This window comes from Erithacus rubecula (genome assembly GCF_903797595.1).
Source record: "Erithacus rubecula genome assembly, chromosome: 2".
NCBI lineage: Eukaryota > Metazoa > Chordata > Aves > Passeriformes > Muscicapidae > Erithacus > Erithacus rubecula.
The window spans coordinates 7,997,975-8,070,063 of NC_136685.1; positions in this window are offsets into that span (position 1 = coordinate 7,997,975).

The following is a 72,089-nucleotide window of genomic DNA, read 5'->3' on the forward strand; positions in this document are numbered from 1 at the left end:
TCACTAAACTTCTTGGCCTGCCAGATGAACAGTCATAAAAATGGTGTGGGACTGCTGGAAAATTTGAAGGAAGAAGCAAATTGGGGGGTCTGTCACACTGGAGCCTGTCACCTTTTGACCTTCCAGGAGGTTGGATCCAGCCTATCCAACGGGTATTGAAGCTGTGCCTGGACCTTGTATTAATTTTTCAGTCACAAATATATAAGATAGAGTGTTTGGAATGTAAAACTTTTGTTTAGCAAAGTGCTTGGGATATTAAAAAGGAAGGACTATTTAGAGGTAAAACTGTTTATTGGTAGCATTTCAGAACACTCAAGTTTTAAAGTGTACACCTCTATAAATCTTCATAAGGAAAATGAGATCAGATTGATGAAAGATAAGTTTTTCCCTGTTTTCAGTATCACCACAAAACAGATCAACTCTTGAAACAATGTGTTTGAAAGTAATTAGAGTTTGAAAACTATTTTTTCTTAATTAGAGTTTGATAACTATTTTTTCTCAGCTACTTGGATCTAAGTCCATCCAGTTAAAATTTTCTCCTGTAAACAATACAAATTAATATATTTTTACTTAATTGGGATGTTTGTCCTGAGATTTATATAGAGCTGATAAATGGGAAGTAGAATACCAGAAAAAACAAACAAATAATGGAGTGAATCTAGTAATGGTACATTTGAGATTTGTATTGTGAGAATAATTAGCTCAGACTTTCCCCAATATCTCCATATCAGTCTTTCATAAGGTTTTCCATCTGCAGAATTAAAATATCAGGCTAAACACTGTGCAGTAAAGTGGAATCATAGTCTTGTTTCAGTTCATTTTTATCTCTGTCCCAAATTAATTCATCAATTGGTAAAAAAATACATACTTTTATCAATAAATGCTGTCAGTTCACATAGGGTTTGATTGTGGGCTAAGGGTTTATTTGTAACTGCAAACAGCTGTATAGAGATACATGGAAAAGAGGTGCTGAACCAGCAATCTCTAACATCAAAAAGTAAATAAAACATACACTATAAGAAAAGAAGAGATAAAACCAAGGAGATACACTCATCATTCCTTTTACTCATAAACTCTTTTGAGGTTGTGCTATTTATCACGAATCTTTATTTTCAAGTATTATTTTATAGACTTGACCAACAGAGTTCTAGTTCTGATGGGAAGGTCTTTGAGCACAAAAGCAACAAAAATAGATTATAAAACAATATGATCTGTCATGTTGCCATATTTCTGGTTTTCTTGAAAGAAATTCTGGTTTCCTAAATTTGCACCCCATAAAAACATCCATTAAGTACTCATGCTTCAGATCAGACACTTTAATTAAGATACTTATGGATAGGCATGGTTAAAGTTCCATAAACATGAATGAATGTAAATTAATCTGTATATCCTGGTGTAATTTATATCAATTTATTTCCAAAATTCAAGACTATCTTGCAAAATAGTGCTTCAAAAAGAAAAACGCTGTGCTTTAAGTTTGAATCTGCATTATGCTTCCCAAGGAAACATAGAGTTTTAAAATATTTATTTGCAGAGAGCATTATTTCAGAGTAGGCTCATTTGTAGAGAGTCTCTTTGTCTCTTTTAGTTCGAGTTATAAAATGTTTTTACTCAACATGTCTGCTCTGTGACTTGTGATATACACATTAAGTGCTAAAGCTATAACTCATGAAGCACTTTATCTTTCCCTGCCCTGCTCCTGGCACCATTTTCTTAAGTATTTCACATACTGACCAAAGTTAATCATGTTCATTGTCAAATTGTTCAGAACCATGTGATAGTTTCCTTTTTTCTTCCTATATAAATTATGAGACTTTAATGATGAGATATGAAAATTTTCTGACTTCTATTAAAATTAAGAAATTAAATAAAAATAATTTGCCTTATTAGATGGACATTAAAACATTCTTCTACAATTCACAGCTAGATTAATTTGTCTTTTACCTGTGGTAAAACAATGGAGGGATCCAAACTAGACAAAACTAAGGAACAAGAAAAAGTCTAATTATTGTTTTCAGCAGTCCAATTACCCTCTTTAATTGCCTCTGTTCAGTGATTTACACAAGCTCTAGGAATCTTCAGGGAGATAAACATTAGCTATTTATGAAACAACTAAGTGAATCTAAGAAGAGACTAAATACAAACATTCAATGGGTATTTTTCCCAAAATGTATACAAAACAAGCAGTGATCACCTTCTTCAAATCAACAAAAGCAAATCCATAAATTCACTGGTGTGTTTGATCAGAGGTTTGTAGTGAAATCTGTCTATCAGAGTGTATCTCTCATATTAATCTTTTAATTTTCACTTTCTCATCACTCTCTTTCAGAACAAAAGCTCCCAGTGGATACATGGTTCCTGGTGTCTTTGTCTACCACTCCTTCAGGTTCACTGCAGAAGTTTGTCAGTCCCAGATGGTAGGAAATATCATAACCACTTGCTATTTTACCAGGAGCAAATGTTACAAACCTTTTAGTACGTGATATATCTAAAGAGTATTGTCAATAGGATGTGCAGATTCCTTGCTAGACACTTGTGACACATTCATAAAGTGTGTTTGCTGATCTTTCTTTGGCAGGTGCATCCTCCCATATTTCCCCAATATGTTCCATTGTTTACAGTCTTGCAACCAGCTCTTGCTGACAACAGATATTTTCTGCTATTGTGGCTTCATGAGAGGAGTTCTTCCTAATTCCCTCCCTAGTTCATTTTCAGGCACAAGTATCACATGTGATCATGCCCTTTTCTATGTATCAAGTCTAACCATTGTCAAATCAAATTTAGTTCCATTCTTTATTAGCTTTTCATGAACTTTGAAAGTACTAGATGTAATTTGTCCCAAATCCCAAATAATTTCATCATTCTTTGACAGCCAGTTTAATTAACCCAGAGGCATTTGAGTTTTGCACTGTGATGTGTGTCAACTTTGGCTTAGGTTTTGGGTTGGGAAATTCATCAAACATTGTAATACAGTAATTTCCCCCCCTTCATTTCAGATAATACATAATTTAATGGATTGCAGGGCCAGAAAGAACCATTGTTATCACCTCATGTAGACTCTCACACAAATCAGGACAATGAATGTCAACCAGACTCTTGCCCACCTATCCATTTATTTTTAGTGTACCTCGGTATGAGTGCTCTGAAATAAATGGCTCACAGTTTTGTCCTATCATCTCTATGCTTTCAGTATAATACTCTGCTAGATTTTAATTTTTGTGCCCTTTTCAGGAACATTTTTTTTATTTTTTTCCAACTCAATTGTGCTCCCATTTTAGGCAATGGCTATGAATCAGAAATATATGGTTAAGAACAGTCAATCTGTAAACCTTACTCAGTCATATGTCTGAACAATGTAGTTTTGATATTTCATTTTAATATCTGTGCTTATTTTCTTACACAAGCTCTGAAAAGCAAGTATTTTTTGCAGTTTGTGTTGCCTCAGTTGAGCTTATGCTGAAATATGTAGATGTGAATAAGGGTAGAAAATTTTCTAGGAATGGATTAATGTGGCAATGAAAGTGTTAAAGCTAAAAGGTTTTTAAAATATGTGTACTCTGACAGGAGTGGGGAACATGCTGAATCACTTGCAATGATGAATATTTAAAAATAGGGCACAGATGTCTAATTTAAATACAGAAATTTTCTTGGCATCTTACTAGTTGTTACTACATTTTTTTAACATGTATTTTATTCACACATTCAAATTTACTTGCTCTGATTTGCTTTGTCAACTGCAGGAGGCTGACTGATAATCCACACTTTGAAAGCTGCCAATGCCTCTCAAACAAATGTGAAATTTAAGTTTGCAGTGGGGACTTCAAAATTGTTCAAAACTTTTAGTTGCTTTGTCATTAAGTTTGGTGGGTGAAAGTGCTTTTCTGATGGATGAGAAAGAAGAGTTAGAGGGTGAAATCCTGGTGCCTTTGATATTATGACAGACCTCCCATTGCCTGTAATGGGGCCAGAAGTTCACCTGCTGTTATCTGCTTAGCTATCTGTCTGTACATTTTTAATGTACTCAGGGAAGTGGAATCTGAATGCTGGTTTAAAGCTGGGATATGGAAATACTTCTTCTTCCTAAGTGACTCAATTGATTCTGCAGTCTGTAAGATGTGAGGAGCTGCAAATCCTTTTCAAAGCAGCTTCAAATACTGTGATATGAAGAGCAATTTAGTATTCAAGCAACCTGTTTGTACTGTGCTTAATTTTTCTTTATAGCTTGATTTTAAATGGTTTATATCCTTTAAGAAATAAAATAAAATTATTTTTAAAGGAATTAATTTTTGACTAAACAAATGTGGTTTTCTTGTAAAAGAATTTCATTCTAGCATGCATTTTTAATATAAAAAACGATTTTAAAATTATCTTCAGCTGTGTTAGCTAATTTTGTTCAGCTTTTTTTTTTTAGAATATTTTTAACAAAGCAGTTTATACCTTATCTGCTTAAAATAGAACTGAAAATGAGCTTTTAGATTAGTTCTTCTATTAAAACTTAACATTCCTATAGTGAATTCAAATTTCTCAACAAATAAAAACCCCAAAAAACAAAACACGAACAGTTAAAAAAAAAAACCAAAAACAACCCAAACAAGTCTGGAGCTTTTTACCTAGCACTACAATTTGGTATACTTATTATCTAGTCATTCATATGCATTTAAAAAACAAAATGGTGGGACTCTTCTTTTAATGAGATACTATAATCAAAATGACAAAATGACTCTCTTTTTTTAAAGAGTCTATCAATTCCTTTTTTCATCATCATCCAAATATTAAATACAGCATTTAGTGGGTTCATTAAAGTAATGTTTGTGAAGCCTCTTTCTGTTCCTGATGTACACAACTATTGTTATATTAATTTCTTTAGCAGATTAAAATAAATTGTATTTAGCTCATCCCCACAACGCAGGAATAACTGGAAATTCTGTGCCATGGATCATACAACAAGTAAGAACAGATGGCTATCACATTTGGGTTTAGAACCAAAATCTATGAATCTTCATTTATTCAGCACCTTCTGACTAATGGAAAAGTGTAGGTTTATTTTCCCTAAAATCTGCATGTGTCCTTCCATTGAGCATCACTGACAGATATACTAGTATTAATAAAATAGTTTTGTGAATGCCTCAGAGAATTGCTTGAGGGGAAGAAACCAATGAAATTACAGTGGAAAGTGTTCAAAACAGCATTAAGTATGTTCCTGACCCAGCAGCAGTGACAGACTCAGTTAAATGTATGGATGTTCTAAGACTCCTTCATGAAGGTTAGTTTAAAGGTGGACTTTAATGGCTTCTGATTTTTTGTTAGATAATATGGGCCACTAGCAAAGTCATTTGCCTTTTTGTTGTCTGTATTTCACCATCTTCTTAATCTTTAATGTGTTCACAAAAACACGATTCTCAGCTTGGTTGAGCACCCGATGCACACAAATACATTTTGGCCTTGCTCTGAGTTGCTTGCTTTCCATTATATTCACAGCTTCCCTTCTAGCTTTTTGGAAGCTGCATTACTAGAGAAACTTCTTTGGATGGCTCCAGCTCTGGTGATTATTATTGGGCTATTTTCACTCCTGAATCAACTGCATTATCTTAATGCCTATGCCATGAAGGCTACAAAGATGGGTCTTTATTTATTTAACTGATAATTCCTGTAAAATTACTCCCCTGGATGCCTATCAAGTGATAGTCATTAATATGAGTAATGCATGTAGAACATATAATGTGCAATCAAACCTATACACTATTTAATTAAATATCAGCATATAAAACAGACAATGAACTATTAATTTTTTGCCATTATGAGCTTTGCAGTTGATATTGCAAACAAAATGCTAAAACACATCTTCCAACAGGGAAACAAGGAACATTACTTCTGTTTATGAACTTTGTTTACTTAATTTGTGCACAGAATTACTTTAAAAAAAAAAAGAAGCAATTTCAAAAATTAATAAACTAGTCCTATTTTTTATTGAAAATCATATTACCATAGACATCTAGTAACATATTGTATAATATTTAATATCTGATAGCTAATAAGATGCAGAGAGTGAAAGAGAGAGAAAAAACGATATCCATTCAATTTTAATGGTAATAAAACATCAAAGTAATAAAACTATGCCTTTGGATAGGAGCTTCCAGAAACTGGGCTAAAACCTGTGCTGTGTAAGGTAACCGTGACCTACAGACAAGGTAAGAGGTTATCACTTAAATTTCTTATGGAGATATTTGTGATTTAAAAGTCCTGCTATGCATAAATAAATTATATGTTTTCCTTGATTACCAGCAACTTGTTTCTCTGGGGTATTAGTGTAATACATGGTGATATTTATATAGAATATAGGTAAATATATTTTTCTTTATTACGGAATTTTCTAGAATACTATTAATTGGCAGAGATAAAATCCATTAGCAGAACTCATTATTTTTTAACTTTTAATTTATTTACACTGAGAATACCTCCTCCTCAGATGATTAGCTGCTCTATTAGTAATAATAATTCTTCTTTGCTTTTCCTTTATTAAGACAGCTAACTCAATTTTGTATAGGGATGAACACTATCACACTGGCTGAAAAATAGATGAAGTATGTGGTATGGAAACAATACTGGGGGCTACATCTGGGATCAATTCAGCTGTGTTTCATATTAAATGTGACATAAATGTGCATTATTATTCATATGTTATTAAGTAAGGTGTTGACTTGTACAGAATGGAGATAAAAAGTAGACAGAAAATGTAGGTGAAATTTGCTGCCACATTCTGTAAAGTCCAGTATTTTATAATGTGAACAGATAACTTTTATCTCTTCCATACTTCTCAAAAGAAAAAGAGAATTTAAATATTGACATGTAAGGAAAGGAAACAGTTTAAACTTTTTTTTCCTGTGAATCTTTTGAATTGTTTAATGCTGTGTTCTTCAGTAAATGCTGTCACAGGGTACCCAAGAGCAACTAGAGTAAACACCAGTTATATTATAAAAACCTGCAGAGTTGGGTGAGAGTTACATGTTTTTTACATAGAAATTGCATGTTACTCAATGCAAAATAAGTTTTCAGTTCACATTTGAAGTGATTTACTTGTACTTGATTTCTATGAGAAATCTGCTCCGGGTTGACTGTGACATGGGCATTCTACATTGGAAAACAGGCACAGAGGAAATGTGAACCTTCCTTGAGTCAAAAAATCTGTCACAGTCATCTATCTGTAATGTTATTCTGTACGAGCTTCTTCATGAATTATATATAGGTTAAAAGAGTTTGCCATAAATAGCGGGTTCACAGAAAGGACAGGATGAACATTTGAACTCATAGGGAAAAAGGGGGAAGCCGTTTTTTACTCTCTCCTCTCAACTTGCAGTCACCCATCTAATGCAGCCAGCTACAAATGTAACATTAGTTCAACATTAAAATTCAATAAGCCTCTTTCCTAGTTTCCCCAACAGGTCTCAGATATTGCACAAACAAGGCTGCCACCACAGCTCCTTCCAAGCACTGCGAGGAAGTGGAAAACACCAAGTCTTTGCTTGACTTACGTAAGTCAGGTAAAAAATGTAGAATGGTTGTTTAACCCTGTGAAAATAACTAAAGCCTGTGAGGGTTTTTCCCTTCCTTCTGCTTGGCTGCTTGAGTATTTTGTTTATTAGTTTGAGGGGTTTGATTTTTTTTTAATTTTTTTGTTTTTTTTAGTTTGGGGTTTTTTGTTGTTTGTTTGTTTTTGGTTGGTTGGTTGGTTGGTTGGTTGGTTGGTTTTTTGTTTTTGCTTTCTTTTTTTGTGGGGGGAGTCCATTTTATCTTTCACACATTTTTGTTTTGTTTGAGAAACAAAGTCAGTTTGAGAATGTTGAAAAGAGAAATACAATATCAATTGTTCGCAGTGCTATGAAGAATGTCCACAGACACAAATGTGAAATTGTAATTAATCATTCTGTTAGTGGATAAACACTCTGTGTGGGAGTGGAAAAGGGAGTTAATTCTGGGTTTATTTCCAGTGCCATCTGATATCAAGAAGGGCATCATTATAGTTTGAGTCATGTGCAAAAAAGAATGTTTAGTCTGTATATATTTTCTTGCAAAACTCTTTCTATGAGGACATTGTATATGCATATTTATCAAATTTTACATGTATTATGTAAGCAAGGACAGAGAAAAAATCAACTTTAATCCTAGACAAATTAAAGAAAACTAGTCTACCCCAAACCTGCCAAAGATGCTGATGCAAAATACAGTTCCCAGGCATACAGAGCTGGTTTTACTGCTGAACAATGCCATTATAGTAAGAAAAAACCCAGAAATTATAGGTTTCTCATGAGGATGCCAATATAAGTAAATTCAAGCTTCTTAGAGAAACAGTTATTTAAAGAATCCAAAGTGGGTTAAAACTATAAAATAAAATGAAGTTAAGGTGCTTATAACAGAATGTATTTGTTAGTTCCTCTGGCTTAAGCTCTCTGAAGAAAAAGTAGTTTTTAAGGATGATTAGTTGCGCTTTTTGAAGGGAATAGACACATCATTTTCTTACAATATTTTGTTACTAATGCACGTAAATGTATCTGAAATGAACTGTGAAAAGACAAAGAGTGATTGCATTCTTCTCCTATAGTTTTGTAAATATTACCTTCGAGGACTCTGTCTCTGCACTATCTCTCTAAACTATGTTTCTTTCTGTCAATCTAAATTGCCAAGCTTACTTTGTTAATTCCAGAAATCCTAAATTCATTGTTTATTCAGAACCATTCACAACACTTCTGCATACCATGATCTCTCAGTCATGGCAATTTTAAATAGCTACTTGCTCGTCTCAGGTTTGAGAAAACAGTGAAATACTGTTTTGCTTCAGCATATCATTAAGGATTGACTCTGTAAGCACTTTTTTGTGTACTTGACTGCTCAATTGGATAGCAGACTTCAGAGGAGTTGTCCTTATGACTTATTGTACTGATGTGATTCTGTTTTGTCTTTGTCTATCTGCAAAGAACGCTTATTAGTCAAAAAAAAGTATTTCAGAACATGCTGAATTAGACTTGGCTCGAGTAGGTATAAAAAGAAAAGATTTTTGTTTCCAGAATGGTTTGCCAAACTGCAACTAATGAATAAATAATCTAAACATTGCCATTTTTGAAATGTTTGTCTGAAAGCTTTAAGAGGTCTGAAATGGCACTTTTTTTGGGGGAAAATATTAAGCTCATCATAAAATTTAGCTGAAAGAGCTATGGATGATTTTACTGGCCTGTAAGACCAGTGATTAATCTGTTCAGTGAAAATAAAACATTTTGACCACCTCTGCATGTTATTTCCCAAAGACAATGAGAAAGAACAAACATGTAACCAACTGCTCTTCCTATTTTTTTAATATATTTTCTTGTTACTATAATAATTTTACATCTCTGATAATGTGATTGGTTTTTAATGTGGTGGTGAGATATTAATTTCATATTAACAGGATACTGGATCTTTAAAGTATAACACTAGGGAAGATTTTTAATTTAAATATTTTTACACTTACAAGAATATATGCACAGGAAAATTATTATATATATTATTATATATAAGTGGATTTTTTTTTAGATTTTTCGTAGCATGCAGGACATGTGAAAATCACTTGTATGTACATTTAATTAATTTTACTTAATTTTTGGTGTTTCAATCTACTACAGTAAGTAGTAAAGCAAAATCTCAATTTAATTCAGATGTAGCCCTTACTTTTTACAGTCATTTAATGTTCAAACTGTGATGCAAATGCCAACATATATTGATTTATTATCAAACATAGCTTCTAGCAAAATTTTAAATTTAACATCATTTTTTTTTATTGGGTTTGCTTTTTTCTTGGAAAATTATCTTGTCATATTCTATCTGGGACTAGCTGAAAGCACAGAAGACTCTAGAAGCTGCAGGGAAAATAAAACTGTACTCTTTTTTTTCCCTGTCTTTCTGCCTTTTTTTTCCTAATTCTAATACACCAAGTTTATTTTTCATTAATTTGAGACCATTTATGAGGCAAGAATAAAGTTTTTTGTAAGAAAAAAAAAAAAATGTTTGTAGTAAGTCAGTAGGTTTATGCTCTTATGTTTAAATGACAGCATATAATTCACAGGAAAATAGCATGGTGTGTCAAGCAACTCTTGGCAAAAGGGTTTTGCAACACATTGAGTTCTTTTTTCTCAGCAAGAAACTTGTCAAACCCCTGAGACTCCTAAATTATATTTTCTCTAATCTACAGGAGTAGTTGTTGTTGTTCTTGGTTTTTTTAATAGAGTTTACTTGCCAGGTATGTTTATAAATATCCCCAGTGTTTCTGTCAGCTGCAGGTGGAAATGTTGGCAAGGAAGGACTCGTGATCCAGCTGGACCAGAATGCTTCCTGCTTGCTGATTTCACTGCAGCTTCCCAAGGGTCAGCACCATCCTGACCACCTCAAGCCACACTGGATATATCAGCAAAGAACTGAAAATATTGACCCAACCCACAGTGAATATATCAGCAAAGAACTGAAAATATTGACCCAACCCATACTGATTATGTTGATGACAGACATTTCAGGAAGACAATAGATCATTATTTATTGCTTTACAGAAATCATGGCTGTAAAAGTGGAATAAAAGTAACCAAACAGGAAATGATGAAAAAAGCAGTTTAATATTCAAGGAGAGCCCCCCCCAAAGTTGTGTGTTCTCCAGACTGACTCTGACTCATTCCTTTGCTCCTAATTCTAACACGGGGCATACCTAGCCCAGATCACTGGTTTGTCCTCTCTTCCAGAGCAGTGATATCTTCTAAATATCAACTGGTAGTCTTGCTAGTAATGACCAATAATTTTGATTCTAGAACTGTGGCTGTGGCCCTGATGAATACCACGAGGAACACACAAAAGAATTCTTCCTTGCAGATTAGGAAGCCACAAATTTTAATGCACTCAAGAATTCTTAACAGCTGTTATAAGCAGTAATTCATCTCATTTAATTTTCACTACAGAGAAGAATAAGTAGAAATAATCTACTCAAGCTAATCATCTAAGTCTTCTTTTTAGGATATAGTGAGACTTTCTCCTTAAAAGGGTAAGTCCTGGTTTTGCTCCCACATGTTAGGTCAGGGATGGTTTCTCAAGGGCTTCTCATAAAGTACCCAGACAGTACAATAATCTAGGAAGCAATCCTCTCCAAAACACACCAGAGACTCTGGTTCTCTTTCAGTTTTATTTAGTCAAGTTTATTTATTTGAAGCTTTTATTTACTTTTTGTGATGGGCCTATGTGGTTTAATTGTATATTCAAAATACTGGTGATGTTGCCATTTATAATAAAACATTTTTGTTTTACATTTTTGCTTTCTGTTTCAGAGTAGTAGTCTGTAAAATATTTTGGAAAGCAATGAGTGTTTTGGAAATATCTTTTTAACAGTTAGGACCTCATGGTGCAGAAAGGTGGTCTAATGAGATTCACTATGACTTCACTTAAAAAGCTTATAGAATTCCATGGATATGGGATATGTTGTGAGGGAAGAAAACAAAATGCAGAATCTGTGGGGAAGCAAGGGTTAAAACAAGGAGGTATATCTCTGCACCTCAGAAAAATGTGAGAAGTTAGAAAGAATTTTCAGAAACTATTTGAAGGGATATAATACCAGGGGATTTGGAAAAGCTCAGCTTGACCAAAGACAACCAGTATTGGAAAGAACTGCTGTGCTTCACTACTTTGTAATTCTTTGTGACTTACAGCTGTAGTGGGCCACGGGATAGTATATTTGTGTATATATATATGTGTGTGTGTGTGTATATATGTATATATATATCTGGTGTTCAGATTACCAGAAAATGCCTGCCTGTGCCATTAGCCTTTATGCCTATACTACTGAGCCATAACACAAATGACTGACTCATCTGATTGTGAACCTTGTAAAATAAGGAACAGGCAACCAACAGAGACATTAGGAACAAGGAAATTACAGATTCTGTCTTTGTTTTATGTGAGAGACACAGGGGATGATGATGCCTGGTGGGAGCAATATCTTCAAGCCAGCGAGTTTCTTAATGCTCAGAAAGAGAACAATGTGGGACAGGACCACCAGATTCAAAGACAGTGAAAATTCTCTGCAGATGAATAAAGAACCATGTGCCTCAGTGCAGTGGGTGTGGAAGAGGCCAATTTCCAGGGTTTAGCCTTACACAGTAGATCTGATTTCCATACGTATGATCCCACTGTGAAATGGATAAATGATAACCCTGAGAAAGAATTTTCATGTTCTTCTGTTTCACACCTCTTTTTGATGCCCATGCTCTTTCCTCAGAGTGGACTTTTTTTACATGTATATTTTTCTTCAGTTGTATGAATTGAATATGTTAATTAAAGAAGATTTAACCCAAACAGCAAAATTCTGAATCTATTAAAGAACTAGTTATGCATTTCATGAAATATATTCTAAAATATTTTTTTTTCTAATAAATAAATATTAAAAACAAAATAAATTTTAAAAAGTATTTCCTAATCTGAGTTGAAGTTGATGGACTGTAGATAAAACAGACTGAAGATATTTATAAAAGATTTGCATAAATTTAAAAGATTTGCATTTTACCTTTTGTCTTTTCATTCTACGCAAGTAGTTGCAGGATGATGACTTTGAAAGTGGAGTTATAAGAGTACCAAAATATGAATGAGTAATAAAGCAAACAAGAATCTATAAAAAAGCACATGTCTGTGCTATTCTTGATACATTTTTCTAGCTTCTCTTTCCTGTGTTTTTTTTCTCCCCTCCAAAAGTGACTGAACTGGACTGGCATTTCACAGCCATGCCTAGATTTCAAGGATGTCTATTCTTTTGAGATGCTATCATATAAAAAAGAATAATCTGAGTGATAAACACTCTGCTTTTGTTGCCATTGTTGTTGATTTTGTGTTTTGTTAGGTTTTTTTTTTACCACATGGAACATTGAGATTCTGGCTTTGCATTGAGTATATTTGATCATTCAACATCACACAGAAATAGCATGAGTGCACAGCAGAAAACAGCTCTCTGGAAATGCAATTTCTGAATGCTACCTTTGCTCTTTAACTCTGTTTTCTTCTCTTTTCTAGGACTCTGTTAATTTAGAGAAACACAATATTCATGAAAATGATATAGATATTTTTGAGTTACCATGGGTTTTTTATGAAGTACTAACCTTTTCCTCAACTTGAGTGCTGTAATGAAAAAATAGCAACCAAAACAGCTAACCAAGGGGAAAAAAAGTACTACTATTATGTACAATGTACAGAGCAATGCAAAATAATCTCTCTTTGAAATGGTTGGGTACCAACTCCTATAAGCTATTAACTGTGCAGCTTTAAAAAAACAATATTAAACTTGACAAAACTCATCTGAGAGCTCTAGCAAAAGTGAACGGTCTGAGTTGTCCTCCCATTGAACTTAGAGTCCTTAAACAAACAAAAAGTGTCATTAACCTGCAGCTATGAGTGTGCCAATTTATTGTCAGAGGAAATACTTTGAGACTCCTGACACTTTCTCAGAATATTAAACTTGATAATCCCAAATTAAATTCACACGTGTATTTTGATGTAAAAGTTTTCTGTAAAACGGTGCCAATTCTAAGTATTGTCTGTTCTGATAGTCAGAAGGAATCTGTTTGAGCTAAATCTTATTTTTTTTGAGTTCATTACTCCCTGATTTCTCTGGAAGAAAGTTGGATGTATCTTAAAATTAACTTCTCTGTTTTTATTATAAACATTTGTTATGTACATGGGATTACTTGGATCAATAATGAAACTGATGTGTTGTCAGTTATAAAGCCACTTAGCTGAAAGTTTTCCCTGAATAAAAGTTTATGGAACTTTTCAGCACTTTCAGCAGAGAATTGAATACTGACCAACATGGGTGAAAATGGAACCTGAGGCTTGAAAATGTTTGCTCTTCCCCAACTCTTTTAAGATCATCAGAGGTGTGTTGTCAAAATTTCTTGCCACCTAATTCAGATAAACTGAGTTCTCCTTTGCTGAGCAGGGTCTGGATTAAGTGTTGAAATTCACTGGGATGAATCCTGATGAAGGATACCTGCCTGACCCAAAGGATACTGAACCTGCACAGCAGCTTGATGCAACCCTTAAATGAGCCAATATGGCAGAGAAAATTCAATCATTTCCAGTGGGAAGCTTCCAGTGGGTGTTAGCAACACCACTATAGATTGGTGGAGGTGTATTGTCTTTCCTCACCAGGATTTGGCAGTGATTCTAAACCTTGTCCATGTCCATTCCAGCCCTGAGCCCCAGGATGCCAGACTGCAGTCCAAATAGGAGTTCCATATTTGCCTTTAGCTCTTGTACTTGCCACCAGAGCTGCTCACAGAATTTTTTATACAGGAAGCAAAAAAAAAAAACCAAATGATAATTTAGACTATTTGATTCTGGAATAGAAATGTGATTTTTGAAGATGCAAATACAAATCCAGACATTATTTTAATGAACTAGTCCATTAGCGAGCCTCCCAATTAGCAAAAATAGCCTTGCTTATGTGAATAGTCAGTGCTCTAAATGCATGTTTTGGCTTACTGGGCCACTTGAGGCACTTGGCATATAACACTTAAAGTATGTTGTTTTGGACCAGTGACAATTCCTTCTGTAGACCAAAAGAAAGATGCACTTAGATGAAATGTTGGCAAAGGACCAAGTCCTACAAAGAAATGGCAATTTCTTGTCAAAGACACAGCACAGCTCTATTCTCATTTCCTGGTAAATGAAAGTGTTCTTGCTGTGACCTGTAAACATATCACACACTCTTCTTCAATTTTGTTGGTTGCAAGACTGACCCTTGCTTGATAAAACTGCTTGATTATGGCAGTGTGACAGAAGCATGACAGTGGTCCTCACGTATCCATTGCCCACAAACTTGTGCAGATGCCAGTAAGAGTTACTAATCTGGGATTTATTCTACAGCAACAGCTATTTCTCCCCCTTTTCCTTTTCAAACAGCTTTCCTTTTCTTGTTTTATTTTTTAATAAAATTTCTGTGCTTTCTCACTGTGTCATGCAATGCATTTTGCCTCTAGACAACAATAAAGTGAGAAGGGAAGCAGAAAAAGTAGATGAAGTAGATGCTTCATGGTCTATGCTTCAAGTAGATGCTTCATGCATGGTCTATGTACACTGGTTTTGTTTACAAACCTCTGTCAAGTGATCCTCCTGTGCCCCAGAGGGAGAGAGGGAAACATTCCCCACTTAGCTTTGTGAATGCCAGCCACAAAGTTTTATTATTTTTGAGTCTCCAACTCTTAGTGTTAAGTGTCTTGAAATAAATTCTTCTGGCCCTTACCTTTACCCATTCGTCTTCTTTGGATGATTTCCAGTTGGTCTGAATCAGGCAAACTATTTTTGGGTTTAGTACTGATGCACCATCTCATCCAGTGAAGGATAAGCCCATCAGTCTGAGGACAGCTTGCTTTAATTTAAATACATTTTGTTCTACGATATTTCCTAGTTTATCTTATATATCTCGAATATAATTCTCACAGACAAAAGCTGTTCATTTAATGCAGGTGGTGTCAGATTAATTTGTGCTTTCCTGAAGGTTTCTTTTCCACTGTAACAATGAAGTAAAAAAGATGAAAACAAACATCAGAGTAATTGTAGTGCATCCCAACCCTGCTGAATAAATGTGGTTTTTTAGTGAACTGGTCACAGATACACCAGGAAGAACACCTTTTTCTGAGGTGATATTCAAAAGCCTACTGAATATAGAGAAGGACCACACATCAATATGCTGATTTCACCCAAATTTAGATGCCTAAATTTATCTCATATCTGAGTTGCATGGCAATAGGAATTGTTGTGAGAGGTAATGCCAAAGGAAATATATAAATATAGTCTCTCTAATAGCCAGGAGGTTTTCAGAGCAATGCAAGAAAAAGTCTTTTGGTGAATGTCCAGTGTGAAAAAAGGCTTGCAGGTGAAGGTCTGTGTTTTGTTGAAGAAGGTGTTTATTTTATCTTACTATTTAGCAAGCAGATTTGTGGAGCAATGAGGAGTTCTATGATAGTTTAAATGTGTATATGTTGGCAACCTTCTATAAAGAAGAGAAATTAAATTAGATGGTACCTTAACAAGTTGTAAAATGTAAGAGTCATTCTTACTAAATAAAAATGAGAGTATTTTCTTGTTTCTCTAAATCACTGTTATTGTAAATCCTTAAAGGTTTTGAAAATTAAAAGCATAAATTGTCCTGCTTTTATAGGCCTTTTGTTTTTGTTTGTAGGGTATTTTTCTGTTCATTTGTTTTTATGGGGTTTTTTTCTTGTTTGTTTAGGGTTTTTTTGGCAATATCTCACAGCAAGTCAAAATAAGAGCTGAAAATCAAGCACAGATTTCTTAAGTAGGGCCAGATGTTATGTTACAGCAGTATGCAATTTATAAGAAAATTAAACTGTTCTAAACTTTAATGTTCTTATTTCCTGAAACAGGAAATATGATCTAAAACCATGATATTTGATGGAAATATAATTTGATAGGAGTACCTGGATCATAATCCAAAATAGCAGTTGTTTGTTTCTGAGCTTGTGTTGCCTTGGAAATGTTCTAGGAAGTGTTCAAGTATTCAGATGTGGGCATGTGTGATGCCTTAAAGAGAATTCACTCTCAAGAGCAGTCTTGGCTTTCAAGAGGTGTAGCCAGTGCATCTCCAGGAATGGGATTTGTCACATGTCCACATGTTATCTGTGGTCCAGGGTTTGTCTGTAATGGGAAACTGTGTTGGTCCTCAGCTTTTGCATGAGCTAGAAGAATGTCAAAGGGTAGAAATGCACCAGCAGTAGTGTATTCCACACTCAAAAAAGTCTTATCTAAAAAATTACAGAATGTGCTGAAAAGGAAAATCCCTCATACATAATAGGAAAAAGCATCTGATTCAACAGGTAGTAATTCAATTTTCTGCTTTCCAAGCATATCTTGTAGGGATATAACTTTCTTCCAGCCACATGAGTAAAATTTTGGGAAAGCATTGAGGATTGCCAGCACATCTACAGATTATTCTGTATCTCACATCACTGGCTGAATTTAGAGATACCACTTATGAGGGTGTTTATTATGCATATCTAGAAGGTCCCTTCCAACCCAGACTATTCAATGATTCTCTGATTCTACATACATTTCTTATTCCATGTATGCAGAAGTAAACTAAGAAGACATAATGATGTGAGAATTTTTTTTCCAAACATACATTTGTAGTGTGTCCATATAAGAAGCGACACTCTCCCTATTTTTTTTCTCAATTTTTAAGCCACTTATTTAAAATATACAAGGTATTAAAAAAGAAATATGCCTTGGCATTTTCATGCAGACTCCCATAGAACTCAGCAGCAAGCAGTTTGTAAGGAGTAATACTGTCAAACTAGCTGTTTATGTGGTATACACCCCAGTGGGTGTGAACAGAAATTGTCTCTTCCTGAAGAGCTGTATTATGAAGTATTGGTGTCTGGTGAGCCCAAGGAAGAGCATAAAGACCTAATATACCTAAACTGAAACCTTTATCAGACTTCTGAGTTATTGTCAGCCTGATATCTCACACTGCTCTAGATGCTGATAGTGATATAATCACCATGCCTAAATTTTGACCCAAAGACTCGGGCAATATGTATTTCATGTGCCATATTATTTATTGTTTTTTCTCTCTTTGGTTTGAAAAAGCAAATAAATTAGATTTTCAGGAGTCTGCTTAATCAATGTAGTTTGAAACACTTCCAGATTCTGTTTCCTGTAGATACTAAACTCTGCTGTGGTCCCACAAAAGCCTACAGAATTTTAAGGCAACTCAGGTATGATTTTTTTTTCAATTACTTCTTTGTCATTTAAGTTCTCATTTGTGAGAGAAAGCAGCAAAATACAGCTTTGATGCAAACTCCACTTCCCCAGTGATGGAGCAACTGTGTGTGCTTCTTAACATTAGAACAATGAGATGTGATTCGAGATGACAATTTTAAGACATATGTACAGACATTTTATTTTTCTGCCTCCAGCCCAGCTCTGAAAATCTACAGCATGTGCTGTCAGGTCTGGTGATTAAACATTTCTGACATCCCTGCTCTTAACCAAATTCATCATGATAGCAATACTTAATCAAGCCAAAGGTGTGATTGGCTGAACATATTTCAGTGTTTAAGTGTTCTTTCATTTAAGAAAAGTGGGTTTAAAATGAAAACTTTAACGTGTGCACATGCATGTGTGTGTATGTATGAGAAAAAGAGAAAGAAGGTGAGCTACTGTGCTAGCATTTTGTATGGAGTAAATCCATTGATTATGCATATCACATATCCTCCCTTTAAATTGCAAATCCTAGAATCAGAAATCTGGGTGGGATTAAGCTGAAAAAAAGAACAGATGGGACTGTTGATGTGACTGCCAGAGGCTTGGGCAGAAGGCAATGAAAAATAATTCTATTTTTCCCCTAAATTGAGAAAGCTAAACTGGTGATCAGTGGTAGATTTTGGGCAGATGGGATGACTTGGAGAAAATGGTTGGCAGACTTAGTCAGAAGATAATGAGAGTAAGATAAGGAGTTTTAGGGTGCATCAGGGGGTCTTGAACCTCAGACCATGCAGCACTGTGTTTTTTCACAAAAGGCAAAAGTACACATAGGAGAACCCTTACCTACAATATGTGATAATCATTCCAGTTCTGTTTATCACACAACACATGTAATTCCCTGACTACACTGCAGTAAATGAGTATGTTGGCATCCAGAACTGGAAATGTTTTTGTATGTATGTCACTCTGAATACTTCTGCTACTATTGTCAGTATAATAAGCTAATTTTTTTCCCTTTTCTCCTTTTCCTAATTTTTTTTCTTTTCTTCCATTATGCACTAAAACCTTTTCCCAGCCCTTCTATTTTACCAGGTGCTCACTCTCTCAATTTCTTTGCTATGAAATATCTACCGTTGATTTATAAATATTCAAATAGGACCCATTGTGTTCGGAAAGAAGCAGAAAGGTGATGTCAAAATGCTTCTTCTCAATGGTAAACAAAAAGTACTAGCATTTACTACAATAACAATAGCAAATTTTAGCATCTATCTTGAAAAAATTGTCAATAACTTGTGTGATGGTCTAAAATAAATCTTAAATAATTCTAGTTAGTACTTTTCCAGACCTTTCTATCCTTTATATGTCAGATGTTCAGATTAAAGATCACTGTAGAGATAATTTATTTTGCTTTAATTTAATATTTCTTATTGGATTGAATATATATTTTATAAACAAGGGAAAAGGGCTGGATTTATAGCACATATGGAAAGATTATTTAAACATGAAAGACTGAAAGGATGATTAAATCTCAGCTATTCAAATTTCATTATTTGTTTTGCAGGGAATCTGCTTCATGTTGAAAAATGATAGCAACAAAAGCATTGGAGTTGCAATATAACTCATGGTACAATCAGTACAGTTTGTCGTGTTTGAATGTCACCATACCTTTAAATATTGGCAAAAGACCTCAGTAGATAGACTACAGTGCCAATAAGAAGTGTGGTTTTTTTCCCCACTGGTTTCTCCACAGTCTGTAGCAATTCTACCAGTCAAATCTAATCAACTTTTACAAAGAAATCCTAGTATTCCTGAAAGAATACCTTTCAGACTTGCTCTGCAGCATTTGAAGGACAAACTGACTGCTTTTAACCAATGAATGGAATAGTCTTTCACATAAGTAGTGCTGAAATTTTAAAGTATTGGTTTGAGAAAGTAATTGTGGTTGCAGATTGTCTCACCTATAAATTAGAGATCATTAAGAATACCTGTAGGATCAGGGCAGGTTTGAATCTCACTCTCTGAGTGTTCTTAAGTGAGTAGGGCAAGAAGTGATTCTGCATCTTCTGAAGTGGGACCTGGGCTATCTTTAACTGTGAAATGATAATCCTCAGGTGGTTTGGTGTAGCTGTAGCACATGCTGGCACATACACATCTCTGCACAGAGAATTTCTTTTATCCATTATGTTACTCTGGTGGTCTTTTTTCTTTTAATTTGAGGTTTGCTTCCCAACCACGTATTTGGATCTGTTCAACCCAGAAACAGCCACAGACTGAGTTGCAACCACATGGTCCTGCATGCTACTAGTCAAGCCCAAGAAGACTTTTAAGTGCAAAGCTGCACAAGCTGGATATAATGTGGATTTCAGCATGCATCTTCTGTGTTAAATCTAAGAATGCAAGGAAATAACCAGTGTGGAAACCCAGCCTTCATCAAAATTGCATCTGATTTCCCTGCCAGTTTAAGAGTGTGAAAATTATACATAGCCGGCTACAAGCTGATGATCTTGAGTAGCCAGCTGAGACACCACCTACTATGTTTCAGGTACTGTAAAAATGCTGTTTACACCAGAGAAGGTCATGGGGACTCATTTAGTTCTGGTACTGCTGGAGTTCAGTGACAAAACTTTGTCAGCTGGTGTGACAGTTTAATGAAGATAAAGAGGACTTTAAAAGCTTATGCTATGAAAGAATGTCCTGCTTGGGGAACATAATGAATGGATACCTTGCTTGGCTAGGAAACAGAGAAAAAGATGAATCACTTCTCACTGTTGCAGCATGTCACAATGGCATTTTGGCCAAACTCTCTTTGAAGGATGTCCTCATGAAACAAACTCTTTATTCTTGGTATTCAGAGAACCACGAAACACCTGAAATGGTGGCAAGAAGTTTGGAATTTGGATTCTCCAGATAGGATATTTAAATACATGAAAAAGTATCTAGGTAGTAAGTGACTTGATCATTTTGATTTTTCAAATGAATTAATTACAAGAGATTCTTATTTTAGACTTTTTGGGAAAGAGGGCAAAGGTAGCCAAGCAAACAAACTATATACTTATATTTAGTTAATGAGAAAGAGCAAAAGATTTTAGCAAACTGACATCCTTTTCCAGAAGTGAGGCAGGTACTTATCATTCAGTTTCACACAACCTGAACCATCTAAGCTGTTTGTTCATGTCATACCATATGTGAGGTGCAGACTTACTCTCTGAAACTTCTTTTTTTTTTCTTCACTTTCTGAAAGAAGTCACCTGGAAAATGTTCTATACCTTTATAATCAACCAACACTTCTCACCATTTCACTCTCTGACAGAGTCCTGGGTGTTATCTTTACACTGGGCTTTTGCAAAGTTCTTGCTTGCATCTCACATTATTGACAAATATATTGCTTCACCACTGAGTTCAGGCACTATTTACACAGATCAGCACCAGCCACTCATGTTTGAGCTGGCATCCTGCAAGTGAATTTGTAAGAGTTCTGTAGGAGCTGAAAGAAGTATGTTTCAGATAAATATTTATGTGCTTTTCAGAAATATGTGCCCTGAAATTTCTGTTACATTCCCTTATGAAAATCTCACCTGGAAGACAATGATATGTTAAGAGCATCACCTGCCATGGGGTTTCCTGAAAATTATACTTCAGTTTGGAAAGGACTGTTGCTGGTGGACCTTGGAGGCATTTAATAATGCTGGTCTTTGATCAAATGGAATTGAGTTCTCTGTTGGAGTAATCATAGAACATGCAACATTTTCCTTCTACAGAAATAAAGTGCTTATATTCATGCACACTTTTTTTTATTATACCTTACATTTATTTAGACTTTTTGAAAGAGTTGTAACTAGTACTTGATAATAGAAATTAATGAGAGATAAAAAAACCCAAATGGATATCTACAGCACCTTCAATGCTGCCAATATTGCACCGTTTTTATGTGAGTCATAGAATCATTGAATGTCCTGATTTGGAAGAGAGACACAAGGACCATTGTGTCCAACTCTTGGTCCTGCACAGGACCATCCCCAAGAACTCCACATGCCTGAGAGTGAGCCAAACATCCCTGGAACTCTGTGAAGTATCCTGCTAAGTGAGCTCTCTACCATTTGAGACAATTCCCCTTCCTATGTGGAGCATTTTTGTGTAAAAATATAAATGATGTTATTACTATAACTGAGTCTTCATCTATTATGCAAGTCTCAGAGAAATAAATAGCACAAGTGCTATTCATCAGAAATAGATTAATTTTTTTTTTCACAAAATTATGATACATAGTAAAAAGACTTGTAATGGTAGCTACTCCAAAACCAGCTTACTGAACAAAGCCATTATCACATCTTAGCTACATTACCTTTCAGTGATGTTCTTCATAACAGCCCTGATTCCCAACCCAAAATGTATTTATTATAATGGAACATAATCAAATTATCAGTGGGATCCCACATTCAGTATTTTACCTACTACTGACCAACCTAGCTCTCTGTGAACCTCACCTACTTTTTGCTTTCATCATGATGCTATGGTTCTGAAAAGAAGAGCAGTTTCAGACATATTATATATTTTGCCTCTTGTTCTTACTCAGCTCATCATTAGAAAAATGTTGCCGATATTTTGCTAGTAATCATTTCTAATTTCAGCTTTCCTTCCTTTGGTGATGGAATTGGTGGAATTCAGCTGTCTTCTCAGCTGTGTCTAGGAGTTACAGTGCAGAAAAGCGCAGTTTGCATTACACTTGTACTTTGTGAATGGGATTAGCATTTTCCCTTACAGTTTTGCTAAACTAGAATTGACATGAGCTTTAAGAGAGATAACAGAGATCTTTTTGCACTTCATGAAAATAAAATGAAGCTAGATTTTTTAATGTTCATTTGTATGTTTTTGCTCTTCATATCATTTTGGATTATTCCACATTGACCCAATCACATATAAGTTTTATGCTCAGTTGTTTATAAAAACAGCAGAAATTTGCTGTCCAGTCTGTTTCCAGTCTAATATTGGAACACAGTGATGCATTCTCTGACATATCTATACTCATGTGTCCCTTAGTCCTTTAGCTAGAATCATTAAATTTGTTCAGGAAGGAAATTTCTGCTTTTCCTGCAATGCTTATTTTTATTTTTAATACACAGGACTCTCAGAATTATTGGGGAATGAAAAGGGAAAGTGACAGGATCTGCTACTTTCATTTAATTCCCCTTGGTATTTATGTCCAGTCCTCTGATAATTGCTTCCGTTGTCCCACCATTCCAGGCAAATTGACAAACTTTCTGCAAGGTTTCATTCTTTATTTTTTTGGTTATTTTCTTTTTTAGCTGTATAAATACTGCCATTACAGGAACTCACAAGCTGGATTCACATCCCCTAACTTTTGCCTAATTCAAGTCTTGCACATGTTGGCTACTTTGCCTGGATCCCTCACTAACCAGTGAAAGAAAATATGTGACTTTGGGACATGAATCCTTGTATTCTAAACTGGATTTCTGAAATTACTTTTCCCTTTATTGCATGAATTTTTTTTGATGCACATTTATATTGGACACTAATTTTTACTCTCTGAGTGGGAGTGGAATAAATCCCACCTTGTGAGCTGATTTGAGGTTTTAAAAAATGCAATCTCTGAAGTATATGTCTTAAATAGCATTGCTAATGTGCTCTGCTGATCTGAGTCATTCAACCCTGACCACAACTAATGACAGAATGCTGACTTGTCCTCCCATTACCTAAATGAGTTACAGATAAATCTGTTAGCTTGTATTTCTGAGAAACTGCTTCATAGAATCCTTGTACCAATTTTACTAAGTTTTAAGACAAAATCTGGACTGAACCTTATGGTTCTGTTTTGCAAATCAAACTTCTCAGTCTTAAAACATCAAATTAAAAATCACTGAGCTCTAAATACTGCTAAATTAATCAGAACATAAAATTGAATAAATATTGGCTCATGGAGAGACAGATGCTAGTTTGCCAAATAATGTCCTCCATGAAGAGATGAATTAATGCATGTTTCTTCCTTCCAAAATTATTCTGATGTTCTTTATCTTTCTTGCAGGTACCATTAATTTTAATTAAGGGAATTGTGAGAGCAAAATGTAAGTTGAAGGCCACAATGCTAATGTGCTATCATTGTCATAAAAGCCAATGTATAGACCCAGCTGGATATGCCTGTTGGCCAAAGGAAATAATCAATTCTAGTCAGATAAACTTTTTACTTGCAAAGAAAAATAATTTAGAATATCCTGACAGGTAATGAAATGTAGCTGGTCTAAAGCCAGCCCTTAAATTTTAGCAGGAAAACTACCATTCAGAGGCTTGAAACAGAACAGATTTATCAAAGTCCACACCCAATGACAAGGTGGAATTTGGATTCATACTCTCTGTCTCAATCTGCTCACTGATTGCCAAAGATATGCCAGACAGTGGAGAATAACTGGAAATCATTAACTGGTTTTCTGTTCTGAAAGTATAAAATAGATTATTCTGTAGTTATTACTGATTTTGAAAATGTTGCTGGAATTGAACAGCATGCCTAAAAAAAAAAAGACCAAACACAGCATATCCTGGGGAAAAACCTCTTAGCTTAAAATGAGAAACAACTGAAAAAAAAAAAAAAATATTTACAAAGAAATTGATGTATTTTACAGCCTAGCTCAGATCCTCAGCTCCAAAGCACTCTGAAGTCAGCAGAACTGTATCTCTTTGTCCCAGTTTGTGCATCTGATCCAATCTTCCCTTGGAGAGCGTGGGGATAGCACAGACACTGTTGAGATCAGCAGCACCTTTGTGCATCCAAGCAGCATGTCAGCAAAGCCTCCTGGAAAGCTGCAGGAGCACAATTAACAGATTGGGCTGGAAAATCACACTGTTTGTGTGATAAGTGCCCCTTCACAGGGTGCAAGCTGTTCCACATCTCCAAACTGTTTTGCTGCTTTTTCCTTTGCACAGGGAGAATCCTCCACAGTGTGACTTGGTGGCAAACTGCCACTGCCAAATGCACGCAGCTATTTAATGTCTTGCTGCTGAGATTTGGGATTTCTTGATGCTCATCTCAAATGTAAAATACGTCTGAATCATAATCTCTGCAAGGTTAAGGATTTCAGCAGGGGAAAAAAATGGTATTTTGTCATCCTGTCATATGAAATTGTTTTATATTTCACACTACAAAGTAAAAATATAAAGGGATCATCACCTAGGTGATAAACTGCCAGTTTCCAGACAAACATTTTAACTGATTTACACCTGTTTTCCTCTAGGAAAAACCACATTTTATGTGATGCATTTCTTTCTCAACTGATAAATGACAATGGTGCAAGTATCTTCATCTTGGTGTGAATTGACCCAGATTGTAGAAGACCAAGTTTTTACATTGTGACCAATCAACCACTAGAAACATAAAAACTGCTGAGAGTCTAGTTTTGAAACTTTTACAATATTCAGCTGGTGGCAGAGTAATGTCCTTAATTATATATTTTATAGAAATGAAACTTGAGGAAAAGATAAAAAAACATTTTCATTGGAGCATATCAATATTTGATTTAATGTCAAATAAGAGTCAGAAAACATAACTCAGTCTCCTTTTTGCTTTTCATAATCATATCATTCCTGTGAATACCTCCAAGAGCATTCAAAAATATGAAACTGAAAGAAAGGGATTTAAAACCAGTCTGTACATAGAAATTCAACAAATTCCTTTAATTTATGCATCTTTAAAACACATATAATGATGAGGGATACACTCAATGAACTGTGACGTTTCTTGAAAGTACTAGAAGATTATTTTTACCAAGTGTCAGGACACTGCAGGGAAATAAAGAATCAAAAGTAAAACATCTGCAGATACACAGCAGTTTTCCCTGCAACTTTCTTAAAGCTCCCCTTCTCCATGATGAGTACCAAACCCAGAGGGAATGCTTAAATTGCCAATGTATTACCCTTTATTGCATCATGGTTTGTTTGTGCACTCCCTTTTTCTGCATCTTTTTTTAAAGTTTTGATGGAAATACCTTATTAAACAGATGGTCCAGAACAGCACTACTGAGTATTATGATAATCCACATAAATAACCACAATGATGACCCACTTAATGATCAAATACATGTTTTAAAACATTATATGCAAATTATGAAAAAATGGTCTTCATCTCTAAGCATACAGCATCACTAAGTATGATTCAAATGTAGAATAATTAAGATAGTGTACTGCAGATTGAGATGGAAAATATTATATGTCCAGGAAATTCGCTTAATGTGTTAGGATACTGAAATTCAGACAACATATTTCCCTTCCCTTCCCTTCCCTTCCCTTCCCTTCCTTCCCTTCCCTTCCCTTCCCTTCCCTTCCCTTCCCTCCCTTCCCTTCCCTTCCCTTCCCTTCTCTCCCTTCCCTTCCCTTCCCTTCCCTTCCTTCCCTTCCCTTCCCCCTTCCCTTCCCTTCCCTTCCTCCCTTCCCTTCCCTTCCCTTCCCCCTTCCCTTCCCTTCCCTTCCCTTCCCTTCCCTTCCCTTCCCTTCCTTCCCTTCCCTTCCCTTCCCTTCCCTTCCCTTTCCCTTCCCTTCCCTTCCCTTCCCTTCCCTTCCCTTCCCTTCCCTTCCCTTCCCTTCCCTCCCCTTCCCTTCCCTTCCCTTCCCTTCCCTTCCCTTCCCTTCCCTTCCCTTCCCTTCCCTTCCTTCCCTTTCCCTTCCCTCCCCTTCCCCCCCCTTCCCCTCACCCTCCCTCGTCCCCCCCCCATCCCTCCCCCCCCCTTCCCCTCCCTCCCTCCTCCCCTCCCCTTCCCCTCCCCTCCCCCCCTCCCCTCCCCTCCCCTCCCCTCCCCTCCCCTCCCCTCCCCTCCCCTCCCCCTCCCCTCCCCTCCCCTCCCCTCCCCTCCCCTCCCCTCCCCTCCCCTTCCCTCCCCTCCCCTCCCCTCCCCTCCCTCCCCTCCCCTCCCTTCCCTCCCTCCCTTCCCTTCCCTTCCCTTCCCTTCCCTTCCCTTCCCTTCCCTTCCCTTCCCTTCCCTTCCCTTCCCTTCCCTTCCCTTCCCTTCCCTTCCCTTCCCTTCCCTTCCCTTCATCTTCATTTGATTTTGACTACTTTCAAGGAAAGACTAATGGTTTCAACAAAAATTTGTTTTCCAGTCAGCATCAGAATAGGGAAGATTATAAGGAAAAAGCTGGGATACATTAAAATACTCATTCCCAAAGCTTAACTAGAACTAATTCAGAGATTATCAGTGTTTGCAACACCCCATTAGTGTATCTGGGGAAATTCACTAGTAGAAATTAGTAGAACTGCATTGAGTAGTCAGAGAAAAATCAAGTCAGGATTCAGAGCGGGAAAAAAAAAAAAAAATCAGTTGCTCAGTTCCAAGGATAAAGAACCAGAGATTTGATTTTAAGGCATTTGAGATCAGTTGCTTGCCTATGGAGCATTCTCAGGTATGTGTTTTCATAATGAAAGTCATCCAGAAAAAAGTCTCAATGCTTGCTGCTACTTCAGTATTCCTCAGGGATGAGAATTTGATAGCTGAGGATGGGTAATGAAGCTCTATGTATATTTAGGTTTTGTTCTTAGTAACATATGACTTGTCCCACTCTGCAGTTAAGCAGGAAATGTAGCTCCTCTGAAATAAAAGCTTGCAAAACTGGGACTAGCTTCTGAATGCTAAACATATTTGCCTTTTTCTCTGTAACCTGAAGATAATGATATTAATATCATCATTATTAATAATAATTAATCATTATTATTTTAAGGTCTAGGTCAAAATGACAAGAGTTTTCTTAAATTACTAAAGCAATATGCTTTGTATAGTTCTTAATGCTGAAAGGAGAATAACATTTAGACTGTAAGAGTTTTCAATGGCTCTTTCTGCACGACAAAATCAATTCTCATTTCATCTTTCCATTGTATGACAAAATTAATTTAATACTGCAAAATTAGTATGTAAAAACTACGAAAACCATAAGAAAGACTTTGAAAACCACAGAAACATTTTGCAGATTAAAGGTCTTCTTTTGAGGCACAGCTTCACAAAACATTTACTTTTTTCTCAGAGAAATTAAAGCATAAAAATAGGTGTACAGCTTTCAGTTTTGATTGCCTTCTCCTCTTGACCAAAAAGACACCTTATCAAGACAGCACTGCTACTTTTTTTAAGGGAGGAGCTGTCCTTTGCAATGTCACATGGACAGACAGGTATTGTCTTGTTATCATCCCCTGGGGTATAAAGAGCACTGGTGGTTGAGCTCTCCTTGAGCTTAGTCTGTGCCCTTGAGCTTCTGCTCGTGGATTTGCTTCAGGGAGTTTCAGGATATGTCTTCTCACCCCTCAAGGGCTCTGCCTGCCATGTCACTGACACTGCTCAGAGCAAAGCTTTTAACCCAGAGGAAGCTAGGCACAGAACAGCCCAACCCAGCACTTCCCCAGGGAAGTGGTCATGGCATCAAGCCTGACAGAACTCAGAAAATATATAGACAATATTCTCAGGCACATGGTGTGGTTATTGGGACTGCCCTGTGCAGGGTCAAGAGATGGACTAGACAATGATTCTATGAAATGTTTTGGCTATGTGGTTCTTCCTACAATGTCTTTAAGGTTGCATGTCTCAAGGGCAGCTCTGTTATGAGATGACATGTAAAGGTCTTCTCCTGCAACAGCTCCTCAGTTGCTGTCACCTTCCACCCAGGTCACAACACTGGAATCTGTTTCCTGATTCATTCCTATAGGGGGAGAGAATAGAAATATATGTTTTATAGCACATGGTCACAATGCCTTTGGTAAGGAACTTCCCCATCTGAGCATTCAGGAACTACTCTGGCAGTCACACTGCCACAGCCAGAGACTTCAGCTGCTGGGACCAAAGCCCTCTTGCACTGAGGAGCTCCAGTGGGTCAATGAATGCCTTGTTTGATTCCCTACACACTCCCTCTAATGTAGTCAGACAGTCTTTTCTTGCCAGTTTGACCCTATGTTTCCCACAGCAGAGTCTCAGTTGTCTCATTCCATAAAGTCACTTATTCACAGCCTAGCAACATGGAAGATCAAGCTACTTCCCAGGAGAGACCCAAACAATAGAATTCCTGGATTTTTATACCATCACAGTCTAAGTGCACAAAGCTCTTGCTCTTCCTCCTGAGTCCTTGGTTTCTGCTGTGTCTTTGCTTGTCCAGTCTCCTGGCCACCACCTCTCCTCTGCCCTTTGTTGTGCCAAGGGTTGGCAGTGCCCAGCCTCTTGCTCTGGGCTCTGCCACCCAGAGCTCAACCTGCAGCTCCCACTGCAGCACCCAAAGCTCTCTGCATGCCTCAACACCCTGTTAAGAGTCATTACATTTTTGCACTCACATTAAAGCATATATTTGAAACTCATATTGAATAAAATATGGTAGGGTGGCCTCTGATAAAGGTCCTGTAGCCAGTGCAGGCAAGGAGATTTTGGTCAGTAATTTCAGCTGGTTATTTGTGGGTTTTCTGGGTTGACTCTGTGATCAATGCTTTCCCCATCAAAGGTTTGTGTTAAAGATAGAAAAGATTTACCATACCAACACAGTAATCAATGTTCCTTAATGTTAAAGAGGGAATATGTCTTTAACCTCTTTGAGGTTGCAAGGAATAAAACTTTAAATTTGTCTCCTCAAATGTAGAAATCTTGTTGAATAATAGTATTACAAGTAGCTGTTGATCAGGAATGTGAATGTACACATCAATGTACAAATGAAAATAAAATTACTGTGTTATAAGATTCAAATAAGAAGGCTTAATCCTTAAGGAGATGCATCTTTCCTTTGTTTGTACATCTTCATGCAAAGTGCAGAGTAGGAAGGCATGTTGTCCATAGAGAGTATTTGGGTTAACCTTATGAATCTTCAAACTTCATTTATTTTTATCCTCTTGGAAAAGTTGACTGTAAGAGATCTCACATAGAACTTAAAAACATGTTAAGAAAGAGAAAAATCATGGTTCATTCATCTCTGTATTATTTTAAAATTATAAGTGCTTTATCATTCCTAATTTCATTTAGCAAAACAAGAGGAAAGTATATATAACTTATATTTTAATCTTCATTATTTCTTTAACTATGGGTGGTTGTTTTTATAATAAGTGCTTTCATGCAATTGAGTTCTCCAGAAAATGAAACTTATTGATATATGTACTTCTTAAAGAAAAAATGGGCTGATCTCTTAAGTTTTTTCTACATATACCATTCTCTTAGATGAGCAAGAAAGTTTCCTGTTCATGTATTCTTCTGATAGTGATCCATCTCTTTCATTGTGATCTAGATTTTTGGATTTGAGATTCCTCTTGTGGGTTTTTGCCATATTAATAGAGAAATGCTATTTTATGCCTTGTGAATACAGCTGGGCAGAGATCAGCTGTATCTTATCAATACTACTCCTGTTCCATTTGCTAGTCCATGAAGACACTAACTGTGAAATATGTATAAAAATTTCAACAGAATGTCAAATTGTTTTAATCATGCTCTGACCCCCTATTGGAGTTGTCTCAAAGATCGAATTTTAGTTAAAAGGCAAAGACAGTACAAAAGTAGTATATCTTCAAATGCTCAAAGTATGTATTGCTCTTTTGACTCTGATGATTTTTAATGCATTCCATTGTCATGAAACAGAGGAAAATTTCAATTTTGTATATAAACTGGCTCATCTAATTAAACTGAATTTTTGTGAGAAAGTACAAATAAGTTGCAAGTAAATGTAAGAGCTTGAGTGATTTCACTTGTGAGTGCATTTGAGTTTTATGGTGCGATTTTCTTTCCTAAGTTTATGTCCAACTAAGCTTCTTTTCAGGCTTTTACAATAATTTTCTGAGTCATTTGCCTTGTCTATTCATGGCCTTGGCTTTGTCCAGTGGTGGGTTTCCCTTAGAGCTGGGTGACATTGGTTCTGTCTGACAGGGAGAATCTTCCATCAGCTTCTCACCAACGCCACCCCTGCAGCCAAAACCTTGGTACACAAACCCAGCACAACTTGCTACCCACAGTGAATTCCAAAATTGTGCTTTAAGACTTCTGCAAATCAGATCATGGTAAATGACTCCTGGCACTTCTATATAGGCACAATATTGATGTATCACATAAGTGTTAACATGAAAATAATGAGTTTCATGTATCGCTGAACTACAAGATGAAATCAAGGTAAAATGTGGACATCTTATGCAGCTCTCAACTTTTTCAAGAAATGTTGACAGAAGTGTTTTCATACTTTGGTTTCAAATAGGAAAATGTAAGACAGTTATAAATAACCTAGATTAATGCTGGTTTTCATCCAAATTTTTAAATTTAAAGAACAAGGAAAGAAGGACAAACAGGAGCTTCACATAGAAAAATACCTCTTTCTTCCTTGAGTTTTCAGTCAACAGTTTTCCTATCCAGGAAAAAAAGAAAAAGGTAAGGAAAGAGCTCAGAAGAATTCCCCCCCCCCCCCCTTGTTTACAGTCAGTTTCAAGATAGATGATATTTACTGAACTGTGACATGTTCACTTGTAGTTATCAGAAAAATTGGGCACCTGACCTAGGGACAGGTCATGACCTATGCTGAAGCAGAAGACTGGCAGGAGTTCTCCCCATGAGGAGGAAAGAGCAGCAAAGATAAGGTGTGATGAATCAAGCACAGCCCCCATTTCCCACCCCTCATCCCTGATGGGTGGAGGAGAGAGAAATTCAGGAGTAAAATTGAGCCCAGGAAGAAGGGAGGCAGAAGATATTTCTAAGATTTGTTTTGACTTCTCCATTATCCTGCTCTGGTTTGAATGGCTGTACACTAAGCTGGCTTCTCTAAGATGAGTCTGTTTTCCTCATGGTGGTCACTCCATGCCTTTATCTCAATCACAAGATTTTCATGCTATTTTCTCTCTGTCATTTTTATGGAAGGAGATAGAGAGAGTATACCTGGCATCCAACCAGGGTCAATCCACCACACAATTTAAGATAATATTGATTGTCAATTTATAGATTGACCTGGATAAATATGGTAAATCAATTTTTAAAATAGAATTTATTTTTTTTCTAGCAACAAATTTACTGTCATCTAATAACACATACATTAAGAAGATGAATTAATCAAATTTTTCTTTCCTCAGCTTTCCCCAGAAAATATGTGGAACAGTAACTTTGATTAGAAGCGTTTTGATATATGAAACATATCAAACATTTACCAATAAAAATAGAAGGTCTACTATTGCCAATTCTATGACTAACAGTTTCTTCTTTACCCTTATTAATCTTACCATATAAGCCTCTACCACATGTAGTGATGCATTTCTCTTGCATTTTTTAAAGGAACTTCACAAAATGTAAAACCTTATAATTGCTTGGAATTTTAATTGTTACAGAAAATTTGTATAAATTGCAAGGCACTGACACTCCAATACCTTAAACCAAAAAAGTGCTGAAACATTTTATAACAGCAGATTGAAGTTAAATCAGCTATTGAAGTGGAGATAAAATGCTGTCAAAAGGAAGCAAATATGTTTTGCTGACATCCACTGCACTTATTTAAGAACTGATTATTTTCTAGCATCTCAAACTTTGAAATTAAGCGTCTGACTTTTCCAAAGAATCAATTTCTTGGTTCATGCATTAATATGACACTAGATTAAGCATTTGCAACACAATTTTAGAAGAAAAAATGAATTGCATGTGGAGACTTTGCCTGCTGCTCCTGTTAAAGGTCTCACTGCAGAGTTGAAGCTACTTGGAAGAATTTTGTCAGTGCTTATTTCGTGTTATATTGGGTCTCTTGCTCAGAGATGGACAATTCATGTTTCAAGTCCACATCTTGTACTGATGCTGTGTCTGCTAACTTGCATGAAGCTTTGCCATTCCAGCCTGAGGGCTGTAAGGAAAAATAAATCCAGTGATAAGAGCCAATGTGTTGCAGTAGAGGCTGTTGAGATCAGCAGATGGATTGTTTCAGGAACTGAATAATTCTCCCAGGAGCAGTCTGCAGCAGACTGAGCTGTTCTGCTTTGCTCAGGGCAGGATGAGGAAGGAGATACCTCTGTCTAGCACCAACTCTGCTCTGCACAGGGCTGCTAATCATTTCACCAAAGTTTAGGGGAGGGCTGTCTTCTCCTAAAACAGACACTTTCATTTGTTTGGCTGGATTAATCTCTATTGCTTGTAATGGGAGTGTAGGGACATAAACTTTAAACGTCCAAAGTAAGATAAAATCAATCACACTCTAGATATCTCTGATGTAGACATCTACAGCAGGGCTAGTTTCTAGGTACTCCTTTATAGCCATTGAAGAGGATAGGCACTTTTATGTGCAATTCATTTGATCTATTTTAGACATGTACTTTAGGATGAGATGAATTGCACACTAGAAACTCTCATTTCTCTCTATTGAATTTAGAGGGAGTCTAAGGTGACTAGTTCAGGTGCAGACATCTGCATTTGCTTTTAATTAATTGAATCCCTCTGCAGTATGTCTGATGCTTCCAAGAAATGTTGGGTGGACTTAAATATGTGTTTATAGGATTTTTGTAACCAGGAATATTAGATTTACTCTGCATTGTATGCAGACAGTCTGTTTATCCATCAGCCCAGACCTTCTTGCAACTGCTATTTTTACTCCATTAGTTTAATGGAGAATTCACACATATTTCTGTGCAGTAACACAAAAAGTATTAATATGGCAATTCAAAGTCAAAAGTTAATTACAGATTTATTCCCTATACATCTTGAGTTATTCTCTAACTGATTATAAATTGCCATGAATTTCATCAACATCATGAACTTCCTTCCAAAGCTTCATGGAGTGAACATTGCTGGTCAGCTGTTGGTGGAAGAGAAAAGAAAATTTTGAGAAAATATAATTTTGCTAGTACCTCCTCTTTCCCCTGCTCTTTGAGTGAAGTAACATTCCCACCTAACTTTTATAAATTAAATAATATAATTTGAATAGAAATTAAATGGTGCACTATGTTGCAAGCAGAGAAATCTGATTTCAAAATTGTCCAACACGTCTCAGTGGTCATTGACTGACTTCCTTGGCCTCCTGGAAGCAGTGAATCTGTAGCTGCAGGGTTTCCACTCCTGGCCTTTTCTGCCAACACAGAGCTAAAGTATCTGCTGTACATGGAGCAGGGAAGCTCACACTGGATAACTGAATCGCTCATGTGTGTTTACCATGCACCTAAATTCAGTATATTCAGATACTTAAATGGAAGATATTTTGTTTTATTTTTGGAGCTCAAAGCTTTCAAGTGGTGTAAATATCTGTAAGTTGGGATGACAAGACTGAAGTACTGTAGTGAGAGTCAGAAAGGGGAGTATGAATCACCTCAGGAACATCCTTAACAGACTCAGATCTTTGAAACAAGTCCTTTTTCAGAAAGAAAAAAGAAAATGTAGGAAAGATGGAAGGAAACTGTCCTGGAACATGAAGAAAACTCAAGGATATGCTCATCATAAAGCTGACAATTCAGAAAAAAAAATAAGTCATATTCCTGAAAAAGCTTAATATTTCAGAAGTTTGGTTGGTTTTCTTTTTTGCTTCTGTGGCTACCATATACCCAGACCCAAAATGTGGACTGTTAGAACTGAGTAATGCATTTTCTCATAACTAATGAATATTTGTTAAATCAATTCAGTCTGCTATTCATGTTTTTTTTTTTTTTTTTCAACAGCTACTACACCTCTGATTAGAGATCTATTTTTAACTAGTTGTATGGTTTCAGTCAACATTTGACATTTCATAAAGATTTTTCTTTAAAACTTATATTAATACAAAAACATTTTGAAGCATAATTTAGAAAGTTTGAGGCATATCAGACTGACCAGCTTTGACAATTCAATTGCTTTAGGCTTTCATGGCTATGATAATAGCAACCCTTCAGACTATAGTAGATTCAGTCCCCTGAGCTGGGTCAACACCCTCTCAGCCTAATAATTGGTATAACTTTTATGTTTCTAGTCCTTGATCACTATTTTAATTCATCTTCCTCTGTTCATGATTCTTTTCACAGTCTGTATATATAGTCTTACATTTTCTTTATATTTTATATACTATTTATATTCTTAATCCTGTTTCATTAATACTGTATATATTTGTTCTTGCATTTGTTTCTCTGAAATGTTGCATTACTTGAACACTTAGAAAAGGATTCCCTTGAAATAATCCTCAGCAAAGACATCTCAGTGTTTATCTTTGTGTTAAAACCAGCAAACAGAAAACACCAAACATTTTAAGAACTCCTACCCACCAAAACCCCACCAGAAAACAACAAAAAAGAACCAAAAAACTGAAAATGGTCACTAATTAGTAATTTCCCTTCCTGAACCATTACTCTTCTGGTTTATCTCACTATCATCTTCACATGTCTTGCCAATTTCAGTTCCCAATGAACCCAAGGGGGAATTTAGAGCACCTCTTTAATCATCACTTTCTGAACCTGGGGCAATGATTCTGAGAAGCTGTTTGCACTGCAATTTAAAAAGGAAAGGAATTATAGAAAATGTGTCCTTCTAATCAGCACTTGTGGTAAAATATATGTTAATAAAAAAAGTATTCCCATTCCATTCATAATTTATAAAGCAGATAGGTTGGAACTCACACATGATCTAGTGTGTGGGAAGCAGACACGTGGCTCTAGTGTTTTAAAACAGTCATCCTCCTTTCACAGCTTTAGTATTTTGCAACTTGAATCTCTTCTTTGTTAACAAGGCTTTTATGCTGCTTCTGCTTGAACAGAGCCAATAGTCACAACAAGGTGAAGATGCCATGGGAGAGCAGAAAATCACTGAAGTAAGATGGTCTGTTCATAATGAAGAAGGTAGGGACATTTGTGACTGGAAAGACTGACTCATGTTTCCCAAGATCTGTCTCTAATTTTTTTCTTAAAGTTTCATTTTGAGAAGACCCAAGGCAGTGTATATTGGTCCAGACACATCACAAAACAGGAAGAAATTATACTAAGATTTAAAAAGAAAAAAAAAAAAAAGAAAAAAAAAAAATTTGTTGCCTCTTTTCCTTGCTCTACCACTTCTATGTCACCAAATCCAAAAAAGAATCATGGTTAGCCACAAGCAGCAAAAGGAAATCAGCTTGTAGTGGTAGCATGTAAGGGAGCACCATGTAAATGTCTTGGGAGGGGACAGTCTTGCACAAACATGCAGTGTTTTTGTCAAAAACAAATAGAAGATATATTTTGTTTATGGATAGGAGAGCGTCTCCTTGAGGCTGGATTCTTATCTTAATAATTCTGTTATTGGAGAGATGGCACTGCCTCACAGTCAGCAATAACTCACCTCTCATGCTGTCTGTAGATTTCATAGTCTTATTTATCCTGCAGCATTAGTATTTTTACTGATAGGGAAGCAGGCAGCTGTACTCAGGCCACCTACTGCAGGGGAAATGAGTGATTCAGATGGTGCTTTATGAGCTGACAGTCTCTGGCTCCATATTCAGCTAATGAGAAGAAGGATTCATGATTTCTAAGTCAGACAGAGTGCTTGCCATGGCTGCTTCACCCAAACATTGTGATTAGTTCTCTTCAGTTTCAAACAAATTCAGAGCACACATGTCTTCAGTCATTCAATTCCCTCTTTGAATTAACATGCCACAGGAGGTGTTTGAGTGCATCTTTGGCTTTCTACAAGGCAATCTGACAATGGGCCAGTGAGACTAACAACATCCTGATGCTTAGAACAGTTTCTATGGCTGTTGGAACCCACAGCACTAAATAATATACTGATAGCTCATTCATCTGCCTTAGTGTTTGTGAGCCAGATGTAAAAAAATGTGTCACTGATGTGAGGTTGAAATTAGGATTTTACCTAAAAAAGAAAAGCTTTTAGCTTATGAAGTCTCTGCAGATGTCTGCTTTTAATATAGTATTGAATATTCCAGCAGAATAAGCTTTGTGAAACTGATAAAAATAGATTTTTATATGTGGTTTATGCTGCGATTCAAACCTGTGGTTCAGGATAATACAGCTGGGGAAGCCACTGTGACAGCTGGAAACCATCCTTATCATGGAAGTGTTGCCTCCTTGAAATAAGGCAGAAATAATCACTGCTTCATACCAGATCTCATTAGCTATATCTAAATGTTTTAACATTTTTCATACCTTTGGCTTTAAATGGTTACAAGCTACAGTAGCACTGAAAGCATTATTAGATGGGGATAGAATTTAAAAATGAAATTGAAAAAAAAAAAATTAAAAAAAAAGAAAGAACTGCAGGACAAGGTATCATTACAATGAGCTGTAGGAATATATGACTCCTAATCTCATTCTTCTGTACAGACAAATGCACCGTCTGTCTATATGGCATTAATGAATGACAGCTTCTCACCATTTGGTGGTTGCATGTGTCATCATTTGTCTAGATGACATCTTGATTTATAGACATCATTGAAAAACATTAGAAAATCTTTCTGCAAGTTTGATGGGAATTCTGAATATGTGAAAGTATTTTTTTTTTTTTCCTGAACAATTCATTGGGGTGTACTGTTTCAGGCAGTCAGAAGAACCATATGGTCTATTGGTTAGGTTTTCACTTGGAAGGTGGGTGTCTTGGACCCAGTTTCCTGCTGAACCTAAAGCTCTTTTCTGACCTTGGGTGAATAATCTGCTTTCTCACACTCACTTATCTCAGCTGTAAACGAAACAAAAAAAAAAAGATATTTCTTTCTCTTGGAGGGATAAATAAAATCTCATGGAACACGCTGTGTGGTTTAGAGGCTGTACTAATTCCAATTACATACTCAGGATTTATGTATTAAACTAGATTTCAATAGCAAATTTCTCTTACAATTATATGAGGAAAACATAAGGGGATTTATAAGAAATAACTTGCAGAAAATACCTTAAATCTTTCCATTATGTGCACTGAATATATGGAAGAGAAAGAAAAAATCATTCCACTCCAGAAAAGTAGTTCAAGCATAGGGAAAACAGATGAAATTGTTGGAGTACCATGGAATGTCATCACTAAGGATTGACACACAAGTGTGTATGTGTGTAGATGTGTACAGTAACAGGCACAGCTTCTCCCAGGCTGCCTGCACACAGAAAATTTGTGCAGTTCAAATTAGCAATGTAGCACATTTTCCAAAGATTGATCATTCATTTGTAAGACTGAGAAAGACAGAAAATACCAAGCAGATGTTTATTATAATTCTCCTTTAATAGAGAATAATTATTTTCTCATGGAGGTTTTTGTTAATCATTCTGGCTCCACTTGTCATTCTAACTTGTTTTATGTCATTTTCCCAACTCTCACCAGCCCTCTGACTGTTCTGTGTGTCACAGCAGCCCACAGCAGACAGGATTCACTCAACATCACTGGGGGTGCAGGGCTGGATGTCAGCCAGCTTCCACACAGCCTCATGGGCACACAGAGGAGCATTTCCTGGCATCAGGTGAGACACCTGAAAGGTGTGATATTGCTAAAAATATTAGCTTTGGAGTATAGCAAGGCAAAAAGCTTTTCAGAATGGATTACTCTTATCTCCAGTAGGGTCTGCTGCCCTGCTAAACAGGGAACTAGGGCATAGTAGCAAGACATTTCACCTGGGCCAGGACTGTCCCAGAAAACAATGCTTTTCCTTGATTTCTAAATTTAAAAAAAATATATATATATAAGTTTTTTTCATTATAGATTCTGTTTGTTTTTCTTTCTGGCTCTCACTATCAAGTCACAATCCTGGCAACTTACTTTTTTCCTGAACAAGAAATCTAGAACTGAAAACAGATCTTCCCAGCTTCAGCTCCAGCATCAGCTTCTCTGACCTGGCAGGATGAATTGTCTGTACATCATCCAGTCATTCTCATGTGAACCTCCCTTGAAATAAAACAAAATTTGATTAAACTGCTGGAGGAACTTTTAAGATGTCTGGGGCTGGTACCTTTCTGTTCCTTTCCAAGCAGTTTGGCTACATCCAATAGGTACATCCTAGCCCAGAGTGACTCCTCTGGGATAAGGCCATTCCTCAGAACAAAGCATCTCTCTGAGAATTGCCTCCAGGCCATTTGGGTTGCCTGCAGATGCAAAGCTTTGACTTTGCTGTAAGAAGCATTTCTACATCCCCAGGGCTGGCCAGGCTTGACCCCATTTAGCTGCAGAGATCAATTTAGGTCAGGAAGAGAGGTCATCTTCTGTACGCTGTTTTTGGAGAGTTTAAAAATGACAGCACAGAGGTAGACAGCCATCACACATGTCTCAGATCATCTCTCACCCCTTTCTGCCAGGCTAAGACAAGTCATGTGTAAGAGTGCTTTGAAGTGATGGATGATATTGTTGAACTTTCAGTGGACAGTCTGTTAGGTGGGATGAAAAAAACAACAATAACATATAATAAAGAAAGGGCACAAGGTTACCCACAGCAACTTTCAGCAATGGTCCCTGAATCAGATGCTCTTGTCTCTGTGCTTCTGAGGTGAAGCTGACCTAGAATATTGGAAAGGACTCATGAATATGAATACAAATTATGTGTCACAGCTGATTAGTGAATGATGATAAAGCACTGTAGCACTCTTTTTCTGGAATTAAAGGCTAACACTGAATAAAGTACAGACTGCAAAACTTTTTCCAACATTCAGAAAGGAACTTCACAGAATCATGGGATGCATTTGGATATCATGTGTCTGGATACAGGAGTCTGAAATGTACAAATTTCTCCACAATAGGAAATGCAAGAGGTGACTTTGAATCTTCACAAATGGGAGCTAAGAATTCCTGATTTCTAGTTGAGGTGATGTGTGGGCAAACAAATGGATATTTGCAGGCAAATACAGCACGTTAAGTTGAAAGCTGCATTCAGTGCCTTTGGCTTCAAACATTTTTGTTCCTAAATATCAAACTGTACTATGGTCATATTAGGATTTTAAAATTAAAAACATAAAGTGTCCATTAGTTCCTACTTTCTTTTATCTGTAGTCTACTGACAAATTAAATACCAAGATTTGCAGAAATCCAAAATCAAGGCTGGGAATGTGATCTAACAGCCAGCTGGTTAACACAGGACTCTGATTAGTGTCGACTGTTTAGCCCAGTATTTCAGCAATACTTTATAGCCATCTCCCTTTCCTGCACTCCTCCTTTCCACTTCCCAGCCCTCCATCTCCATACTGAAGAAGAAATAATGAGAGGATTTTTTAGAATTATATATTTCCTGAAAGTTATTCTTCTATTAAAACCAGTTGCAGAATTTCAAATAGTGCAGTGGATGATGCTTTTATTCTGTGAACTAAGGAGATTAAGCTATGGCTGTACATGTAGTTTTAGACTAAATCACAAACATGGGCAACTCTCTAGGACTCAAGGTAAAGAGTAATTTTCTACAGTTTATGCTAGTGACCAGCAAACCTTTGGAAATCTTGTTTGCAAGCAATTTATACTTCTTACCCACAGTCTTATCATAGTTCCAGAGGTGGGAAGCTCAGCCTTGTGATATCATGCATTCTACTTTGAAGAAACTATTTGGATAGCAACTAATATTTACACTGAGTAACAACATATCCTAAAAAACCTTGCATGAAGAGACCTTGGGACAAACTTGGATTTGGCATAAATCCCCATTTTCAGTTGAAGTCAATGATCTATTACAGTTTACACTAGATATCTATTTGACCCTTTTCAGATCATGAGCTGTAACAAAGCTGGAGATGCAAACTGAAACAGGTAAAGATGGTTTCTGTTTTGGGTAGATACTGTGTAAGGAAAAAGTACAACAATTTAAAGTTGCATGTAATAACAGGGCCTCAGGCATTTTTCATACACATTTCACTCTTTTGAATAGAAAAATTTTAAGGGCCTAAAGTTCACCAGTATAGCAAGGAGTTTTATTTTTTCATCCGACTTGGTCCTAGAATAGTTTTAAACGTGCTGAAATATTTACAGGCTCAAATTTTGCTGTTTCTTTCTGACTGGTAAATTTGGTATGTAGGTTTAACTAATGACTATTTTCTCTCAAAATTTTTTTATTTGATTTTTGTGGCAAATATATTTTTTAAAATTTTATAGTTCTGTATCTAAAATAGAATATGACATTGCAAATAGATTGCTCTGAACATTTCTGGTATCATCAAAAGGAATGGTAGAATCTGTAAAAAATAGCAACAATGTAAAGAACCTGTTGGTGTTTGTCTATTTACTTTCAATATAATCATTACAAATTTTCACACATAATTTTTTAAAGGCCTTTCATATTAAAATTTAATTATTAAAAAAACTGATTAGTTTTCAGCAGTAGAAATGTGTACATGGTATCTATTTCATCTTTGAATTAGAAATTCTTTTCTGCATTTAATTAAAATAGAAAAGACTAACAACATCAAATAAATTAGTCATGCTGCAATTAAACCAATATTTTCTCCTTCTTTCTTTATTCCAGCCCACACCCTGTATTTGAGTGCAATATAAGGGTCCCATACTCCCATACAGATATATACATTATCAAATAATCTTTACAAATGCAAATATAATTCTCATGTGTTGCTGTCTGCAGTTTGTGGATCTATTTTCCAATCAATTCAAGGCCAACTCTCATTAGTGCAACGAGAGCTTTCATGAATAAATCCCTCATTTTTCAATGATAGAATAGATTCTTCGTTATTGAATTGCATGCACTCAAGTGGGATCTATCTGCATCTAAAGAAAGAAATTCATGATTTTTTAAATCATGATGAATGCCTCAGTATACTTCTTACCATTTTATTTCTTTAGAACAGCATCTAATTTCATTAGATAAACATTGGCTTTTTTGTGCCTTCTTGGTTAATGAAAACTCAGGAATTATTTCTAAAGCCCATTAATTAGGGCTGCTTGTGTGTTTTCTAAGCTACTCTAAGGAGTAAATGATATCCACTGATATGAACTATCCTAACAGTCCAGGAAAGGATATATGGATCATCATTAACAAAATTACAAAAAAGATTCTGTGAGTGTTGTTGGCATATCTATCTAGTCAGGGGTAGACAGTGCAAATGTATGTGGATTATATTGAAACTTCTTTTTCTCACTTCCAAATCATCTGGGAGCTGTGCATAATTCACAAAAGGATTTCTATGGAAAGTAAAATGATAAAATTTCTCTGGTGCATACAGTGTATGGAGTTTCACCACTAAATTAAATACTGTGATCTTATCTGAAATACTGGAGATATATAGATATAGACAGATAAATATAGATTGATATAGATATAGATAGATAGATAGATAGATAGATAGATAGATAGATAGATAGATAGATAGATAGATAGATAGATTCCTACACCATTTATTTAGGAGATGAAATATGCTTTTACTGATAATACTGTAATTTTTTTTCTTAGTATTTGGTGCCTTGATTGCATGCTAAAAAATGAAGGAGAATTTTAAATGTTCTTTATTATTTTTATTGTTAAGGTGATTGAAAAAGTAAAAAAACCCTGATTTGTATCCTACTTAGGAGAAATAAAGCACTTCTTATGAGTGAGATTGAGAAGTTTGGAGGTCACTGAGACCTTCTAATCTTTTTCCTCTTTCAATCTTCAGTTCTTCCAAGGCTGCCCTTCACAGGGTAATAATGCAACATGAAGTATTGAGCCACTTTCATGGCAATAGGAAGAGGATTGTGAAATATCATTCCTAAATAAAGAGGCTGAATAAACACCTGCCAGGCATTAAGTGTTTTGGATCCTGCCTTAAAACACATCAGTGGGCAGATTGGCTCTGAAGTGTCTTCCAGCATTGTTGCCAGGCTTTTCACTGATATTTGAGAATTAGTCTCAAGATGAAAAGGTATTCTCATCTGGAATGATATCCTATTTCATTGCATCTAAACAAAAAGATTTGCTGTGTGCAGCCATTCCTGGCTCCTTTAGTAGTCAAGGAAGGATGGGCTGAATCACCTCCTGATGTCCTACCATGGAAATTGCCTTCCAAAAGGCCCTGTCTCTCCTCTACAGCATTAAGAATAAACTAGTGATTATATCATTAACAGAAATATCACACTTGAATCCACAATTTTTTGAGTGAAGAATTCAGTTTTTTGTGTTTAGCAAAGTTCTCATTGCATATAGATAGATAATGTCTCCTTAGAGACTTAAAACTCAGTTTTATTTCATATTAGACTTTTGGAAAGAGGTGGGCTAGAGTGCTCAGCTGCAACCCAGAGTTAAATCCCCTGATTTCTTGGATATCAGTTATGTTTAAATAAAAATACCATCCCTTGCAAATGAAGTATACTGTATGTCAGTGCAGTTTGTGCTGCTTTAGCAATGAAAATGGTCAAACTTTAGTTATCAAGTCATTATTATATTTTTAATACTTCAAGTCTATGTGAGATTGTATGCTTCCCAGAAGAAGAGAAAAATCAGTAAATTGCATTTTTGGCTGAAAATATGAAATGATCCAACAGAACTGACTCACATTGGCTGTTGACCACTCAGAAAAAGCATCAATGCATTGTGATCACCAGTGACTCATTGTCACAAGCTGCCTTCTTGTTGGACCACACTTGTGGCTTAGAGGGGAATGGGTCCCCAAAAAGACAGACTACATCTCTTTCTAAACTATTTGCAGAACAGTGCAGGAATCCCTTCTCCATGATTTGAGAAAAATCACTAGTTATGAATTAATGGACAAATGTGCTTCCTTTGATCCACAGAAAATACCTTTGGGCTTTTAGCTGCAACATTACACTACTTGCTGAGTCCCTGAACCCTACAACTTTATCAGCTGTAGAGATTTCTGTGATTCCCTTTCATATACGAAAATATGTTAGCTCAAATGATGCAAAAAGGACATTTACAAAAGACTAAGCAGACCAAACTTACAAGCAGACATGTTGCAATGGCACTGGAGGATGGTTAAGGCCTGATTCTGCAATCAGTAATAGAATATGCAGATAAACTGCAATGCTGAACATTATAAATTTAAATTACTCTGTATACATGCAATACTTTGCACCTTTTCTATTGAAGACCTTTGCACCATGGCTTGCATTACAAACCATATAGTGTTTGACTAGAGTGTTCTGATTTTGGTAGTTGCTCCTGTGGATTACACTGCTCAATATTTTGTACTCCTCTGTGACATCCCTTTTTCTTGAGTGTAGTAGACTTCTCATTTAGGTCAACTCTATCAATTTATTTATCCGTTATGTTTTTAAATTGATTGCTAAATTTATTTATGAATCCCTGTTTTGTTTTAATCCAAAACATCAACCAAGTCCCACAAATCCACTTGATCACTCCCCACCAGTGGGATCAGGGAAAGAAATGGAAGGGTAAAAGCTGGAAATTTCATGGGTTGAGATAAACACAATTTAATATTGAAGGCAAAAATTCATACTTTCCTATGGGCAGGCAGGTGTTGAACTATCTCCAGGAGAACAGGGCCTCATCACATGTGGTGGTTACCTGGGAATATAAATGCCATCATTCCAAAAGTCCAAATGTTTAAAAGGAATGGACAGTCACAATTTTTAATTTGACTATTGGATTTGCCAATTTATTAAGAATATCTTCATATTAAAATAAACTCTGCTCTTAAGATTTAACACATATCCCAATATTTTCTGTTTTTAACAAATTCACATGGGATATATTGCCACAGAGAAGGTTTAAAAAATGGAGTAAGTGATTAGGAATCTGTACTTAAAAGGAAAAGGGAAAGACAGTTTCTGTTGCAATGTGTCTGAATATGTTAACTGCACTGGATTTTATATAAGTATGATATTTCCATGATGCAAATACTCTCTGTTAATTATAACACTAAATTAAAATTTCTGTAAAGTCAATTTTCAGACAAAGTGTTATCTTATTAAGATAACTATTGATTTTGTTTTGTTTTAGTTTTTTTCTTTGTTTGTTTGTTTTTGTAAATTTAGCTTTCTGTAGGGATTTCTTTATCTGTGACCAATATATGCCTTGAAAACTACATATCAGCAGAGTAAGGAAGTTTTGTAGCAGGATATTGCAGATTTAGAGATTTTTTTTTTCTTCATTTAGAAGAGCAAAGTCAAGGACAACTCCATGTGTTCTGCAAAGTTCAGCAGTAATATTATTATTCACACAAGTTGTCTCAGCTGTGAAGTCAGTACATTTGTTCTGGATGTCTCTTTATTATTAATGGCCCTTTCACCTGACTTTCTACATTTGTTTGAGCCAACACAGCTCCTGCCTGCTGGCCAGTTCACTTAGATTGTTTTCATCCCCTGGTTGCCTTAAAGGTGAAGCTTTGTTCCAAATGTCTTCTGAAAGGTTAGTCTTAACTACTCTAAGGATGTAGGATTGAAACAGAAAATACTCTGGAAGCAGCAAATGAAATAGCAAAGCCTCTCCTCCTATATCCAAGGCATCACTCATTTTATCCAAAATACTCCCCCTAGCATGACATCATAGGGTAAAATTCACCATGGACCCAGAGTGAATGCAGCACAAAGATCCACCCAAGTTTGACACCACACTGTATCTGCCTTAAGCAGATGTTTAGATGGGAATTAAGTGATGTGTTACCTTTTTGATGGCTCTTTACAAACAGATAATTTTCATCCAAAGAGAATAAGCTTAAAATAGAATCAATTTATTAAAAGTTCTGATTGGGAAAAAAAACTAAAAGAGAAGATTAGTTAGGAAAATGTAATTTTCTATCTTGGAAAAATTGCATTTAGGAAAATTATCTTCTTTTTTTGTGATTTTTTTTTAATGGAAATATTAAACTGGGGAATACCATTCCTAAACCACAACAAGAGGTCTGGTTTTCCATGGGCCACTTCCAAGGGTTTCATAATCTGAGACTTATTTGTAGTTTTATTTTCACTGTAATCTTAAAATACTTAACAATATTGCTGATGGAGAACTACTTATACTATCAAAGATGTTTATATAAAGCAGAAGTAACACTGCCAAAGAATTAATTAGCAGAAGCAGTGGAGGTCACTGGAATGTGAAGTGCAGGGCTCTTACTGCAGAATCAAGAGCTGAGCAAAATGAGATATTGGTTTAGCTTCAGTAGATTATATTAAAAAGAACTCTGTATCAAATGGCTAAAATTTCATCTGCTTGTCTTTCTGCATTTATAGAGTACTTTTAGGAAGTTATTCCAGTCTTTCAAGAGGATTTTTAGGGTGATTCAGTACCCAAAAAAGCATATATCACGATCTCAGTAAAATATTAAGTCACAGAAAGACATTTTAAGCTCAATACAAAGCAACATTCATAAAATTTTGGAGCATAGGAATATATGTGTGCATGCTAGAGTAATGTGAAATACAGAGCACCAAGGTGATAATATGCCACATTAGGACAATTCATTTTAAACATCTTAAAATAGAAATGTCTAAGGAATGAGAGATGGAGGTCAGAAAAAATTCATGAATTCTTCCACCTTATTTTCATAAATCAATGCCTTAGGCCCCACTGAGGCAGCTAAAAATACATTTCTCTTTCAGATGAAGGAGATTAGGAGGTGGGAGGGAGGGCTTGTTGCCTTGCAACGTAGAGGATGTCAGAATTGTCATGAAATTTATGAACATTTTGTGTACAGGTGTTACTGCATGAGGGGTGCACTTTCCCTTTTAGTGACATAGATAATAATAGTCTTTTGTTATCCACTATATAGAATCTGAAATTTCACCTTTTCAATCTATTATGGTTGTGGCACGGCCCACAAATAACTAATGGGAGAGAAAAGGTGAGGTTGAACAGATTGAATGAGTTCTCTTCACAGCTGTGCAAAAATTGTGGATTTCAGGCAAGAAACTGATGATGAACTGGTACATGGCAAATGAATCACATTCTATTTCTAGGAACTATTGACTTTCCTTGGTATTCTGTTTAGAGAAGACAGAATAACCAAGGTGAGGGCATTTCACTCTGGATGTCAAAGTACAAGCCAGAATGACTGCATTTACTTGGAACTGTCTGTTTCCCAGGGAGGGAGGCAAGTCCCTGACACTGCAGTCATTTCAAAGGTAGAAAATGTAAGCTGAAGTCAGGTACATCCAGTTCAAACTTCTTCAAGATGTGGCTATTAATCAGTTGCCTAAGTTAACTAAAATGTGAATATGGACTGTGCTGGAGAGGTGAGAGCACCTCCTGACATATTCATCATGGAGAAGCAGAGTCTGAACTCTAATGACTGGACCTTCAAGACACAAAAATTAAGAAGAGAAATAATGCTATGGGTGTCTGTTAATTGGACCCGCTCAGTGGGTAGCCAGTTAAATGGCTGTCTTGATGAGGAGAAAAAAACCTACAACAATAGCTTTCAAAATAACCAAATTGATATAAAACTGCACAGAAACTAAAAATTGTGAAGACAAATATTTTATATGCTCCTTCTTTATGGAATCTGCCTCCCCTAACATATCCTTTGCAAGACAAAGGGGTCAGTAAGACACTGTACCTCTGACACAGAATATACTGCAAAACACAGGGGCAGAGAAGGTAAAGATGGTTGCACTCATTAGGCAGATCTTCATTTTTCTTCAGTAGATGAAAACTTTGGACCTTCCAAGAGCAAAGATTTTGTTGTTTTTTTTTCTCACTTGTTTGTTCATGTAACTCTTCATTTGTTGCCTGGGCACTCCTGCATTAAAGCATCAATTTCTGTGATGAGATATAAATGTTTTCTGTGCATAGATTATGCAAATTCTTCCACACCCACCAAGTTTGACCCACCCGTGTTCTAGTGAATAGCACTACCAACCACTACAATAAAAGATTCCTATTTTCATATATTGTTGAATATCCTGTTTGCCTTCCACACAGCAGCTTGAGAAGGGCAGTATCATCCAAGGGCTGAATATTTCCCCCACCCTTTAATGGACACACTCAGTTGTGTGGTGATCACTGAGGTGATCACCAAAGGAACAGCTCTGCTCAAACCTGCCCCACACTCTGTGACTAAATGAATTTTGTACAAATCTCTGGTGTTTTACTCTGATTCTTTCCTAATGCTGCTGAGCTGGAAGCATTCTCTCTGCTTTGATGGAGCTGCAACTCAGATGAGTCCCAAGAAAGGATTGTTGTAATTTCTTTTTCTTACAATGTTTCATCATTGTTTTCTACAATATCCCTCTTGCTTTTTCACTCCCTGTGATGAATTTCCTGTCACCAAAATGTTTTCAGTACAGTTGTGTGCTTTGCCCCAGATATTTTTGGACAGAGCTTCCACTGCTTACCCTGCAGTCATGCACATGAACACAGGAGGAGGCAAGTCTCTGGTGGACTGGATTTTTCTGTTTGTATTGGGGTTTCATGGCAAGGTTTTGGTAGGGGATTGTTGTGAGAGAAGTTGGTGAAGTGGTGGCTTCTGTGAGAACAGAAAATTCCCCCATGTCAGAGCTCCTGCTCCTGCCAGCTCCAGGATAGACCACAGTGAGGGAGGCTGTGCCCTGCATCTGAGCCCTGACCTATTCCCTGGAGGAAACAGGGAGATTTTGGCAGCTCATTATGGCATCTCATTGTGGCATCTCATTATGGCATGCAGAATGGAATGACCAAGTAACTGAAAATGCATTCAGGTGTTTTGGGCTGAGCAAGAAGAATACTGCTCAGCCTTTCAAAATTTTCCTGTAGGACTCCAAACCTATATCCCAGGACTGCCTGTTGAAAGGGTATAAATATGTCTTTGAAGAAACTAAATGCTATGGGGTTTTTGGCTTGTTTCACAGACTTTTGCATAGATCCAGCTTACTGAACTTGAGACATCTGAATTATAATTATCAGATGCAGTACTTTTTGCACCTTTTATAGTCAATGGAAAGAAGTAGATTAATTACTCCAAAAAGAGCATGGCTTTTTGGGATGAGGTAAAGTGCATTGAAAATTGTGTATATCTCACCAGAAAAAAAAAAACAAAAAAAAAAGATGGGCTTTAATATATCTAATTTTGGATGGCTACATTTGTAGTGGCTCCATGTACACCCACTACATCTCATCAGTACAAAAAAAACAGTGGGCCATGACTAATCAGAGTTAGAAGTGGGATAAGTTATGGAAATGCAGGTGTAATTTTTGATGCCATGGATTAGCCTGGCTTGTACCTACTGCTTTGAAAAATCTCTTTTAAATTCAATGTCTTATTTACCCATTTCAGGTTCCTCAGGTCATCTCAAATTATTCCAGATGTCAATGCTTACACAATTTAGTGCTGCTTAGTACCTCCTTTATAGTGAATTTAGTTGTTCAGGTTTCACTGACAGAGTACTTTTCAACTGCCTGATCAAAAGCCCCTGGAGCTGTTTGAGATGACCCAGGGTATTCCAGACCTGCATGGGTCACAGATGTGACACAGGATAAATGAGATGTTCCTACTCCTTAGGAGAGGTAAACTGAGATCAGTGAAGATAGTTCTGAGCACTTGAGATGGCACTAGAACTCCTATATTTTGGTAGCTTAATTAAATCTTTAATTTCTATTGGCAATACAGAGGCTGGAATGCTTATTATTTGATACCTAAATTTGCCATTGTAAAAAGATGACAAATAACTGGGAGACAAATGTAAAATTAAATCTTTACTATGTAATTCTGGGACAAATCCCATCTTTTTCAGTTAGCCCAGTGATCTTTCTTCCTAATAACATCCTACAAAATGACCTACATATCCTTGTGTCTTTTACAGATAAAGAGACATTTACATAAAAATGTTTATCTTTTGCTAATCAAGGTGGTTTTTTGGCTTTTTTTTACTTTTGTTATTCATTTTGTTTTGTTTTGTTTGTTTGTTGTTTTGGTTTTTGGTTTTTTTGGCCGCCAACAAAATAGTGAATAATATACATCCTTCCTAGCCAATATCTTCATGGTAATATGAAACATTTTTGCATATCCCAGCATGGCCAAAGGAAATTCATCACATGGGAAGACTTTATTTTTTAAAAAAATATGCTATATTCACAGTAAATAATTTTTTCTAATATATAATTAAAATCTATTTCCTTTATTTAAATCCTCTCCCCCCCCCCCTCCCCCCATTCTCTCACTGCAGGCCCTTGTAAATATTCCCTCTCCATCTTTCCTTTTGGCTCCCTTCAGGTTCTGTAAGCTTATAATTAGGTCACCTCAAACCCTTCTCATTTCCAGCTGAACAATCCCAATTCTCCCAGCCTTTCCTCATAGGAGAGGTGTTCCATCTTTCCAAGCAGCTCAGTGTCCTCCTCTGGACTCACTCCAAGGGGTCCATGTCTTTCCTGTGCTGGGACCCCAGAGCTGATGCAGAGCTGCAGTGCAGAGCTCTAGGGTGAAACCAGCTCAGGTCTGAAGAGACTTTGCTGGTGCTGCCATGGTGCTGTAATGGGTTTGAATAGCTTCAGATTCTTAAAACTGACTCAGCCTGGTGTCTCTATACTGTCCTGCATGGCTAGAAAAGTTCCTGATAATGAATATGAAAGGATTTGAGCATTTGACAAAGAAACAATGTACAGAAATAGTGTGTGAAGCTACTCAGATTTACAACGCCTAGAACTGGAACAGAATGGACATCTAACAGTTCTGACCCACAGATGTGAGAAAGAGAGTTGCCTTAGTTTATCCTGGTCTTTTTAAGATGGGAGTATTTCTAAAATATTTTATTTAGCAGATTGCTGTATGGGTGTATCTTTATAAGGCAGTATCGGAAAATTCATGTGTCTTGATTGTTTGAGGTTATTATTAATTAGACAAAGTGCTGTGAATTATTTTATGTGCACCGAGATTTTCATCAACAGAGACTCACTTTGCAAATTTAATGTCTCATTCCCAAATAAATGTCTCTTTTCTGATTTGCTGCTAGTGTCAGCATTCTTCATCTCTATGTCATTACCAGTCCTGGGAACTTGTTTATCTTCTGACCCTGCTTCTCATCCCAAATCCAAAGATTTTATCTGCCTCAGGCAGAAATAAACACATCTTAACAGCCGTGAATCCCCATGGGAAGTACAGATCAAAGGATGATAAATCCTATAAAATTTAATTTAGGTGATTATTGGTAGACAGTGAAGAGAGTAAATGCACTCTTGTTTTTGACAAAGAGAATTTAAGAGCAGTTTATGTCTGCAATTATGCCTGGTGAGAATTTTTGCTTAGCTATCTCACTCTTTCGTCCTTGTTGCTCAGCACCTCCCCTCTATCAAAGGGTGTTTGTCCCTCATCTTCCCCTGTTAAGCTGTTGAAGTTCCCTTTACTATCTTTCAATCAGAACCTCAAATTAACAAAAACTCCTACTTAAGCAGTTGTGCTATCTTGTCTCATTTTTATGGATAATTTTAAAAGAATTCCCTTGTGGGCAGCAAATGCCTCAGTTTGAATGAAAAGCCATAGGGAGCAGCAACATCAGCATCCCCCTTTTCAGGTTTTGTACCTGAAGATGAAGGACAAAAGAGTACAAACCCTGAGAAACCTGGAAGTATGATATTGAGAAGGGTATATATAAACATGGAGCAGACAGTTTCACTTTAAGCATGAATTTTCTAAGAGCTGGAGCCAATCAGACCAGAGAACAGACAGGGAGAGAATTGCAGTGAGTGTCTGGGTACATTCTATAACACTTACCAGTAATAACAGATATCTCAGCACTGTAAAATTCAGAGCACCCCAACAAAGACCTCTGCAGTGTTTTTATGTTATTTTTCCTTTTTTTTCTTTCAGGATCCTTGAAGAAATGCCATAGGACTGGATATGCAAAATTGGCAGCTCAGCAGTAAAAGGGCAAGCAGGATCACCTAGGCAGCTACGGTGTAGTTAGTTTGAAACTGGTATGAGGCAAAAAAAGTAGAAAGGTTGACAAAAGAAGCAATCACCTGATAATTATAGAATAGAAATTTTCTCAATGTTAATCAGTATGGTTTCCTGCAAGAAAAAAAGTACTGTGCAAAAAAAAAAAATACAATTACTCTGAAAAAGACTATCAGTGTATGATATTGTCTATGGCCAGCTGTAATAGCAACATAATCTAAAACTGGCAATGAATTTGGTGGTAACAGAGTGCTGGGAGCCAGAACTACCCATCTATTTCAGGTGATCATAGTGGTGAAATATAGGACCACTGAATATTATTTTTCTGAGATTTCCTGCAGGAGAAAATACTTACTTTGTTATGAATGATACTGGATACTGAACTGCTATTTTTTTCAGCACAAGAAGTTGCAGGTACCTTTGGTTTAAAGTCAGGTTTAAAGTCAGGTGCTCAAGGAAGTTCATACACAGTAACAAATAGAGTTATCAGGCTCCTAATGATCTATTCTCCCATTGATACTCCTGGGACGTTGCATAAAGCTCTCATTAATGCAAACGGGAAAGTGGAAAGTACATGCTGAAATCAACAACTCCCCCTATTGTTATAACGGGTGAATGGTCCCCTTAGGCAAAAAACAACATTACTGACTTTATTCTTTCCTTGACTGCCTCCTCCTCCTTATGAAACAAATCATGTTAAAAAGTGTGTTTTTTCGGATTTGTTTGTTTTTTAAGTGGATGTCACAGGAGAAAGTCAGTGAGGAGGATTTATCAAAAACAACATTCTTGTTACGACCCAGTTCTGACCCAGTGTAGCCAAATCATCAATCACGGTGACAATAGGCCATATTTATCCCTGGTGCAGCTGCACTGTAATTGACAGAATTACATTTAGAAGAGATTTGCCTTATAGCTGTTTAGTTAGAAGTCTGGGGTGATGATTAGTTGAAGGTTTGACTTTCTCTGCAGCTTGGATTAATGCATATATTATGCAAAGGTGTATGTGTATTCAGTTTGCTGCAGATGTTGTAGTCAAGAATTCATGGATGTTTGCACTTTGTCACTCCAAGTTCCCTTATGACAGAATGCAAAGATAACAGGACAACAATCCAGTTATGCACTTCAAAAATTTTCAGAATAATTTGATTGTATTCTGCTTTTTTACCATAATCTGCAGGTATCCTTTGTGGCTTGTAAAAAATGTTAGGCATGGGGCAGATAAAATGCGTGACACCGATGATGTCCTACAGCAAAGAAATATTGTTTCAAGATTTCTGTATTGCTGCATATCCCAAAAATCACACATAGAGAAAGTGAGCAGTTATTTACATAGTTACAGTAAATGAAACAAAAACATTTGTCAGTGTCTAAGTTGTCTGCTCATTTTTGGTATCCTGTTACATTTAGATGCCACTCAGTCAATTGGAGAAAGCAGAACCATACGTTTCATTCTATGAAAGGAAATATTTCAAATCCTTTGGTACTATTAACAAACTGGATGTGTTAAAGCTAGATGGTGCTACCCCATGTTAGATAAGCAGTGTGTTTCAATTTTTTATTTCCTAAACAAGTAATTGTCCTTATATAATAGTCACATTCAGCTGCTTATTGCATGAAATTGCTCTTAACTTGAATACAAGGAAGGACTAACACTGACTTCACTGGAGCTATGATTTTATCTTTATTATATTAATTAGATATAATGCAACTCAGTAACAGAGCTCAAAATATTGATTGATTAACAAAAAAGCTGAGATTGATGCTAAATGCAGGTGTTGTCTGAAACATGGAAAGTAAGAATAGAAGAAGCTCTGGTTTACTGCAGTGCCCTATGATACAAATTTCACAGCTGTGCTAGATCTGTATATAAATGTGGTTAGCATCAATTTCTAGAACTTAAAGTAGTTATGATTTTGCTATTTAGTAAATGGGCCACATATGTGAGAAAACAGTTTCCTACTAGTAATGCTACAGTCTGGTAAATAACTCTTGTCTTACTTGCTACTAGGTAGATGGGTATCTCATATGGCTTTGTAATTATACCACATATTGATCCAAATTAATTTGATCTACAGTTTATCCTAAAATACTGCTTAGGCACAAAAAGTTCCTGGATCTTTTTTGAAGGAGATATTTAGAACATGACTGGATGGACCAATATTTTTTGCAATTTTACTGAAAATCTTTCTGAGATATTCAGTTGGTGTGATATGCAGTAATATGATGGGTTTGTACTGAAATTCCATGTGGGGTTGTGTTATCAATCAATGCATCCTAGGGATTTGCAGAGAAATCTGCTAATGGAATACAGTTAACATAAAACTATGCCATCAGTAAGTGTCACTTGTACTATTGGGAGACATTAGCTATCACAGCAGTGGCTGGGAAAATACAGAGTACAGTACATGTAGTTCATAAACTGTTGTGAATTACATGGCAGCTTTTTCTGAGTTTCCTTTGTCTACACAATCCTAAGGTTTTTAATAGCACTCTTCACTGTTACTCTAGCACAAAAGACAGATCAATTAGGAGAAGAAATCAATGTAAACTCTCCATTTTTTAGTAAAATAAAATAACTGTTGAAGGTTTTGAAAACTTCTAACTACATGTACAGCATAGGTTCTGTGTCAATGTTTCTCATTTGGTGGGTTACAACCCAAAATCATGCAAAAATGTCACCAGAGGGCTAAAAGAGAGTGAAAATTTTATGACAACTTAAAGCAAAGGATATCTTAGCTTTCTGTTCTTCACAAATCCTTATCTTTTAAGGCTCAGCAACTTTTGTAAATCTCTTGAAACACACATTATGGCACCTATTTTTCTCACTGTTAGATTTGTATCATTAGAAAGGGGTTCATAATTTTTTCTAATATCTATTAAATATCACCTGTGAACATGCTTATAAATCATAATACCATTAAAATTAACTGATACTTGTGATACATGATTCTAGCTAGAATTATATAGCTAATGCAGATTATGATTTATGTAAATTTTAACACATTAACTGACATTTACTGTATTTACAGCAACTGGCATTGGCCATAGAGCTTATAGCAAAAGTACAGCTTTTTTTTTAGTACAGTACTACAGGGCTTCAGAACATTAATTAGTATGTGCTAGCCATAGGAGTTGAAATCAACCTTTTAATCTAATGAGAGCTGTATCAAAGACTAATTTTTATGGGACACAGAAGTTGACAAAGCTTGTCAAAACTTTATTTTCTTTCAGTTAATCAAACTAAAATTACTTGGATATTATGGCCATATATAGAACTTACACCTGTGTATACCCCAGTATTTGATATTAATATAGTAGCTTTGTGTGTTACCAGCATTTGTATTTTCTTTATGAGATGGATTGAGCTGATGTGAGCTTTACTGAGTTGAAGAAATCATAGCTAAGAAAATGATTTCTGAGATGTCACCCAGAGTTGTCCCTTTGCAAAGTTTCTCCTTCATTCCTCTCCAGCTACCCCTTACCTGCTGTTTCACTGCTTGCTGCACCCACTCATTTACCCAGCCAAAGGAGGTGCCTACCTTTAGTGAGTTTGATATCAAATCTTTGCTCACCTGGACTGTGGGCTTAGGAGTGACCAAATCTGTGATGGTCAACCAGAAAATTTCTACTTTAAGGATAATGGCAAAGAATAAAACAATTGTGCCAGAAAGTAATGTAGTTTCTTCCATCATGCATATGCATATACCTATATATTTAGGGTGAGTCCCATCCCTTGAAGTGTTCAAGGCTAGGCTGGATGGGTCTTTGAGCAGTCTGATCTAATGGAATCTGTTTTTGCCTGGCGCAGGTGGATTACAACTACATAATCTTCAAGGATCTTCAAGGTCCCATCCGAACAAAATCATCCAACAGGACAAGAGGAAAGCTCAAGCTGAGCCAGAGGAGGTTCTGGTTGGGCATTAGGAAGAATTTCTTATTGAAAGTGTGGTCAGGCACTAGAATGGGGTGTCCAGGGAGGTGCTGGAGTTACTGTCCCTGGAAGTAATTTCAAGAAATTACTGAATGTGGCACTTGGTGCTAATTGGTCCCATTGACATGGTGGTGTTTGGTTCAAGGCTGGACTCAATGACCTCAGACGTTTTTTCAACCTCAATGAGTCTATGATTCTACTATTATGATTCTATTTTTTTTTTTTTCATGTTTACCTGCATGTAAGTTATGTGTACCTGAATGCAAGTTATACTTCCCTTAAGGGAAAAAAAAAAAAAAAGTTTAAAGAAGAAAATATTAAAGATAAGACAATAGAATGGAGAACCACAGAGTATATACCTCATTTAGTAAAAGTGAGATATATATCTCACCTTCTCAACCTTGTTGCAGAAGAGGCCACAAACAGGCAAAGAAACTTGCAGTAACAAGAAACTGTAATTTGATGGCTATTTGGGTCAAAATTTATTCAGATTGAAACCAGAACACTTTTCTCTTTCCTCTCTCTGTCATTGTTTTTTTCTCTGCTGGTAAAGCTGCTTGTAATGTAATTTAGTTTGGGGAACTGATCTAGCTGAAAAATAGCCCCCAAAGGACAAAACAAAGATCCTTTTTGTTTAGACTTGATTAGTTTTAGTTTATGACTGAGAAATACATTTGTTGTCAGCCCTGTGGAACTCATGGCACTGTGCAGAAGGAACTACCAAGGCTGTCTTCAAGGCAGCTCAAACTATGCCTGAGACTTGATATGGGAAGATGAGGATGATTCATATGAATGTTGAAGAAACAGGTGTGTGCAGATAAAGAGGAAAACAAAGCAATGACACACTCTACTTAAAAAAAAAAAAAAAAAAAAAAAAAAAAAGGAAAAAAATCAGTAAAGTGAGAAAAGAGAAAGAAAGCATTGTTATCCTGAGCATCGAGCAGACTTTATAATGCTTCTGATGGAATATCTTTTCCCTGTTTACAGATAACCAGAGTCTGTGTTCTGCTGTTACCCATCTCTTTCTATTGCCATGAATGTACATGATGAGACAATAGAGGATCCTGGCAATGTACTGGAGGAAGCCTAAAAACAGCTAATAAGAGGAGCATAGCCTCTAGATTCCTCACGGGGAGAGGGAAATAGCCAGAATTTTTGCTGTCCTGTGGGATGCAATTATGTTGTCCAGAACCAAAGTGTGACCTGTCTTGCCTGTCCTGTTTATTGAATGCAAACTTGATGTCTGGTTTCATTGCAAATTCCCTGCCTAAGATGGGTATCCTAAGGCCAAATTCAATAGGCAGTCAACCTCTATACCTGTCCAGAGCCAGCATTTTCAAAAGAATGCATGTCAGTAAATTATGATGTCTGTTTCAGTTAAAATCAACATTTCTTTTCCAGTCCTCTTAAAATCAAATACACTGCAGTCCAAGAGATATATTCCTTATTTCCCATGCAATTTATAGCACCATGGTTCTGATATGTGATTCTGACATTCAGAAGAATTTGGGTTAAATTTTCAGATTTTTCTGTGATGGATATTTAACTTTGAATACCAAAAAAAGAAACTTTGGGATTTATACCTGGCTATGTCTTCTTAGGGAATAAAAGCAACACTAAGCTGCCAACTGAAATATCTGAAATAGTATCAGTATTGCAAGTATCAGAGTTATGGCTCTTTCAAGGAGGCACTCAGACAAATTTGGAGAAGCTTTCAAATCTTTATGTGACTTCCTCCTGTGATGATTTAAAGGATGTGATTCCAGCAAAGAAAACCCATAATAATTTTCCTGGTTTCTAGAACCTCATTGTTATGAAATTGCAGGAAAACACACCAGTGAAATGCAGAGAAATTTTAATTTTCAATTTTGAGGCGTTTCAGACCTGACAAGTGCAGTGTATGTACAAAGACAAAGGGTTTATCACACTGTTCTTTATCAGACTAACAAGGTCTCCTGGACACCATGTCCCAGATTCATACCTCCGATTCATTCTCTCTGCTTTTGTAGAGACCTCTAGGCTATCTGCATATTTTTCTTTAGTGAAGAGATATAGGTTTCCCTAGAGAAAATTCAGAGCACCTCTTATCAGCATTGCCCTCTTACCAGAATTTAATATTGCAGTATGCTACAATAAAGTAATAATATCAGGTAAACTAGCTCAGACAGCTAAAGTAGTAATTTAGGCATTTTGTTTAGCTACCAAAGCAGGTGAAACAATCCAAGCTGATAGCATTGCAGAAATGGTCATAATAATATGAAAAACTGTAATAACAATGAAGCAATATTATTGAATGTTATGGAAAACTGGCATATTTTATTATTCATAAAATATAATATGGGTCATTTTCTATCAAGTCACTAAGAAACTTAGTGAAGCAGTGAAAGACCAAATGATATCATACAGGATCAATCTGCTTTGTTATTGTGTTGGTTCTTTTGGACAGATCCTAATGAATAGTCTATAGAATCCTGGTAAATTGAGTGAATAAGCACAGACTGTTATATGTGAATGGGCAGCTGGAGGATGAGAGAACCAGTTTCTATTCCAGAGGAGACAAGTATCACAAAAAATAGGAAAATTTGAAAAATCTTTATGAATTTGAATCTGCATCATATTATAGCAGTATTGGAAAAGAATATTACATATTAGTTTAAAAAAATTATGCTAGTGTTATTGAAAGATGTTCATGCTGTTGCTGGAATATGATCTCTTTGGGATCCCAGAGTGGGAGAGCTGACAAAATCAGAGCATTGTCTTGGACGTATACAGTCCAGAAAGATGAAGAAGGGTAAATGCCCTTTATGTGAGAGTACAGTGGATGTGCATGGATCTGTACATTGGGATGAATGATGATGCAACTGAAAATTTAACCATTAGCATTGGACAGCAAACCAATATTGACAATGTAAATGTCTGTTCTGATCACTCAGCCAGGAAGAAAAAATAAAAAGACCTTCTCTAGAAAATAAGGACCTCACTTTGACAGAACCTAGTCTTCCAGATTTTAGCCTCTTTAGGAGCTACTGCAGGCACAGCAGAGCAGGACACATGGATCCAGGAGATTTCTGAAGACCATTGCTAGTTACTTTTCACACAAGGAACCAATGAGCCAGTGGCAGCAGATGCACTGCTGGACCTGACACAAGAGAGGAAGATGTGAGCAACCTTGGCTCTATGAGATGGGGGAGTTCAGGATCCCGAGCAGAGGAACAAATGCAAAATACAGGATCACAACCCTTGGCTTTAGGAGAGCAAATGAAGGCTTGTTCAGGCACCTTCCTGAAAAGAATACTGGTAGCAAAGTGGAGACTAGGAAATATATGGTCCTTTACTGAATGGCACAGGAAAACCAGTAATGTGATATAGAGAAGGGCAAGTTCATCAATGATTTATTTCCTTCAGTCCTCACTGTTAAGATTTTTCTTTAGGAATCTGAGGTCCTTGAAGACCCTGAAAGCAATTGTAACATTGGAGCATCTTTCATATAAATGGATGGAGAGAGCAGAGGACTCAGGATGATCCATGTGTATAAAGACCTGATAGTATGAGGAAAAAAAATAGCTCATTTCAGAGATTTCTATAAACAGGATAGAATGCAATGGGCATAAGTCCAAATAAAATAAATTCTATTTAAAATAAGGGGAAAAAATATGTTTCAAGGAGGGTCAGACCCTGGAAGAACCTGCCCAGGGTCATTGTTCAGTGTCCATCGTTAAGAGGTATTCAGAATCAATCTGGATGATGCTCTGAACTGTGGCTGACCCTGCTTTGAGCTGGAGGTTTGAACTAGATGATCTCCAGAGGCATCTTCCAGCCTGAACTGTTCTCTGACTCTTTGCAACTCTGTGATATATGTTTCATTGTGTTAAATTGGAAGCAGTGGTAGCAAAAGTTAATTAAGCTGTAGTACATACATAAACTCATGAAATCATGGACTTATAGCCATTAATATTTCCTCCTTTATTTATAAGTGATTGAAGTCTGTAGCTTGCCATTGCCTGTCTCTTTCTATGCCTGCACTGAATGATAGGAGTAGAAGGCTTGAGGCAAGATTTTTAGAGAAAAGAGAAAAGCTAACTCAATTGAAAGCAATTTCTGAAGGGAATAACATCAAAAACAAGGAGGAGAAATATTTGAAAAAGAGGGAAAGGATTGAAGGATATTGAAGATATTATGTTTATATGGCATTCTGGCACTTCTGAGTGTCCTAAAAAAGAATTACACCAGCAGTAAGTTAGTGGATAAAGCAAAAATTTTGAGAAGAGGCACAAAGGAAAACCAATAGAATATCAAGAGCATTTGAAATGCTAGAAGGCATTTTCCTTGTGGAAAATGTCTGAAAATCCTTAAGAGAGCTCATGAAGATTCATTTAAATAGCTGAGCAGCTCATTTAAGCAGTCAGACAAAAGCTTCAGTTCAGCTTTACAAAATCAGGCTGCTGCTATGAGCTGGTGGCACAAAAGACAAAAGCAAAAATGTGTCGTGTGTCCTGACACTGTGCTTTGTCAGAAGTTGCTCACAACTGGTTCAAACTATGCACTGAAGTAAACTCCACAAAAAACCACTATGTGCTAGGGGTTAAAGAACAGATAAAGCCTAGATACAGTACTTAAAAATAATAAAATTAAGATCCTTTGGGAACACACATTTTCTGGCTTAGAAAACTAGAACTTCTGCAAGCTGCAGAAGCCAAGTGTACCAGGCACTGATTGCTCACAGCACATCTGACAGCAACAGAGGAAGGAAAATTATTGCCACTATTGATATCATATGCAATATATTGCAATAATGTAAAAGCATTTTGCATTCTGTTCAAGACTTGGCAGGCATTTTAGAACAACTGGAGATTTCCATTGAGAAGTCAAACTCTCTGCTTGCTATTTTGAAGATAAATTTCCATGGTTCAGTGATACTTTGAAATCCTAGAATCTGGTTATCCCCTCTTTCTGGACATATACACTGGGTTAAAAACTCAAGAACAGTAGAAGCAGTGAGGATGCTGGTGAATGAAAAAGACAACAGGTTCCTATTCTAGCAGCTATGACTGGAGGAAGATGTGAGAGAGAAAAGCTCTAAGACCTACACCTTGTGTAGGGTTGATCTGAGGGATACCACAGGCAGCAGTGTTTCTAGGAAAAATCATGGGCATAAGTGAGTACTTCCAGTTTTCCTTAAATATCTTCAAATAGAACTTCAAAGGAAGTTAAAGACACAGGCTTATGTGGAGGAAAATGAAAGGTTTTTAATGCAAAGTCATGATAGTAAGCGATAAAATCAAAATATTGAAAAATTTGTGTTTTAGAGAAGAGACACTGTAGCTAAAAAAAAAAACCTGACAAACCAATAGTTCATAGAACCCTTCCTTATGGAAATTTGCACTAGAATACAAGGCAAAATGAACCTTTGTTTTGTTTTTTTGACAATCCAGTCTTCAAAATGAAATTATGTGCCTCATGACCTTCACAGTTGTTGACTACCACACAATACACAAAATAGTAAAAATCACAACCCAAGAATTGAAACTGGACATTGTTCTCAGTGACCTAAATATCCTTTATGCCTCCTGTTTACTGCCTCTAAACAAATAATGCTGGATTGTAGATATCAATGTGTAATATTGTCTTTGCCATTATACAAATAATGAAACTGAGCACAGCACTGTAATTATATGTATCAAGTAAAATATGTAATATAATAATATAGCAGAAATAATTACATTATGGAAAATTCTTGTAATATTTTCATTGACTTTTTGCATTATAACTTGTTTTTCTTTCACATTACACTGAATTTTTCCCACACATTTGGAGATAAGAGGTGAGTGATGGATCTGACAGAAAGAGAAGGTTGTGTCTGATCCTTGTAATTCCACCAGTAATTGATAGCAATTAAGAGAAAGATATCTGGTACAGGGTTTGGAAGCTTCAATTTTCTTTCTTCCTAAACCAAGCCATGACAGGCAATACAACATATCTTATCTGGATGCTGGATGTAAGTAATGAACCACTAAAGACACTTCTTATGCTTGGTCAGCATTAAACATGGACAATACTCAAGAAGAATGAGAAATATTTGATGCATAAAAATCCTCAAACAGTAATTTTCTGTATTAAATGATTCAAACTTTATTATAAATGTATAATAGATACTTCTTTATATCTGTTGTTCTCATAGAAGAAGTGAATATGTGAGAATTACTTTTATGAATTAGAAGCAAGGAATAAGTTTTCTTTTGTTCTAAAATGAGATTTCAAAACACCAAAATATTATCCTGATGAGAAAAATGGAAGAGAAAGGGGCTGCAGGGATGGGTACTATAAGAGGACCATAATATAGGCATGGAGAGAACTGCTGTGTGTCTCTGGTTGCATTAAATAACCCTTACCCCAATGACATCTTAGCTTTGTGAAGTTCAGAGCAGTTCAAAAGAAGAGGTCTGAAATGCAATTATGTTCCTTTTTTTTACTAGATATTAACAACCTTCTTATTCTGTACTGCAGGAATTGACTGCAGTGTTAGCATGGGCCAACTTGCTATTTTTGCTTTATACTGGGTATTTAACAGAAAAGTATTCACTGGAGAACAATATGGAACATCTTGGGGCACAAAACTCAGCAAAGCATTTGGAAAATCAGCTGTCTCCTAAGGTTCTGCAGATATCTAGGGCCAAAGGAAAAAAAATGCCAAAAAGAGAAGAAAATACTTGAAAGAAAATACTATAAAGGAAAGTGTCAAACTGCAGAACCAAGAGAAGAGGAAAAGTAAGGCTGATATGCACCTGACCTGACTTCAGCTATCTACAAAGGAAACATGTATATCTTAGCTGGTCTCCACAGGTTTACTTTAAAGTTGATGGAGGCTTAGCAAAGGTCCACATGTAGGCACTTGGTTTAGGATTAAATTAATTCCCCCACTGATTATATTGCCTAGAGATATGTTAAATACAAAGGGAATCCCAGATAGCTAGCCTACATTTCTACTTTGTCAGAAACTATAGGTAATGGAATGAATTCTATTTTAACTTTACAGAGAGAGAAAGATGATCTGAAGAAGTGTTCTGGATGCCTTAGAGAATTGTAACCAAAGACAGGTTTACTGTGCTTAGGAGGCTGAAATATCAGTATTTGCAGTTATGGCTCATAGTTTGTTACAGCTGCATAGTTTGAGGATGGATGAAGAAGCCAGTGAAGGTTTTCAGCAATGCTTAAAGGACCTGTAGTGTCTCAGGTCCTTGAAGAAAGCTGGAAGTGCAGAGTGCTGCATGGGCAAAGCTGTGCAAAAGGATCTGGTGTCTGAGTAGGCTGTGACAGGAAAACAAAGAAATTGTCTGTGAAATGGGCCAGATGTGCCCAGTGAAAATCTGTGCTGCAGCATACAAAATCAAAAGAAATGAAGCAGAACACTTCTCATTGGGAGACAGGTAGGGCAGTCCAGTGAGCTTCCAGGGAGAATTATTAGAAGGAAAAGTATTTCAGAGGCATATTAAAATTAAGTTTTCATTAGAAATGTAATGGTGACTACTCCTCTATACACTCAGTGCTGCTCACTAAAGTTTTTGACTGAGACACCACATGTAACTCATCTGAACAAAGAAAATTCCCTATTCAACATCCATAGTGAAACCAAGCCAGTCCTACTCTAGCCATTTTCTGTATAAGCAGCAATCCATTTGTTTCCTGCTGAAATTTTATATTCCAAGATGAAACAAACCCCCTGGCTGGTGTAATTCACTATATTGAATGCAATCTCTGAAAAAACCAGAGCTGACATGGATGCCTATTTTCTGTTCAACTGCCAAGGAGCAACTGGATGGCTAGAGGCAATCTGCATCCTTTAGTAGAGAGGCAGTACAATTAGAGACAATGCATTTGACTCTTCAGATAGGAAATACATGTTAATTCAGGCACATGAGAAGCCTCACCTTTTGCTGGGACCTGTAGGTAGAGGTAAAAGAAATGCATTCTTCTGTCTACATATTTCTTACAGATTAGGTTTGTCAGGCTCTGCTGGTTCCTGTATAAAAAAGCCACGTATTAAAAGGAAAGTGTCTCACTATTTTTTTTCCTCCAGTAAACAATTAACAAAAAAAGTTTCTGCTTGCCTCCAAGTGGTCAGTGTTCAGAAGACTGCTGAGATGACTCTTCAATAGGCAGCTGGATGGCTGTGGGTTGTCTTTTGAATGGGTTGTGCTCACTGAAAGATGACCAACCAACTTTATTATTCTTGCTAATTGAGTTGCTGCCTGCCTCCAAGAACATTTCAGGTGGTAAAGTCAGTTATTTCATTTAGCAAACAGGAAATTAATATAAATTAACTGAGAAAGTATCACCTTTCATACACTGGCAACAGAAACCTGACTGCAATAAAGTGTATATTGAAAGACATTTTCAGTGCTTAGGAAAATAAATTTTCTGTACTTGCAGATGGCGTCTACTTCAAAACTTCAAGCCTTCCAATATTACAGATAGTATTTCACAAAAATATTATATTGCTTATTAGCCAAAATAATCTAATGTTTTTGATTAAAAACAAGATCAATTAAAAATATCCTAATTTCAGAGTAATTATTAGGCTTACTTTTGTTTTCTGATCTTCTTTTTCTACACATATTCTTCATAAATTTGTAAGTGATCTTATTTTGTTGGTGTTAAGTACGCAGTGGAGGAGGATTCTAAAGTCATAGCTGTGAATATGTGTGCTGGAAATACTATCATCTATACTCTACTATCAACAGAAAAGCAAAGAGCAATAAAATAGTGTGAATTATGTCATTACTCACTGCCAAGAAGTGCATCTGAAGCACCAAAAGTTAAGAAATTCCTGATTCTCACAGAATTTTAAAATAGAGAAATTTTAAAAAATGTAGCATGAGAACCTGATTGAAAGAGGGTAGGATTTATTCATTAAAAGATGCTCTACAAGGAAAACAGGTGGTTTAAATGTCTATTTCTGTGAGGGGTGTTTTGTTTAGCAGTAAGTAATTGCAACAGTCATAATAATTTCCATTTTATAAAGCCTCAACCCTTTCATAGTCTTGGTGATAATGAAATCTCTCTTGGTTGACAATATAATTTCTAAATGTGTTGCTTTCCTTATTCATCAAAGTAGGAGATAAAAGGAAATGTGTGACTGGAGAGCCCAGTCCTCCAAATCACCCACCCCTACACACAACACCCTGGCATGCCCTGAGAAAAAGCACAAGCATCCCTTGACCTGAATAAAGCACTTCACTTCTTTAAAAATCTGCCTTCCACCATCCTTCCTTCATTTTCAGGTTGTCTTGTGGATAGACAGCTAAAGGGGCCAGCTGAAAGGATTCTCACCTCAGTTTCTGGCAGGTTTCAGAACAAAAGTGATTAACAGGCTTGATCTGCTCAACAGATGCTCGGAGCCATCACAGAGCAGCACACCAAGTGACACATGAAAACTGCTCTCATGAGAGATTACACCACAACACCACTTTCCCACGGAGATTTTTTCATCTGGACTGATGACTCTCCTCTGCAATGGAGGCTCCTGCCCCCGTGGAACTGAAACTGCTCTGTGGAATGTCCCTGTCCCTCCACCACACCCCCTTGAAAGTCAGGAGCCATTCCTTCAGGAGATGCAGGTGGTGTTTTTCTTCACTTTCAACACTGAACCACTGCAGAATGCAGGTAAACTGATACCTAAAAGTCCTAGAAATCTCCAGATTTCTTATGGACATTCACATGCCATGATAGAGAAAGGGAGAATTTCCTGAGCTACAGCTTCAACTTCCCTTGATTCATAGTCAAACTCATACAAATTAATAAATGAAGGCAAGTACTGAGCCATAAGTTAATTTCTCAAGATTAGAAATTAAATTACTCATCATTATGGGGCTCTATGAGTCCTCTTCTTTTTGTTTTTCCTTTCCAGTATTTAAATATTTAAAATAAGCATTTTAAGCTTAAAAGTATTTTAAACTGTCTTCATTCAGTTTAGACTTGATTCTTAGCAGATAATTTGGCACATCTCTGAATAACAAGAAGGTTAAATTTCACTATTGCTGATATGGACTAATCAAAAAAAGGTGAATCCACTAAGCAGTAATTTCCCATCCTAGCTGATAGAGATTGCTTGCTCTAAAATCAGTTGTAGAATTGATGTATTTGGAGAAATATTCTTCCAGAAAATATGATCTCAGTGTAAGTATAACATGAAGGACAAAAAAGGACATACTTTTTTACCTCTATATCTATGAAAATGATGAAATCATTTTATTCCTCTTAAAAGTATTGTATTGTCAGGCTTACTAAGTTTCATCTTCATATTACTGAAGTGATTGTAAATAAGTAGTCACAAGAAAAATTTAAACCATTTATTTGTTTTGCGTATTTGCTTTCTGTCTGACAAGAAGAAAAACAAAGTCTTTAGATTTAGGTGTTTGGATTTTTTTAAATTAAAAATAAATTGAGCTATAGAGCTTAAAAAACATGATTTTTAAAAATAATCATTAGTCATAATATTTTCCCATCTGTACTTCAGACCTCATTTTTCATTTTCAATGAATATGATTTTAAATTTTTATTTTTCATTTTCACTAATATGATACATTTAATAACCTTCAATTTTTATCCCAACAAGTCTTTTTTTCTCCATCCTTCCCCTTTTTTCTTTCTATATAACCAAGCATCCATAGAGAAGACATTTCAGAAGAGTAAAGTTGCAGCATTTCATACTTCTTTTTTGCAATGTTGCACTTTTGCTGATATTTAAGGCATTTTACCTTCATAACTGATCAAGAGAAATTAACTGGGACAGAAAAGTGATAACTAGTATTAAAAAACAGCTCAAAAAAACTCAGTTGGAAACAAAAAAAATACTAAAGCAGAATGTAGATGTAGTACTTAAAAATTGATATTTAATTTAAAATAAAATAACAATGGCATCATTTTCCTAAATAAATAATTTGAGTAGGGGGCCCTTTTTGTTGTTTGTTTGGTTGGTTGGTTCGTTGCTTGATTGGTTGGTTTGGTTTGGGTTGGGTTGGGTTGGGTTGGGTTGGTTTGGGTTGGGTTGGGTTGGGTTAGGTTGGGTTTTTGGGTCTTTAGGTTTTTGGGGTTTTGGGTTTTTGAGTTTTTTTGTTTGTTTGTTTGTTTGTTTGCTTGTGGTTTTGATTAAAAAAAAAAATAAATGACATCTTATTTGTTCTAAAATGCTTAAAAATTTTGACCCAGCACAATTTTCACCCGAATTTAGAATATGGTGGATGAATGACTGAGGATGTGCCAATTAAAATAGTCCAGTTGTTAGTACTGCACTCAGTGAATCCAAAGCAATCCCAAATGACACACTGGGGGTTTGAGTGCACCCTTAGCAAAGCTGAGTGGTGCAGTTGATTTGCTTGAGGGAAAGGATCTCATCCACAGGGACCTTGCTGGGCTTGAGGAATGTGCCCACTTGAACTTGGGAAGTTCAGGAATGTCAAGGACAAGGTCTGTTCCAACAGGATCAGGGCAATCCCCTGTATCAGTAAAGTTTGTGGGACTGGGCACAGACCTGAGGAAGAGGAGGATTTAGGGGCACTGGTGAATGAAAAATTCACCATGAATCTGGAGCCCTAAACAGACTTGTGTTATACCAGATGTTGCTCTGTGTGTATACACTTGTGAATTCCCATTTTCAATTTTTCACATCTGTTTTTAGATGCCTCAAACAGCTATGATGAAACCAGCAAAAGGCTGAAATTTTCTTATAAACACTACCAGTATCTGTGGTGTTGTGTGGAATTAGTTTCCAGAGATTTTCCTACAGCAGAACTGGAAATTGATGTTCAGCTTTCATTTTAGAGTTTAATCATTCTTCCTTTTCAAACCAAGTATTTCCAGGACTTGGTAATTCCTCCAGACACCATAAGCAAAGTATCATGTAGGCTAACTAAGATTCAGAGCTGGACTAAGGGGAGAGTAACAGCACAACCTCTCCTTCATGTACAATGAATTGCAGATCACAATTGGTGTACAGGTTTGATAAAAAACATTTGTATCTTCTTCTCTCTTTCTATTAAGTCTTTCCACTGCACAGTCAGTTCTTGCTGTAGATGTTTGATTTGAAGCAGTAAGCACTGGTCTTTGCTATTAGGGAGTACTACAAAGAGGCTAAGTGTGAAAAGTTTACTATTTTGAAAATATGCCTGTGGTAAGTACCTGTAAGATGCATGTGATAGGAGTGAAAATGCAGTAAAGACATGCCCTGAGCCATGTGTCAAAAGGACAAGTTTATCTAGGCCTGCCAGGAATTTTTAAAAAGAGAAAATAGTAATGAAAACATGCTTTTTCATCACATCTGCTTGATAAAAAGCCTGCTGGGGAAGAAAAAAAAAAAAAAAAAAAAAAAAGAGGAGAGTTGAAAGTGAAATTTGCTGCCTACTTCCAAAGAAAAATAATGTCATTTAAATAAAAAAAAATAATTGTAGAATTTAAAACCATTGTGTATGATTCCAAAAGGCAAATGGATTAAATAAACATTGAATAAACCCTGTCACTGATGAGACATATCCCCAGAGTGCCACAGAAAAGTGAAGAGATCAGGTCTGGTCACCAGGGTTAGACCAGCCCAGGGATCAGCAGACAAACCTGTGCTCATCAGGGAGGGCCATGGGCAAGGCAGCTGCACAGGGTGGACAGGGCAAGCATCTGGGGAGGTGGCACTGTGAGCACCAGAGCCTGAGTGGGAAATGGAGAAGACAACAAACCAGCATTTCTGGAGTTTCTGTATCTGGAATGGACAAAATGGAAATGGAGCTCAAAAACTGCAGTAGTCACAAGCCTGTTTCAGAGACATTTATACAACAATGATTTCAGCCCAATGACCTTAGGTCTGGTGATCTTTGACTGCTGAATATCCAACAGCACCAAAAATCTTACTGTATTTCAGTTCTTAATGTCTTTGTGACATTTTGAAATTGTTGTAAATAAAAAGAAGAGCAGTTATGGATTATTAGCCTTTCTACATTGTACCAGGAACTGAAGGTTCTGTTGAAAAACATGATAGCTGTGTCTGAACTGATAAATAAAGGGGCCAGCCACTATTGTCTTGCTAAGACAAGTGACACTATTGTCAAATGACAAATAATGCTGCTATTTGTCTTATCAAGTGGCATGCCTTTGAGTTGTGTTCATAGGAGTAAATTACTCTAACACAGCCAGCAGAGACTCCTCAAACACACTGTACACAGGGAATTATTCCTGAGTCACTTTGTCCTAAGAGCTCTGGCAAAACTCTCCAAGTTTGGTTGAAATAGTCCAAAATTATGCTCGGTTCAAAACTGAGCTAACAATTACACTGTAAGATGGAATGTCTGCCCCTTGTTTTTGCTGATATAAACATGTAAGAAATGTGCACATTGCCTAATGAATAATTGAAAAATTATACTAAAGGTTTAAACATAGTGGGATGTGCTCGGGTGACAGATATTGAGATTATTAACTCACAATAGGGCCATGAAAAAACGATCACGACTGAAAATTTTCTCTAAATCACTGAATCCCTCCCAGGTGTACAAAACAAAGAGACACAATTACTAATCCAGGCCAGACCCCCCATATTTTAATGTGAATGTCCTCTTAAGACTCCCTGGAAATGAATTTTTCCACACCTATTTTTCAGAAAGGAAAATGAAGCACAGATCATTAAAGAAGTAAAAAATGCCATATTCATATTGTTTCAATCTAAATGAAATGAGAAATAATCACTTAAATACCCTGGGGGTCAGGATCTAGGTCTTTTACCTGCTGTCACATAAAAAAGTCTCGCAGAGTACACTTGAGTTGGATTTCCTTTAGCTCTTAATGAACTGTCTTGATGAGAATAAAGGATCACCATTCAGAAAGTAGGGAATATCAAGCAAAATTATTTTGGTATATTTATTGAGCATACAAACACCAAGATGCTCTTTACATTTTCATTGTTTGTATCATTGTTTATATGAGTTTTGTGAGCACAGTGTTAGTAGTTTTTAAGGTACTAAGGGAATAGTTAAAGTTACAATAAATGGGAATTTCAAAAGCCAATTACATTTTGAATAATTGCTCCAATCCATCTCAGCAAGATTAATTTATTACATGCTCTGGAAAATGTCTGGCTGTTCAGTTACTGTTTCACACTTCTAAGTTTGAAAGAACTGGCCCAAGGAAATAGCCTGAGTTTTCCAGGAGAAAAATTGGCCCTTATTCACAGGCCCAACTACTTAATATGACACGTAAGCACATTTTAATAGGTGCTGAATTTATGGGAAATGCTTATCCAGAAGCTACAGAAGCCATTATTGATCTTCCTTCCATTTACTGTTAAAAACACCATTTGTTTGAACTCTTGTAGTCTTTCTGGTTTAGGATTTTTTGTTTCATTTTGGTTTTAATTATCTTCATATTTTTAGAGTAGCTTTGTTCTATCCATGCAGCCAGATGGGGCTCCCCAATTAAATTATATTGATATTCTCCCACTCCTGCAAACCAGTCTATTTACCTTGGCAGAGTAAAATAGGGTTTTGTGCTTTAAAATTTATTTTATTGTGCATTTGTGTGTGTGTACATATAGAGATATATATTTATACAATATATATATATGTTATACATATACATTATATATATACATATAAAATGTATATATATACTACAGCAAATTTATATGTAATGCATATACATATATAACTATACAGTTATTCCAAGCATGTGGATGCATATATTTTTTTTCCTGTGTAACAGAAATGACAGTTACAAGGATTAGCATCCTTGAAAATTTCCACTATTACATTTATACATTTGTCCTTTGATATTTACGCCATGCTGTTACCAAGTAACTTAAAAAAGTTAAAATGTTTGTTGAAAGGTCTTTGTTTCCATTTTATAAAGAGGAAAATCCTGGAGCTAGACCATTAGAGGCACTTAGGTGCACTGAAGGATGCTTTAACCTTTGTTCTAATGGCAAGAACTGTATCTTATTCTGGCCTGGAAGATTTCAAAGGTTTTTTGAGTTTGTTAGCTGGAAGGCACGTTCAAACAGAAGACAGGCACCTGTATCTGGTCAGTGATGTGTTACACTAAACACAAGAGATGAAGTCAGCCAGCAGGTCCCACTGCTATCAGGTAACAAAACATCTAGGCACATATGCAATGAGGTGTTTGTGGCATTTCAGTATCACTTGATTTTTCAAGTCCAGTTTGACAAAAATCACTGGGCCAGCTTAGTGTTAGATGATTTGTTGCTCCTCTCTCACACAGGTCAGATGGCTGTGCTTTGTTTGCTATGTCAGAGTGTGCATATAAACCCAAATTAATGATATCTGTTACCTCTCATCTGTATTGGAGACTCATAAAGTGCCTGAGGGGAGTGGCATTGCCCTGATTTCCCTCTACATCCAGTGGTCAAGGACAGTGGCTTCTGGGCAGTGACACAGAATATTTGTGTCCTGGATCAGTTAAATGGGGTCTGTCCAGACCTGACTATGGCTGTACTAAATCTCTGAGAGCAATCTGAATTTCCATGTACTGGAGGAGAAAGAACTGCAACTTGCAAGTCAGTACCTGAGGCTAGTAGTCACTTCTTGTGACTTCATTCCTTCCACCAAAATTCTAACTCACACACAGGCACTTTTTATCCTTTTCATTTTGTGAGCAACGAGGGTGGAAGTGCTATTTTACAGCAGATTATCAATGTTAGTATTTTGGCTGTAATTGGACAAATCTACAAATTCTCTTGAGTATTTTAAAATAATTACCAAAGATAGGGCCTGGAGATTTGTAGAGCTCAATAAGCAGTAGTGGATTCACTTTTAAGGTCTCTTGTGGCTACATGTCTTTAAAAAGCACATTACAGATGCTAAGTTTTTATTAATGATTCCAGGCTTGGAACATTTGAAATAAGTGTAGAATAACAAAATGTTTCATAGGAAATATTTTGTGACCTACTTTCTCAGTCCTCTCTGGTTATGAGCTAGTGAAAAAAGGAATTGAAAAAAAAAAAAATAAAGACACAATGATTTAGATTATCTAGCTTAATAAAGTTAAATATTGTTGCTTTTGTTCTACCCAAAAGAATGTTGCATATTGTGTTTGAAATGGTGTCTGAACACTTATCACTCTGTGGTAGGCTGAGTTGCAGTTCAGGAATATCTTTTGTGGCTGGTTCATTGAAGAGGACTCATGGCATGTGCAAACTTTTCTCAGAGAGGTGCTATAACCCCATGGCCTGGGGACTGTAATTCAGCTTATGCCACTTGCCTGTATCCTTGCCTGTGACAGTTCTTCTGCATGTTCATGGTGAGTCAGTGTATGAAAAGTCCATTAGAGGAAGATTTTAGAAGGCCAAGACCTTTCTTGTTTCCTAAGATAGCCAACATAAATACTTCCATAATTCATGTTTTACTTATAGAAAGATGAATATCAGCAGAATATATTTCTGAAGTAGTGAAAGTAAATAGCAATGAAAGCAGATTTTGGTTTAATAAAGGGTTCATTGTAAGAGAAAATACTCAGCTAAGTGGAAGGTCACAAAATTAGGTCTCATAAAATCAGTGGTGCTGTACCACAGTGCATTTAACAACAGAGGTGTAAATATGTGCATTTGAACTCCACAGGTGTAAATACATTTATTTGAATTTAAAAAGATATTGTTATGGCACAAGATTGACAGGAGTGATCAGTGTAGGAGTGAGCAGAATATAAATTCATGATTTCTTTGACTGGGGCATCTGATTGAAGGCATATATACACGTAAATGACACACATATTTTTAAC